This window comes from Camellia sinensis, chromosome 9 (assembly GCF_055761805.1).
Source record: "Camellia sinensis isolate YWXY chromosome 9, ASM5576180v1, whole genome shotgun sequence".
Classification (NCBI taxonomy): domain Eukaryota; kingdom Viridiplantae; phylum Streptophyta; class Magnoliopsida; order Ericales; family Theaceae; genus Camellia; species Camellia sinensis.
In genome coordinates, this window is record NC_138969.1 from 72,725,508 (window position 1) to 72,797,596 (window position 72,089).

At 34.1% G+C, this 72,089-nt stretch overlaps 3 protein-coding genes across 5 annotated transcripts in view; 1 reads left to right on the forward strand and 2 right to left on the reverse strand.

The window, feature by feature from the left end:
* Positions 1-8,697, forward strand: part of LOC114281269 (protein STRUBBELIG-RECEPTOR FAMILY 8) — an 11,034-nt gene extending 2,337 nt beyond the window's left edge. The window contains exons 7-16 of one of the 3 annotated variants that reach the window (XM_082887107.1): positions 155-226; positions 348-413; positions 495-560; positions 643-968; positions 1,717-1,964; positions 3,947-4,218; positions 4,310-4,445; positions 5,242-5,384; positions 5,511-5,667; positions 7,688-8,697. In XM_082887107.1, coding sequence (XP_082743233.1) covers positions 155-226; positions 348-413; positions 495-560; positions 643-968; positions 1,717-1,964; positions 3,947-4,218; positions 4,310-4,445; positions 5,242-5,384; positions 5,511-5,667; positions 7,688-7,840 — 1,639 coding nt within the window. In that variant the 3' untranslated portion in view covers positions 7,841-8,697. The remainder of the gene's footprint in view (positions 1-154; positions 227-347; positions 414-494; positions 561-642; positions 969-1,716; positions 1,965-3,946; positions 4,219-4,309; positions 4,446-5,241; positions 5,385-5,510; positions 5,668-7,687) is intronic. The other 2 variants (XR_014339960.1, XM_082887108.1) reach the window with 2 other exon arrangements.
* A 12,132-nt stretch (positions 8,698-20,829) lies between these two features.
* LOC114281272 (uncharacterized) lies at positions 20,830-21,459 on the reverse strand. The gene has a single exon (XM_028223719.2). The coding sequence runs from the start codon at positions 21,457-21,459 to the stop codon at positions 20,830-20,832; it is 630 nt and encodes a 209-aa protein (XP_028079520.2).
* A 27,348-nt stretch (positions 21,460-48,807) lies between these two features.
* On the reverse strand, positions 48,808-57,156 carry LOC114281268 (homeobox protein SBH1). The gene is made up of 4 exons (XM_082887109.1): positions 56,676-57,156; positions 55,884-56,121; positions 50,399-50,628; positions 48,808-49,186 (listed from the first exon to the last, which is right to left on the reverse strand). The coding sequence occupies exons 1-4, from the start codon at positions 57,009-57,011 to the stop codon at positions 48,983-48,985; spliced, it is 1,008 nt and encodes a 335-aa protein (XP_082743235.1). The 5' UTR covers positions 57,012-57,156; the 3' UTR covers positions 48,808-48,982.
* Between the last annotated feature and the right edge of the window lie 14,933 nt (positions 57,157-72,089).

The window sequence follows — 72,089 nt, forward strand, 5'->3', positions numbered from 1 at the left end:
ATATCATTGTGCAGCTATATCTTATGACTTTCTTCTCATTTGTGAGTTCCCTGTGAAGAACTGCTTCAGTTTCTGATATATTCTACCAATAAAAAATCTCCTTAGTATTTTCTTTTAATGTTCTACATAATGTATTGACATGTATGTGCTGTAGGGATCTCTCTTTCTGCAACTTAACTGGCAATCTTACCAGTTCCTTCAGCGCATTATCCAATCTCTCTACCCTGTGAGTGTAATAAAGAGCTACTTGTTGATTTTTTTTTTTTTTTTTTTTTTTTTTTTTTTTTTTTTTTTTCATTCCTCTTCAGTTTGTTTGAACTTTTTGAATGTTTTGGGATTTTTGACAGTCATGTGCAGAACAACCAATTAACTGGTCCTCTTGATGTTTTGGCTGGTTTGCCTTTGACAGATTTGTAAGCTTATATGCTAACTTTGGGGCTTGAGTATAATATTTTTAACCAATTTCTTATTCCTGCTTCTTCAATTTTCCACAGAAATGTTGCAAACAACCATTTCAGCGGGTGGATACCAAAAGTACTTATTTCTATCCCTCATTTTATGTAAGTGCCATGTTTACACTGTGCCTGTTTGTGTTATATAATAGAACTGCAATATCTCTAATCTAAAATTTTAAATAAACAGATATGACGGAAATTCATTTGATAATAGTCCTGCTCCTCTGCTGCCGCCATATACCTCACCCCCCCCTAGTAGACCACATAGTAATCACAGCCATTCTCCTCCAGGTGCACGTGCATCTTCAGGTTCTAATGGCCAACTATCCAATCCAGATGATGGAAATAAAAAGGGGTTGACCACTGGATCTATTTTAGGCATAACTCTAGGCTCTTTGTTTGTGGTTCTCTTTGTGATGCTTGTGCTTGTGTTTTGCCTCCAAAAGGGCAAAAGGAAGGAACCTGCTGCTGTTAGAACTTTTGCAGGAAGTCTCCCTGTTAGCACAGATAAAGGTATGTCCAAGAAGAAGAAGAAATTTTTGTTTTTCCACTTTTGTGATTAATTTAATTCCGTAGAAACTTCTCACTATTATATCTGATCTAATATTAGGTCGAAAACTGTGGTTAATTTTAATACGGCTTCAATTACCAATTAGGTTCCCATTTTATGTTTCCTTTTTCTCCTTTTCTTTGGTTGGGACTTTTTTATTAATTTGTTTATATCAAAAGTTATTGTTAATTTAATCCACGACACAGAGAAGCCAAGATCAAAAGTTTTCCTCACAATTAGATCTGATCTAATATTTAGGTGGAAAGCTGCCCTTAATTCTTAATATGATTTAAAATACTCATTATGTCTTTTCATTTTCTCCTTTTCTTTGGTTTGGACTTCTTATTAATTTGTTTATATCAAATGACCTGCTACACGGAGCACAAAGGACCCAAGATAAAAATGATCTCCATGATGTAGGTTTGTTGAGACTGGACAGCCTCAGCTTTGATGTGAAGTGAAACATGTGCGGCTATATGTCGAGTTGGCATTTTTGTCAATTTGATGTGAATTGCATGACTTTGTTTCTTTAAAGATGCAAAGTATTAGATCCCAAGTCAATTAAATTAATTTGTGCTATGTTGGTTTGCATATTCTCTTTTATGTTGTGCTATGAAATGTGTTATTTTAGTACGAAGGAGCTGAAAACTCTTATGGTAACATCCTGATCTTTTTTTGTCATGCATTCTGCTTCACTTCATACTGATACAGAGATGCAAGAGCAGAGGATGAAATCCACGGCTACTGTGGCAGAATTGAGGCCCCTGCCTGCAGAAAAATTAATGGCGGAACGGATACAAGGGAAAAATGGATCTGTAAAGAGAGTGAAGTCCCCTATAACTGCTGCTTCTTATACAGTTGCTTCTCTCCAAACAGCCACAAACAGCTTCAATCAAGAAAATCTTATTGGTGAAGGTTCCCTTGGTCGTGTTTATAGAGGAGAATTTCCTAATGGAAAGGTAATTTCGTTGTGCTTATGCATTCGATGTCATTACCATTCCTAATGCTTTTAACTCATAATAGGCTTAAAAAGAGGATTGTACCTACTGCATAAAGCTTGGCTTAAAGCAAGATCTGTGAGAAGTAGATTTTTTTTGTGCGTGCGTGTGTGTGTGTGTGTGTGTGTGGAGGCTGATTCCCACTGCTCAAACTGCAGCACAAGGCAAGTGGAGGATAGCACTTTCCACAGCACTAGGTCATAGTAGGCTTAGCATCCATTTATAAGAAGGTTAGCCTTTGTCAGATGACTCAGATCCTAGCTAGTGGAGATTGTATTTTTGCCATTATCCTAGCAAGCCAAGTGGGGGTTGTGTTATAGCAATGCTGTAGTAATATACTGAGATTTATTTATGACGTAAAAATTTATTAAAGTGGGCACTAGTATGGCAATAAAGAGGTGGCCATTAATTCCTGAGTTGTGGCTTTGAGCGATAGTGTGATAATGCAAAATTAAGGAGAGCATTGTAATTTCGAAGTGACAATTTAAGAACCAAATAATTCTGTGTGTGTATTCCTTTCTTCAAGGATTTGTTGGTTTTTTTTTTTTTTTTTTTTGATAACTGAAATATTCTATTAAAGACAAAGCTCCAAAGGGGCACAACCTTTGCACTGAAACTGTAAGAGATCAAAAATGCTCAACATTAACTGGAGCTCTCCTGTAAAATCTCCAAGAAGAAAAGAGGATTTACAAAAAAATTATTTACGTAAAAATGAAACCATGCAAAAGTTTAGTAGTTTTTCATCCAATCATAACCAATCAAGAGGGGTGCCTCCATACTTCCTTTCTTTTGACGTTTCCCCATCTGTTTATTCCCAGATTATCTTCCATTATAATAGACCATGTCAACCACCTTGTATCTTCTCAGATGCCAACATCCATCTGTCTTTGTAACATGTTAATTAGGTTGCTGTTAATCTCAGTTACCTTTCCTGCATAGGAAGGACTTGAATTTTGAATCAGCAATGCTGTACGGTATATATAATGAAACCAAATAAAAATTGTTTCTGTTTTGATTTATGAAGTGCAGACTCAATTCAAAATATCATTAGTTTTCCACTATTGTTGGTTCTCCAACCCTGTGTCACCAATCTACTTTATGCTAGACTGTACTTTGATTCACTTTGGATGATATGTCTTTCACCTCAGGCATTTTGATCTTCTTGTCCTTCAATCAGTGTCTTTCTATAAGCCATGTGAAGTTGTCTCAGAGGTGTACTTATTGTTGTCTTAGTTGAACTTGGCAATGGCATATGATCAACTTTTGATGAATGTATTAGCTAACCACAAATGTGGAGTCCATAGATGCTCAGCTGAGCCATTTGTTCAGTACTTAAGTTTGATACACAACTCAAGGAATTTACCTAATGCAACGTCAATTCTGAAGTTCTGAAATGTGCGCTCAAGTTATACCAGTCATGTACGGATTTTTTTTTTCCCCAATTGCAGTTTGTTTTGCTTGAAGTGACCATTGCACATTGATGCAGATTTTCTATGGATTGTGGTTGGAATGCCGGGATGTGTCATGGATTGTTTTGTAGACTTCCAATTCTGATGCAACGGATTCAGTTGCTTGTTTTCATGATGATTCAATCTACTTTTTCCCTCATCCACTCTTGGTTTTAGATATGCGGTGGTCAACATGTCACCTAGGCTGATAAAACCATCTTCTGAATTATTTTTAAGTGATGTCATGGATCACTTTGTTGTGCTTGCTACTTGTCTTCGTTGTGTTGTGGCTAGAAGTAAAATAAATACATAGACCTTTTCACTTTGATTAAGATGTCATCCTCTTCATGATACCATTATTCACCAGCTAAGCAAGTGTGGTCTGGCATGTGGCAATACCACATCAGCTGCGCATGATTAGAGTTCTTTTCTCTGCTTATACTTCATACATTTTGTAATGATGAAATAATTAATTTGGTGTATTGTTCATTGTAGATAGTGGCCATTAAGAAGATCGACAATGCAGCGCTCTCACTGCAGGAGGAAGATAATTTTCTCGAAGCTGTTTCAAATATGTCACGTCTGAGGCACCCGAACATTATTACGTTGGTGGGCTATTGTGCGGAGCATGGCCAACGTCTTCTGGCTTACGATTATATTGGAAATGGCAGCGTGCATGATATGCTACATTTTGTTGATGAAAGGAACAAGATGCTAACATGGAATGCACGTGTTAGAGTAGCACTTGGCACTGCTCGAGCTTTAGAGTATGTTATATGTCTACTTGTTTTGAAGTCTCTCTCTCTCTCCCTCTCTCTCTCTGTGTTTTCCTTTCTGAACAGTGGACTCTTTCTCTAGGTACTTGCATGAAGTGTGTCTGCCTTCTGTTGTACATAGAAACTTCAAGTCGGCAAACATTTTACTTGATGAAGAGCTCAATCCTCACTTGTCAGACTCTGGTTTAGCTGCTTTAAACCCAAATACAGAGCGACAGGTTGTTTGATGGGGGTTGCAATTGCTATACATATTACTTATGTGGCTCTGTGTTTTTGTCCAAGTGATCTTGAATGCATTTGCACAAATGAACACCTTAGAAGAATATATATTAGGGTGGGAGATATAAAAATCTTTTTCACTTGGATAATTCAGAATGCTTCAAAATCTAACAGCTTTACAGGGTTCAGTGAAAACATAAAAAAAACTAGTGCAAAAGCTATAGAATGATCCTATTGGCAAAAAGTGGTATATATACACCCATCTGAGAGAGGCAATCATGGGTTTATGAGTGGTGAGCAAGCTTGATTTAATTCTTGCAGAGTGGCTGTGTTAAGCTTCCTGATCTAAATGCTCTCTCTCTCTCTCTCTACATCTTTTTGAGGATAGGGAGCCTGATGTAGAATGCTGTAGAGAAGAGAGAAGAAGAGGGGGAGGAGAAGGCGAGGGTACAAATGGCCATAACTTTTACTCAATATCTCATTAATTTAAAATTGAACAATACAATGAAAACCCTAAAAAAAACGCTAATAAAAAGTAAGAAACCAAATCCTATTATTATTTGGAAACTAAATATTGATAATACCCAAATTATCTATAAATAAACATAAATATTAAAGCATAAATTACAAAATAAATAAAATCTCAGAGCCATCTTAGAGATGTACCACATCAGAGCTTACATGCCCATGCCTCAAACCCTGCACATTGCCCATTAGGGGATGCTCAAGCTAACAGCTTTTGGTCCCCCTCTGCGTTATATCTTCTTGATATTTCGTTCCTATAATGCTCGACAGGTTTCATCAACCCGAATGGTTGGTTCATTTGGTTACAGTGCTCCCGAATTTACTTTATCTGGAATATACACTGTAAAGAGTGATGTGTATAGCTTTGGGGTGGTGATGTTGGAGCTGTTGACAGGTCGTAAGCCGCTGGATAGGTAAAAACTATCCTAGACGCCTAAATAGGCCTGTTACATTCTCGAAATAATTTGATGTTTTCTGCTCACTGATGGTGGCTTGTTCTTGTCCTCTCCTTATTCCTTTCTGGTTGTTATGTTGTTTAGTTCAAGGGTGAGATCGGAACAGTCACTTGTAAGATGGGCTACTCCTCAGCTCCATGATATAGATGCCTTAGCAAAAATGGTGGATCCTGCACTAAATGGCATGTATCCTGCAAAGTCATTGTCACGTTTTGCCGACATCATTGCCCTCTGTGTTCAGGTAATGTTCTTTCTAGATAACAAGTTAGCTGCTTTAGTTAGATTTAGCTTTTGATACCTTTCAAGGAAAAAAAGTTGGCTTTTGATGAATCATAAGCTTGGGAATAAACAAACTTGTATCCTGTGACTTCTGCTATATTCTGAGGAGAAGGTTTTCTGAAATTATAATTTGAAGACAGCTTGAGAATATCCGTGGATTTCCTCTGCATCTCTGTGAACTTCCTAATTTCTGTTGATCTTGTGACATACCTAGAATGAGATTGTGATTGGTGCATAGCAATTGCTTCTACGTATGATCACATATGGGTAAATTACATTTTACCCACTTGTGATTAGGCTATAAAACAGGAAGCCTTCCTCAAATTTAAGTTGTGACATTAAACCCCCTTATAGTTATCTAGACTCAAACAACTAATTTTTCAATCCATAGCAAATGTCAGATAATAAAATGTCTAAAATATCCTCATTTTCCCCCTAATTTTTTGAGTATTCTCTTTTCTTATCATCTACTTTCTTATCTTTATAGTATTCTCTTTTCTTGTCACCTACTTCCTAGTTTTTATAGTGTTCTCTCTTCTTATCACCTATCGCAGCTACTTTTCTGTTCTTCCTTAGCTCCAGCAGGCTACATTCACTGCCGGCAACCACCCCTTCCATCACTAACCATCCCGTAGTTGGTCCTTCTATCTTCTTGGCCCTCTCACATACATTCTTTCTCTAGAAATCCTATTACACCTTCCATGGATATTATTTTTTATTTTATTTTATCAGCAATACTTGCCACCACATTCTTCATCTAAGGGGTGGAGTCCTCCATGTTCATCACCCACTAAGTGCGTATTCTGCTCTTGATTTTAATGCAGTATAGTTTCAGCTGCAACGACTTCATGTGCCACTGCCGACTCAAGAATATGTGTATAGAATGGGTTTCAGATTTGGTGTGTATATATATACATATAATATACTAGTAATGCACAAAATGTGAGAGGTCTGTGATTTCAGTGCACTTTTTTTGGTATGCGTATAATTTTCCAAAGCTTATTTCATGTAATCAAAACAAAGCTTAAATCTATTTGACATTATATATAGACATGTATATATATATATATATATATATGTATCCTTTGTTTATCAAATTTTTTGAAGTGGGTCTGTTATGTGTATCCATATATGCATGTACATCATGGCTTTTAGAGTGAGGAGGGTAACGGCTAGTGTACAATGGTGGTGGGCAATAAGATGTTGAGATGGTGATAGGTGTGTGTTGTTGTGGTATGTATATTGCTAACAAGTAATGGCAGATTGTGGTGTAACATGTACAGTGGTGGATTGAGAGAGATGGGTTAGTGTGAAACAGGGTTGAGAAGGTGATTGGTAACCATGACAGACCAGTATGTGGTGGAGATGGCTCATGGTTGGCAGTCGAAGGGTCTGATATTGTTTGCAGTGGGGAAAGGAGGAGGTGAGGAAGAAAAAAAGGGACTGATGAATGAAAATTTGAAGGCTATAAATGTCATTTTACTTCATTAAAAATTCAATTTGGAAATAAAAAAATTAATTTTACCTCATTTTAATTTTTTTTTGTATGTCTCATGCACCCGATTGACTTGAATAGAAAATGTAACGATTTCGCATTGTACTATACAATAGGGAGTAAAAAAAATTTATGGGGGTTCCATGTTTATTGACTAAACCAGAGGGGGTAAATTGTAATTTACCCTTTATTTCTTTGTACTAAATGATGTGATATTGACACTTCCAGTTTGGAAAGAATAGCACTTAAATCCAGAAACACAAAATCATATAAATTTATCCCTCACCGGTTGCCTTGTAAGCATGTCAGCTACCTATGAAGATCACAGGAAAATGTGTGTGTGTGTGTGGGGGGGGGGGGGTTGTTTGTTGTTAGGATTTCTGACAAATGTTCCTGTTCTGTAGTTCAAATAGTGTGTCACTTTCTTTTTGCTAAATTAACTAGTCAGTCAAAATGGATTTATTTATGATTTGTATATTCTATGCAGCCTGAACCAGAGTTTCGGCCTCCCATGTCTGAAGTTGTGCAAGCACTGGTCCGGTTAATGCAAAGGGCGAGTGTGGTGAAAAGGCGCTCCGGTGATGAATCTGGTTTCATGTACAAGACTCCAGAGCATGAGGCAACTGACATGTCATTTTAGATACCGAGACTCGAAACTGTTGGGGCCTATGCAATTTTGTAAACAATTGTGCAAAGGACAAGGAGTGATTGAAGCGCACAAGGATTAGAGGAAAAATTGTGAAAAGTGATCACTGATCAGATCAGAAGGATGTTGAGTTGTTTTAGCATGCTACTTCACAATGCGAGTGCAGGTGTATATTCGACTGAAGGTGATGCTTTGATATTATAACCGTCATTGAATATTTTGATCCATGTCCAAAGGAATTTTCGGTGTACTAAAACCTTTTGTTTGATCACAATGAAGTTCTGTGAATTACCAAGAAAAAAATCAATATTCGTTAGGGTGTCGGGGAAAACAGCTTCGAATGCGAACTATTTGTTGGCCCGTGCAATGATTACACTATTGGTCCCTTAAGTTTGAGTAAAGTTTCACTTTAGTCCTTATATTTTCAATTTGAACAATTTAAATCTTACATTTTAAATTTTGTTGCAATATAGTCTCTCTATCATTTGTCGTTAACATTTTGAATGGAAAAAAACCTAGTACAAAACTAGAGGGACCGAAATGGAATTCAAAAGGAATTGTAGTATCCAAAAGGAATCAATAAATTATACGAATGGTTTCGAAAGTTTGTTTTGATTTTAATTTTGATCCCTCTAGTTTTGGACGTGATCTTTTTCCGTTTAAAATTCTAACGGTAAATGATCACAAGGCAACAAAATTGAAAATGTAGTATCCAAATTGAAACTATAGGGTTTAGAATGTCATAGTTAATAGAGAGATGTTATGAAAGCTTCATGCAGGCCTCATCTTTAGCTGTGTTGGTAATTTGAGAATAATTTTCAGCATAACAAAACAGTGGAAGCTTTCTATCATACATTTCATGCAAGCCCTATCTTTCTTTGAGCGTTGTTGAACAGTCCTTCGATGGCTGTGCTCCTTTAGAGGTAGATAATCAAGGTTGTTAGATTGATATATATCGCTTAGATCTTGACAATTTATTTATGTTTTTGAAATAATTGGTGATTTAACATGAAACCTGAGCTCTAGTTTCGGAAAGTCCTGTGTTTTAGGTTTCATTTGGATAGATGTGGATATCAACAAAATCAAGGAAATTTGAGGTTGTGGGTAGTAGAGATTAGAGGCGATCGGTCGTTGACCTCTGGGAAAATGGTAGGCACTTCAATGGCTTGAGATTGCCAGAGGTAGAAGAGGAAAAGACTAAGGCAAGCTTAGAGAGGAAAGGGGTGGCAGTGAGAACATTTGGTGTATGTTATGTGAATTCTTGTTGCTCTTGTTATTGTTATTGTTGCTGCACTTATGATGCCGTTATATAGACTCCAGGAGTATTGGAGCCTAAGCAACCTCAAGACAGGTGTCGAGTTCTCCTCAACTTGACAGGGGGTGATATTAGCCCTACTAGCTGTGTCTTATGATTCAGGTCCTTAGAAACGTTGCACCATAGGAGCTGCAGTTGTAGGTATGATATCTTAAGAGGCGTATCATATATGCATCAGATGTAAGTGTAAGTCAACGTCCCTTTCTCTAAGCCAAGTCAAAGGGGGAGCTATCACTGCAAAGAGACAACTAAACGACCTTAATGATCCCGAGGTATTAGCCTCCAATCCACAATCCTCCAATGATCCCAAGAGAGAGTGCCTAGGCCCTGCTCCCAACCTAGGCAACCAAGATGGTGAGTGCATAGGTGAGCCAAGGGCTCGTCCTGAGCAATTAAGTAAACATACGTGAGCCAAGAGTACGACTATGTTGTTATGGAGTTGGGGTAAGTGGGTAGAGAATATATTTCTTGAGTTATGAAGGGCCATAGAGAGCTCTAGGTAAGCCAGCTCTATCAAAGTGAGCCATGGTCTTGTTTTCATACTTGGTGGTGTGCATGCCCCGCTTAGGCTAGGCATACAACCCCAACTCATCGTGGTGCCTCAGGGGTCTGCCACATGAATGTGTGACGGTGATGACATACTTATCGTGGTGCCTCAGGGATTTGCCATGTGGATGTGTAGTGGTGCTGATATGACACCCATAGGGCTCGCCACATGCCAAGCATAATATAGATATCCACATTAATGTCCCATGTACAGATATTCTCATGAAAGTCTATACACAGATGTCGAAAATATAACCCATGCAATTAATAAAGTTTGATTTCTTTTGAATTAAAGAGAGATACATTTTAATTTCATCTGGCATGAACCGGCCGGACAAAAATGTGGGCTTGCTAGGAGATGACCTCATTCCACAGGATCTTCATTATTTTACATGAGATTTCAGCTTCGTTCCATAGACCCCAAATCTCGCCCGTCACTTTTTCCATGCCGTTGGGCGGTGGGTTCATGGTCTTGGTGTTGGAGTAGTCCATGATTTCGTAATGATGACGAGATCGAACCATCCATAAGAGTGTAGGTGCATGTAATGCTGGAAGAAGTTAGGGCGAGCGACAGCCTCCGTGTTGAAGAAGAAGATGTTGAGCGGAGTGTTGTAGGGAATGCTTGGTTGAGCATTGTTGAAGTGCTCTCCTCTGCCATGTTAAGATCTATGAAGTTCTCTATGTCCTATCCAAGTCCCAAATCTTCATTTGGGTATTCCAACGGTGCTGACATGATGGAGATGTGGTGGTCTAGATCTCTCTCTCTCTCTCGGTCTTTGCAAAAGGATGTTGATTCGGATCTTCTCGAAATATGGGATCAATACCTAATTTTCCTGGCAGGTGGATCTTTGGAGAGTGAGGTTGCCTTCTTGGTTTAGCAAAAACCAAGTGTGCGACGGTGGTATTGTGTAGAGCTCTGTAAACGTTAATGCCTTGTACCATTTTACCTCGGAATTCTTCCGGCACCTCTACAACTGTATATGTGAATGTTGGGTGTTGGATCCAAGGGGATTCGAATAGTAGATCTTGGAATTGCCATGGAGACATAAGGAGCATCCTTCGAAAGAACTCACACATCGGATGGCGGTGGTGAGTAGGAGTGGAGCTCGAAGCTCTATATTTTGAACCTCTCTGGTTTGGAGCCTTGTTCACTGGCTACCAAACGGTGTTATCTCTGTGTCCCTCTCCTCCGGAAGTCATTTAGAGAGAATGAGTTGTTGAAGTTAAGACGAGTGTGTAAATAATTGAATATGAATTTGCTTGCGTTTTTTGTTTTGTTGTGTTTGCTCTCTTATAAAGGGATTGCATCAGAAAAGAAGGGGTGAATTTACTAACTTTTGTAGCTTTATGACAACGTTGGGAATGAGCAATTCTATGGAGAGGACAACTCACCAATTGAAGTTTTAGTTGTTGGTTTAGAACAGATCATTAATAGCTATGATAGCTTTTGTAGCTGATAGCAAAGTGACTTGGTGGAGAGTTTAAGATTTTTACGGTTTGTTTTTAATGTTTCTACCAAGCAAAGAGAATTTTTGATTGCTTTAAGAATTTTTCCTTGGGAAGGTACAACCTATATATATATATATTTTGGAGCTCCTGTTCCGCTTGAACTTTGCATTTTTGTAGCGAAGAACATGTACTTTGTATAAAAGTTTGTATCTAGTCCCAGTATAGTTTAAACCCACTTCAATAGAGAGTTTCCTTTTTTAGCAAAAAAAAAGGTATTTTATATATATATATATATATATATTATGAATTAGATCGAAGCTTCGTGTTTTCTAGTCGCTTCCTCCGTCTTCTCCCTTTATCCATTGTACAAAGGTTTTTTTTTTTTTTTTTTTTTTTTTGAACGACTTTTTTTGAAACTTGTTCAGATAGGTGCTTTGTATTTTTTGGTTGCTGCCTCCGTCTTCTCCTTTTACCCAAGGTGTAGAAAGGTACTTCATTGAGTTGGATACCCGTGGCTTGGTTTCTTGGATTAATGTACCATTAAGAAAGTTGTTTGGCAATTGTAGGTTTTTGCTATACTATTCTTTAGTTTGGGTCTAGGTTTTCCATACTCTCTCAACCCAAGCTGAGTTTTGGATTTCTTTATTCTCTCTCCAAGTTCGGTTTTGGGTTCTCCACACTCTCTCCCTTTATAAGTTTGGTGCTAGATTTTTAGAGAGAGAAAGAAAAGGAGAAGGGTGCCGACAACTGTGAGAAAGAAAAGGTAGTTGTCGACGAGGATTTGTTAGGGTAAAGGGTGTTGCGTGGTGAGGAGCTGTGATTTTTCTCAAATCTTAGGTTTAGTTTGGGACTATTTTGGGGTTTGGAATTGGCGCTGGGGTTTTGGTTAATTGATTGGGCTTTTGACTCAAAGGAAAAAAAAAAAAAGTGGGTCAAGTTCCAAAGTCACGAAGGGAGAGGAGAGGCAAGCTGTTAGAAGGAGAAAAAGGGGAAGAAAGGTGGCGGTGAATCACAAAGGTCACCGTCGGCGAACCGCAAGGGTGCTACGAAGTGCGATAGTCACTTGTGCTATTGAGTCAGGCGTGGGTTTTGGAATTTTGATTGAAGATTCGGTGTGTGAGCCGTCATCAAAGGAGGGCTGGGCTTTTGATCTCTTTTATTTAGTAAAATTAGGGTTTCTAAGGGTGGTTGTCGTGGCGAAGTTTGAAAAAGAGAAGCAACCACGAAGTTGAAGAGAGAGGAGCCAAGATTGGGACTTGCGTATACTCTCGGAGCTCTCTCGGCTAGGATTTGTGTAATTGGAGATCAATTCTTATATGTATATTTTCCATCTCAGTTTATTTGAATTTTGTTTTATTTTTATTTGTATACATATACATTTTGTTATTTTGATGAATAAAAAGAATAAAAGTAGATCGTTGTTGTAGGGCCTAAAAATTAGTTAGCCATTACATGGGCTGTAGACTTGCTAAAATTTGAGTGGGATTTGGGGTTGTTTGGAGAGAGCTTAGAAATTTAATAATAAAATATTGAAGAGTTATGAAATTAGAGAGTTATTGAAGAGCTTTAAATAATAATAAAATATAGGAGTTATGAAATTGAAGAGTTATTGGAGAGCTCTAGATAATAATAAAATATAGGAGAGTTCGTGAGCTCTAGCTTTGGGTATTAGGCAAATTTTGAGAACAGCAATGTTAGGTATCATGAAAAAATTTTCATGAAAATGATCATGAAAGATTTGTGACCTTTGGATTATACTTACAATAAAGCACCACACAGTAATCAAAGTAATCTAAGGGTCACAAATTTTTCATGATCCTTTTCATGACAAAATTTTCATGATCTCTAACATTTCTCTTTTGAGAATTATGAGCTAGCTCTAAGAGCTATGAGAGGAGAGTAGGGAGCTAGCTCTAAGAGCTATGAAATTGGAGAGCTTTGACTTGTGGGTTCTTGTTCCAAACACTTAGCAAATTTGAGAATTGGGATCTAGCTCTAAGAGTTGTGAGAGGAGAATTGGCAGCTAGCTCTAAGAGCTATGAGAGGAGAGCTCTAAAAATAATATTAAAATATTGAAGAGCTATGGGAGCTAGCTCTAAGAACCGTGAGAGAAGAATTGGCAGTTAACTCTAAGAACTATGAGAGGAGAGCTCTAAAAATAATATTAAAATATTAGAGAGTTATGAATTTGAAAAGCTCTAAAAATAATAAAAAAATATTATAGAGCTATGAAATTGAAGAGTTTTAAGAATAATAGCTATAAAATTGGAGAGCTATTAGAGAGTTCTAAGAATAATAATAAAATATTAGAGAGCTATGATATTGGAAAGCTCTAAAAATAATAATATATTATAGAGTTATGAAATTGGAGAGTTCTAAGAATAATAATAAGATATTAGAGAGTTATAAAATTAGAGAGCCATTGGACTTTAAGAATAATAATAAAATATTAAAGTTATAAAATTAGAGAGGTTTGACTCGTGGGTTCTTGTTCCAGACACTTAGGTGTCGTTTGGTAATACTTACGTTTTCAGTTTTCAGTTTATATTTACAAAAATTTTAAAAACTCAAATAAAAACTTGTTTGGTAAAATTTTTAATTTATAAATCAGTGGTCTCAGTTTATAAATTTGGCCAAAAAATAAAAACATAAAAAATGTGTTTCCGTTTTGAGTTTTGAGTTTTTTTTTTTTTTACCACCTAACACTAGCCACCACTCGCCACCATTTTCCACCACCGTCTTCCGCTACCACCACCCCCCATCACCACCACCTGCCACCACCACTCACCACCCATCTGCCACCACCAGCTACCACCCGCCACCACCACCCACCCACTCGCCGCCACCACCCACCCCTCGCCGCCGCCACCACCGCCACCACCACCCACCTGCCATCCACCCGCCACCTACTTGCCACCACCACTCACCACCCACCTACCACCACCATCCACCACCTGCCACTACCAGCCACCTGCCACCCACGCCACCACCACCCACCACCACCACCACCACCACCATCACCCACCACCCACCCGCCACCCACCTGCCACCATCACCCACCACCCACCACCATCACCCATTTACTACCACTTACCACCCGCCACCGTCACCCACCCACCCACCACCACCACCACCACCACCTGCCACCTACCCGCTATTCGCTACCTACCTGCCACCACCACCACCACCCACCATCCGCCACCGTCACCTACCCACCCACCACCCATCCACCACCACCCGCCATCCGCCACCCACCTGCCACCACCACCTACCACCTGCCACCACCACCACCACCACCCGCCACTGTCACCCATCCACCCACCCACCCACCACCACCACCACCACCCGCCATCCGTTACGCACTTGCCACCACCACCCACCACCTGCCACCACCACCACCACCACCCACTCGCTACCACCCACACCCGCCACCGTCACCCACCCACTCACCACCACCACCACCCACCACCTCCAGCTACCCACCATCCATCGTCACCACTTTCCACCACCGTCTTCCGCCGCCACTTGTCACCACTTGCCATTTCTTACTCTTTTTTATATTTTTAAAATTTTTTAAACATTTTGTCAATTACCAAACGCGTTTGCAGTTTATGTTTTTCTAAAAATAAATAAAAATCAGTTTATAAAATTTTTGTAAATATAAACTGAAAACGTAAACGTTACCAAACACACCCTTAGCGAATTTTTGAGAATTGGGAGCTAGCTTTAAGAGCTATGAGAGGAGAATTGGCAGCTAGGTCTAAGAGCTGTGATATGAGAGCTTTAAAAATAATATTAAAATAGTGGAAAGGTATAAAATTGGAGAGCTCTAAAAATAATAATAATAAAATATTAAAAAGTTATGAAATTGGAGAGCTTTAAGAATAATAATAAGATAGTAGAGAGCTATAAAATTGGTGAGCTATGAAAATACTAGGAGAGTTGTAACTTTAGAGAGCTCTAACAATAATAATAAAATTTGGGAGGGTTGTAAAATTAGAGAGCTTTAAAAATAATAATAAAATATTTGAGAGTTGTAAAATTGGAGAAGTCTAAAATAATGAAGATATATTTGGAGTCATTACATGAGAATAGTGTATTTAGAGCTACACATTGGTGAGCCAAGAATTAGGAGAAGAACCAGGTCCAAAACTTTGATCCGCCACATGTTGGGGAGCCAGAACCAAATTTTGGTCCGCCCCACGTTGGGAGCTAGGAACTTGGTGACTTCAGAAAGCCATAAAGAGAATTTAACTCTATTCATATTGGTGAGCCAATGAAACTAAGGAGCTGGTTTCATGGATTTGAGAGATCCTAGGAGTTAAAGTTGAGAAGAGCTAATTGTTGGAAGACTTATTTATTTATTTTAATTAATTCATTCATTCATTAATTAATAATAATAATAATAATAATAATAATAATATATATATATATTTTTTTTTGATGCAAGTATGATTCATGAATACGAAACTTACTTGTTGTGATTTGGTATGATACAAGTAGAAATTGATTATTCAAGATGAAGGGGAAAGTTGTTGTGTGTTTGTCGAAGAAAGCCATCAAAAAGTTACCAAGCAAGGCAAGAGGGAAAGAAGCTTCCGAAGTATCTTCTGTCGAGCACTGTTTCCGTGCTCCTTATTTTGAAGTTGGGGATAAGTTTTGGCAACTGTTGGAGGACAAAGGGACTATTAATTCATTTCAGATTTTGTTGGGAGTACCCGAGGCAGAAAAGGAGACAGAGGGGATGATAGCTCTTGAGTTTATTATGCGGATACACATAGAGCGTGGGCTCTACTCGTATGCATTTCCAGCTCATGATTGTTACGCTTTTACTAAGAATGGTGGGGGTTTTGATACTTGGGTTGAAGAGGTGCTAACCGATTCTTCTTTCAAGGAGATTTTAAAGAGCGCAAGCATGAATGGTGCCATAGTGGCAAGTACAGGGTTGAATGTGAGAAGGGAACCATCATGGTTGAGTGTGACATTTTCCCATTGGAATTCTAGTTCTCACAATTTTGTTGCTTGGTAGGGGGAATTGACACCTACGTTGGAGGATGTTTGTGCTTTGACTGGTTTGCCTCTACTTGGTATAGCGAATTCATTTGCTAATACGTCTATTCCAAGTCATTTAAAGATTATATTGATCCTGAAAGCCTCAATTTCGGAGATGTGATTCTTATGGAGCGGCTATGATAAGGAGGACAGTATCTTGGGCCGCAGCGTCGAGAGCATTATAAGAATACTTTTGGGAGGTGGCTACAATATTGGTATCGGGACTTGAATCCATCTCCGAAGGGAGGAACCAAGATAAGGAAAGAGGGGGTAAATGGGCCCGGATATGAGAAGTATAAGCATAGTTCTACTTACCTTGTTGCTTTCCTTTCATATTGGTTGAGTCGGTATATCTTGGAGGGGTTGCCCAAGGATAGAATAGACTTGTCCGTGTTTGATATTGTTGTTTATCTTGTAACTGGTCTTTCGGTTGCACTTGGGCCACTGTTTTTGGAGACTCTGTACAGGCAGCTTCATATGTATCAAGTTAGAACAAAGAAGTTGAAGGGTCGGTATGATGTTATTAGCTATACATCGACTTCCTTCCTTCAAGTGCTCTTATATGAGCGGTTTTCTAGGCTTAGACAGACGGATTTTGAGCCCAAAGAGAGGCAAGAGCGCCGAGCTACTAGGTGATACAAGACATGCATTCGAGGGCCGTTGATGGATGTCTTTGATGATGAGAGTGAGTTTGTAGCTCGTCCGTATATTCCACCTGTTGTCAAGGTAGTTCCTTTTTGAATGTATGACTCAGAAGATTCTGAGGTGTTTCTTGATGGTCGATTGAGTAATATCAAGACGATGACGGCTTGTAGCTTCTTTTCATGTTCCTTGCCCTACTTTGTGGGAGGTGTTTATAGCTCTATATCCTATAATCCCACGAGAGTGGCTCGTCAATTCGGATTTGATCAGAGGGTCCTTGGTCCTGGCGTAATCCTTTCTGTAGCCAATGCTTTTGAGCAGTTCTTCTATCAAACTCATCGTCCGAGGCTCCAGAAGTGTGGCAAGTTTATTCAAGCGAGAGCCGATCGTGTGAGTGGGGTGACAGCTGGTTGGCAACATTACTGGAGGGAGACTTTTGCCGCATTTCGAGAGTTTCTCGAAGGTGATATTGGGGACTTAGAGGTTGTATATATCTGGTCGGATAACGAACTATGACAACCGCGCTTAACAGACAGGACCAAGGTGGCTAGGGGTGAGTTATCTCGATTTGCGCACTTAGAGTTACTTTCTGATGTGTTGAGTCAGGCGAAGGTGGTTGCTGCAGACGGTTTTCAAGGGGAAGTGGGTACAGCTAAGTGGTGCTTGAGCCTGCTTAGAGATGAGCCTTCCTAGAGAATGAAGGTTAGCTTTACTCTATTTTTCATGATTTTCTTTCTGGTTATGTTTTCTTTATGTGCTTCTAAGTTGAACACTTTGTTTCTTCAGGTACAGAGGTCAGTCATCCTTCATGATATTTCTATTGCACCTAGGGCAACAGGTGTGCCTTCTGAAGAGGAGAACTATGCTGATGATTTGCTTCCATGTCGTCGGTTGTGGGGACAAAGTAAGGCTAATGGTTTTAGTGATTCCGAAAGTGATGGTGATGGTGATGATAAGGATAACTTAGAGGCTAATTTGAATGCGAGAGATGATGATGTTGCTAGGGTTGCATTCGAGTAGGCAGATGTTCTTATTGATAGGATGAGATCTTAGGTTGTTGCGCCATTTGTTGAGAATAAAGTGACTTTTGCACCTCTTTTGTTGCAGTTAGGTCACCTGGTGGCATATTTAGTTGGGCTTGGAAAGGTCGATGTTGATGACTCGACTAGTCGGTTGCCTTTGTTTGATGTTCAGTCCTACCTGTCTTTTAGTGGAGTCCCCACCATCTCTTTGTTTGGTGGGAGTAGTAGCTTGTTATCAGTTGATGATTGTCCTAGTTTACCTTCAGTTGGTGCTTAGGTTAGCCTACCTTTAGTGGATATTTAGCCTGGTACTTTACCTGCTTTGTCTGGAGTTGCTACCATTTTGCCACTTCATGAGAGTGACAGTTGTGTTCAAGATAAGACTATTATTCCTAGTATTGGCTGTGGCGGTCAAGTGAGCTTACCTTCCGTGGATGGTGAGTTTACTATGACCTGTCTTGATGATGGTTGCATATCCTTGGCAGGACTTAATAGCAGGGAGCGGGTTCTCGATCCCAAGGTACTATTTGTTGAAGGAGCAAGGTGAGTATTTGCCTAGGCTGAACTTTATTTTTGATCAAAGGCCAAGCACTTTCATACGTTTGGAAGCTGTGTTCTTACGACACTATTTGTTGGAGACATTCTGCGATATGCTCAGAGGTTTTCATGGCCTTACTCCGGAGACTTTTATTGACACGTTTCAGTCATTTCGAGTTGTTGTGGCTGAGTTTCAGCGGCATAAGTTTGAGGTGAGCTAGCTGAGAGAGAGTTTGTCTCGCATTGTAGCTCAAGCAAAGAATTGCCATCTCGAGGCTGAGCTAGCGGAAATGAATAGGGCTTTGATGGAGTCGGCGTCTTTTAGAGAGAAGACCATGGTGGAGTTAGAGCGGTTAACTAAGGTGTTAGGGGATGTGGACTTGGCGATTTGGAGTTTGAGGCAGAAGAGAGTCGTTGTAGAGGCTCAACTTGTCAGTGTGGATGGGGAGGTTTTTGACTTAGAGAGCCAAATAGGTCCAAGTTAGGTGAGCTGAAGAGTTTCTTGTGCTAGAGAGTTAAGGGTTCATGCGATGAAGAGTTGAGCTAACATGTTTGTGATGAAAAACCCTCAAGTACTATATATACATTATTATTATTATTATTATTATTATTATTATTATTATTATTATTATTATTATTATTCTTTTGATGATTGTTAGTAGTTATATAAAGTGTAAGAGAATGGAAATAACAAATCCTTTTTTATTTATTGTAAGTATGCCGATGCCTTACATCACCATTTTGATTACATCAGTAATAGGAAATTTCTCAGGGGTGATTCCTCACTTTCATCCTAAAGAAAATAAGCCTTTAGCCATTTGGCATTGATAGGGCTCAAGAGAGCTAGTGAGTTTGGTTCAGAAATTCTATAATAACCATTCTCGTTAACTGCTCTTACTATGTAAGGTCCTTGCTATTTGGGGGTGAACTTGTGGGCAGAGGTTCCCCTCATGACATGAGGTGCAATACGAAGTACCAAGTCACCTTCTTGGAATCATCTGGGGCGTACCAAAGTGTCATAGGCTTGAGCTATGCGACTCTGGTAAACTTTGAGGTTAGCCTGGGCCTTATCCCTTATTTCATCAAGGATCTCCAATTCTAAGGGTCTGGAGTCTAGAGTAGCTCCACTTTGGAAGGCCATGCAAGTTAAGGGTATGGCAATTTCCACCAGAAGAATTGCTTCTGTGTTGTATACCGACGAGAACGGGGTCATTTGAGTTGGCATTTTTTTGGATGTTCTGTAAGCCCAGAGCGTCATTGGGAGCATGTGTGCCCAATCTCTTTGATAATCCTTGAGAGTCCTTGAAAGGGTTCTAGGGAATGTTTTGTTGGTTGCTTCAGCTTGCCCATTCCCTTGGAGACAGTAAGGCATTGTGTGATGTCGTAGGAGACCAAGAGTTGTTCGACTTGGCGGTTGACAAAAGGGGTCCCATTATTTGAAAGGATTACCCTAGGTATACCAAAACGACATATGATGAATTCTCAGATGAAATTGGAGACAACGGCTCCTGTTGCCTTTTTTAGAGGATGGCTTCTACCTATTTAGTGTAGATCTCTGTAGCCGTCATAACCCATATGTGTCCCCTTGATGGCAGGGAGATGGGGCCAATAAGATCCATAGCCCACGTGTGGAAAGGCCATGCTGAGCTCGAACTATGCAGATCGATGGTGAGTGCATGAATGAGATTTTCATGGAGTTGGCAAGGTTTGCAACGTTTGGCATACATTTTGGCGTCTGCCTCCATGGTAGGCCAATAATAACCTATATGTAAAAGATGTTGGAATAGCTTGGCTCCACCTTGGTGCTCCTATCCTTAAGCAAGTTCCAAAAACTTATGGGTTTTTGCTCTTGTTAAGCAACGTAATGGCTTCCCATCGAAGCTATACCTAAAAAGTTGCCCTTCTTGCAAAAAGAATTTTGGAGCTCTCTTCCTGATTATTGCGGCTGCGGAGCGGTCCGATGGAAATGATTCTTCTTCAAGGTAATCTATATATACCTGACGCCAGTCGAAGGTGATTTTTGTGAATTCAGCCTTTGGAGGGAACTCTTGACATTTGGTGCACTTTCCTTGAAGGTCATTCAGTTCCTTGGCCATGTTAGGCCAATAATATCCTTATCATTGTGGCCTCCTGTACAAGCTTACATCTCCTGTTTTACAAGAGCAGTTGTGAACCTCTTCTAACTTGGACTTGGCTTTAATAAGGTCGATGCATCGTGCCAATAAACCACTAGGCCCTCTGTATTAAAGGACTCCTTAGTAAATTCTGAAGTGTTTGGTCTCGCTCAAAGGTAATTTACCTGAAAGGGCATGGAGCTTGTCGATGATCGGGGCTCTCCAGTCGATGGGTTCTTTTTTAGGGAAGATAGTAGTTACTGAGCATAGCACGGAGCATTTCAGGGCTTCTATCTTGGTTGATTCTTATGAGAATTCTACCTTAGAGGCCAAGGTAGCGAGGGCGTCCGGGTGTCGATTGTTGAAGCGAAGAGCGTGTTCTATCCTTACCATGTCGAATTTGTCTGTCAACCTTTGGACGATGGTTCTATATAAAGCTAGAGGAGGCTCTTTGATAGCATAGTCTCTATTGGTCTCCTTGACTACCAGACTAGAGTCGCCTTTGATACATAAGAAACTTACTCCTAGATGGAGTGCCGCCATAATCCCTAGTACCAAGGCTTCATACTCTATCTCATTGTTAGAGCATCTAAAATCCAGTTTATATGACAAATTGACTTCGGTTTGGTTTAGGGAAGTAAGGACTATTCCAATTACTCCCCCTTTGGAAGTGGATGATCCATCGAAGCTCAAACTCCATTCTCCTTCAGTGTTTACTTCAGCGGCTTGGAACTCATCTCCTAGCAATTTATCCGAGGATAGCTCATGTTCTCCGTTCGGGAAGTGAGCCAAGAGGTCGGCTAGCACTTGACTCTTAATGGCCTTGGGGGCTTTATAGGTGATATCATATTCTACTAACAAGAGAAGCTGGCGAGCTAGCCTGTCGAACAGAGCTAATCTAGTGAGGAGGAATCGGATGGGATCACTCCTAGTCATGAGATGGATGGGATAAGGAAGGAGATAATGTCGGAGCTTTTTGGAGGCGAAGACTAGGGCGTGGCAATGGCGCTCGATAGGGGAGTATCGGACTTCAGCCCCTTGGATAACTTTGCTTATGTAGTATATAGGTCGTTCGAGTCCGTCAATTTCCTGGGCGAGCAAAGCTTCGATTGACTTCGGCGTGGAAATGATGTAGAAGAGTAAAGGCCTCGCTGGTTAAGGAGGAGTCATAGAGAGAGGGAAGGTTAAAGTTAACTTCACCCCTTCGAACGTTTGTTGGTGCTCTTTATTGAACGTGAACCTGACATCCTTCTTTAACAATGAGTTGAAGGGTTGTGTTATTTCAGCCATAGCAAGGATAAACCATCTCAGATAAGATGCCCGACCAAGGAAGGTTCTAAGCTTGTCTAGATTTGTTGGTTGTGGCATATTTCGGATGACAGCAACCTTTGTTGGGTCGGGGTCTATCCTGTAGAGGTGAATAATGCAGCCAAGGAACTTAATGGCGGTGACTCCGAATGCGCACTTTAGTGGGTTCATTCGAAGTCTATATTTCTTGCAACGTTCAAAAACTCTTTACAGGTCTTTGAGGTGGCTGGTTTCTTATTTGGATTTTATCACCAAATTATCAATTTAACATTCTAAGGTTTTGTGCAACATATCGTGAAAGATGGCTGTCATAGCTCTTTGGTATGTTGCTCCTGCATTTTTTAATCCAAAAGACATTATGGTATAGAAAAAGTTACCTATGGGAGTGCGAAATGCCATCTTAGAGGCGTTGTTTGGAGCCATCTTGATCTGGTTGTAGCCACTAAAACCATCCATGAATGAGAACATATGGTGCCCAGCTGCTGAATCAATCAAGGTGTCTATGTTTAGGAGTGGGAACTCATCTTTGGGGCAAGATTTGTTTAGGTCTCTAAAGTCAACGCACACTCTAATTTGTCAATTCTTTTTTATCACTGGGATGATACTAGAGAGCCATGTGGGGTGCTGGATAGGTTTGATGAATCCTACTCCAAGAAGCTTCACCATTTCATCTTTGATGTTGAGCTCTACCTCAGGCTTATAAAATCTTACACCTTGCTTGATTGGGTGAGCCAAGGGGATGACGTTCAAACAGTGCATGGTAACGTCTTTGTCCAGGCCTGGCATTTCTTCTTATGTCCATGCGAAAACGTCTGAATATTTCTTGATTAACTTGACAAGGGGCCCTTTCTATTCTTCTGGCAAATCTTTGCAAATGAAGATAGGATGCCTGAGTTTTTCTTTGAGGGCTATGTCGATTTCTTCCAGTTCTTGCTTTTGGGGTTGAGGGCTGTCTTGTAAGCGCTCTGGAGTAGGCCTAACCTCTTGTAACCCATCTTTCTTTGGGATGGCAATCGAGTTGGCAGGGGCTTGGTCAGGGGATGAAGTGGCTGCCTTAGTAAGGGACTGAACATCTGAGCCTTCAACTCCATCCAAGTGACTTGTTGAAGGACCATTGGATTTGTCAAAATGTTTTTCTGTTTTTGAAATAACCATGGTTTTGTTTTCCTTTCTGTTTCTCTTGTTTTTGCTTTTTTTTATTCTTTGCCCTTGGAGGGCGCTAGGCCAATGCAAACAGAGTGTAGCAAAGGTGATCTTTTTCATTTGGTTCATGACAAGCAGTTGCCACTACATATGGCTGGGGGTTGGTATTGGTGGCGGTTGCCAACCCAGGGACCGTCATAAACGGTATACCACTCTGTCATCCTCTGTTTGAAGCCTAGTCATTTTGGGGAGTTTTTTTAAAGGCTCTGACTTGGCGAACGTCTCTCTGCGAGGTGGTGATGCATATTCTTCAGAGACGTCATCCTAGTTTGGTACAGGAGTTCCTCGAAGTGGCAATGGGGTTTCATCCTCGTCAATATGATTGTAAAACACTGCATCCGCCATGTGAGATTCATCTACCCGAAATTGTTTTTGAGAGCCAATTATCGCCACTACCTCATTGTTATAAATTGCTTAACACATTGATGGTAGGTGGAGGAGATCGCGGCATATCTGTGGAGCCAAGTTCTCCCTAAGAGGGCTTGATAAGTCATCTTTGCTTCTATGACATGGAACTTAGTGGTGGAGCGGATTGGTCCTACTACTAAGTCTAACTGGACATGCCCTATGGTTTTGATTTTTTGGTTTCCAAAATCAGTGATGGAAATGGGTTGTTTGACTAGGTGTTTTTGTGAGATCCCGGCTACCTGGAAAGTGGAATAGGGCATTACATTGAGCGAAGCCCCTCCATCCATGAATCTTCTTTGAAACTCCATCCCATTGATGAATATTGGGACGTAGAGGGAACAGTTATGTGGGAACGATACTTGTTTATCTATCTCGGTAAAGGTTATTGCCAAGAAGTTATCTTGGAACACTTTTCTAATCGATTTGCTTACACTCATACATGCCTCACCATTTTGCTTTGCTTTAGACAAGCAGAATTGGTCAAAGAACCACTTGAACTTTGTCGATTTCTTAAGTGTTATCGCACACCTGGTCTCAAAGTTTAAACAAGTGGGAGCTACGAGCTCATTAAGCTCACACACCATTGGTTCTTCCATCTTGTCATAATGGGAAAGCATCATGACCGTCTTGTCGTTGTCTTTGTGACGGGGGAGAGGATCTTTCAAGGTATCCTCTATATGGCAACGAGGAAGCTTCAAAGTGTCGTCAGCCATCATCTTTCGAACTAGGGATCTGAGTGCCCAACATTTAGTGGTAGGATGTTTGACAGAACAGTGGTATATGCAATAGTCTACCCGTGCTTGATCCTTTTTTGTGACAGGTCACCTTGGTTCAGGGAGATGAACTTTTTCATCTTCTACCCAGGCATTAAGGAGTGCTTGTGCCTCGTCCATCGAGACGAGCAATGATAGGGAAACTTGATCAAATTTTCTCTTTTTTGCTTGGAGACTTGTTCTCCCTCCAGAGGAACCTTCTGCTACATATACGGCGTGGTTGCGTCAGTTAGGCCTCCATGAGGAATGTGGAGGTGCTGTTGCCTTCCATGAATGAGGTTGTGGAGCTTCCCTTCGTATCCCTGATCTTACTGTTTCTTTGATGTTTCGTGCTGCAGCGTATAAGGCAGAAAAGTCGAGGAAGTGAAGGTTGACCAATTGGAGCTTGTAAGTCGTGAGCATCCTTTCGATGCATATTGACACTAGTTGATGTTCTTCTATCGGGTCTTGAATGTCTATTACTTTTTTCCTGAAGCGGCGAACATAAACAAGGATGTTCTTCCCATGTCGTTGTGTTTTCCTCATAAGATAAAGGGTTGTTAGCCTTTCTTCGACGTAAAAGAACTTGATATAGAATTTTTTCACCAAGTCCTCCCACGAAGAGATAGAGCCAGCAGCAAGGTTGGCATACCATGAGAATACCCAATCTGTGAGGGACTTGGAGAACTCTCTCATGCAGAGGTTTTGGTCTTCTCGATAGGCATGAAAGGCATTGAGAAAGCGCAAAACGTGTTCCCTAGCATTCCTTTTTTCGTCCGTCAAAACAATCAAACTTTGGTACAGTGTACTCTGCCGAATATGGGAGACTTGCAATATGAATAAGGTAAGGGGGACGGAGATTCAATTCTAGAGAGGTAGGGATGTGACCTTTGTTTATTTGAAGTAGGTTGTGTATGTGTTTTTTCACTACATCCAATGTTAGGGGTTGAACTGAAGGAACCTGGTCTGGTAGGGGAGTCGGAGAGCCAGTTGAAGCTACTGCGGTGGGAGTTCCGCCAACCAAATCGACTTATGGCGAGGGTGTTTGGTTTGAAGCCGATAGAAGGTGCGAAGCGGCTATCTGTCCTCCTGCTTGGTTTTGCAAGTTGTTTCGAGGAACGGGGTTAGCCTTTAAACCATTCTAAGCTGATGGCAGAATGCCGTTCTGTGATGATGAAAGGGGGTGAGACGATGATGGAAGAGTGGGTGCCCTTTGTAAGGCCAGTAAGGCATCCATCAAGAGTTGTTTGTTCTATTGGAGAGAGGTGACGCTCTCAGTCAATGCACGGAGTTGTTCTGCTATGGCCGGTTGAGAGGATTGTTCCTCCGAAAAGCCATTGGGGTTGTGTTTTGAGGTCTCCACCAGAGTCTCCCTACTGCTACCATGGAATGTCGTTGTACCGATTTTGGTGTTCTTTTTGGGTTCCATGTGAAATGGGCACCACTCTTCCCCAGTGGAGTAAAATGTGGATAGCAGAGATTAAAGGCGATCGGTCGTTGACCTCTGGGAAGATAGTAGGCACTTTAATGGCCTGAGATCACCGGAGGTGGAAGAGGAGAAGACCAAGGCAAGCTTAGAGAGGAAATGGTTGGTAGTGAGAGACCTTGAACACTTAATGTATGTTATGTGAATTCTTGTTGCTCTTGTTGTTGTTATTATTACTGTACTTATGATGTCGTTATATAGATTCTAAGAGTATCAGAGCCCAAGCAACCTCAAGACAAGTGGCGAGTTCTCCTCGACTCGACAAGAGGGTGATATCAGCCCTACTAGCTGTGTCTTATGATTCAGGTCCTTGGAAATGTTGCATCATAGGAGCTACAGTTGTAGGTATGATATCTTAAGAGGCGTATCATATGTGCATCAGATGTAAGTGTAAGGTCAACGTCTCTTTCTCTAAGCCAGGTCCAAGGGGAGCTGTCACTGCAGGAAGACAGCTACACGACCTTGACAATCCCGAGGTCTTAGCCTCTAATCCACAATCCTCCAATGATCCCAAGCGGGAGTGCCTAGGTCCTACTCCCAACCTAGGCAGCTAGGAGGGTGAGTGCATGGGTGAGCCAAAGGCTCATCCTGAGCAGCTAAGTAAACATAGGTGAGCCAAGAGTCTGACTATGTTACTATGTAGCTGGGGTGAGAATATATTTCTTGAGTTATAAGGGGCCATGGAGAGCTCTAGATGAGCTGACTCTATCAAAGTGAGCTGTGGCCTTACTTTCATACTTGGTAGTGTGTATGCACCTGCTTGGGCTATTCATACAACTTCAACTCATCGTGGTGCCTCAAGGGTCTGCCACGTGGATGTGTGATGGTGATGACATACTCATCATGGTGCCTTAGGGTTCTGCCACATGGATGTGTAGTGGTGTTGACGTGACGCCCGTAGAGCTCACCATGTGCCAAGCATAATATAGATACCCACAGAGGTTAAATAGATAGAAAAACAGTAGAAGAAAATAAGTTCTCAGTCCAGTGTTTTAGATTCCATTTGGATAGATGTGGATTTCAACAAAATCAAGGGAATTTGAGGTTAAATAGATAGAAAAGCAATGGAAGAAGATAAGTTGATATAGAAGATGTATACACTTTTGTAAGATTCTTTTATTTCTAGAAAGATAATTCTTAGTATGATTTTAAATAATTAGTTATAAACTAGTTGTTAACCCGTGCGATGCACCGGTTAAACATATTTGTTTTAAAATGTTTTTTTTATATATAAAATTTAGGTAAGTTATTTATATTTTTTAATACATAAAATATTTAAAATTTAAATAATTATTCTAATTACTTATTTTAATAATTTTAGTTGTATTGTTCCATAAAAATGTCATTTAAATCAACACATATACTATTTTTAGATAAATTATTTATGTGTATTTTAATAATTGTATCTCTATCTTGTTATAAAAATGTGACTTACATAAATATATATAATAAATTTCTTTAAAATAAATATTTTTAATATTTAATTAAAAAAACTGAAAAAAGTAGAATAAAACTAATTGGTAAAATATTTTTAGTATGTATAATTTTATTAAATTTTGTTTTTGGGTAATTAGATTAAGTAGAAGTGTTTTAAATATTAAATTTTAGTAAGAATTTTGGTAAGGTATTGATTTGGAATTTTAACAAACAAACAAAAAAGAAAAAAGAAAAAAAGGGAGATGTGCTACGCAGGGGACAGAAAAAAAGTTAAAGGTAAACAATATTTTTTTTTTATTTTAATAATTTTAATCTTATCATTTTATAAAAGTTTTTTTTAAATCAACACATATAATAGTTTTAAATAAATTATTTATGTATAGTTTAATAATTTTAGCTCTATTGTACTATAAAAGTATAGATTAAATAAATATATATAATAATTTTAAACTATAACACAAAAAAAGAAACACTCATTTGATAATTTTAACTACAAAAATATCACATAAATAAATAAAATTAATTGGTAAAGTGCTTTTAGTATGTATAATTCTACTAGGTTTTGTTTATAGGTAATTTAGATGAAGTATAGAAGTCTTTTAAATATTAAATTTTAGAAAGAATTTTGGTAAAATGATATATGAATGTGGCATTTTAATAAATAAATAAATAATAGAGATGTGGCATATAGGAGAGAGAAAAATTAAAAGCAAACACTATTTTTAATAATATATATATATATATATATATAATGTAGTTATTTCAAAGAAAAATGTTTGGGGGCCCTAATTCTGTGGCTCAAATGTGGCTCAAATGGCCAAAACGACGTCGTTTTGGCCATTTTGATGTTGTTTTGTACTCAAAACGACGTCGTTTTGGCTATTTGAGCCACATTTGAGCCACAGAATTTGGGCCCTCTACCATTGCTCTATTTCAAATCCATCATGATAAAGTTATTTATCTCAATCTCGAAATCTATCTATCTGTCTATATAAGCAAATGTAGTAGAATATGAAAATTCTTCAAATTCTTAATACTAAATTCTTATGGATTATCTCTCTTACATGTCACCTCTCAAGTCTCCCCTCCCACTTTTTTTCTAATTTTTAATTATTTAACAATTATCTTAATCTTAAAAGCGGAAAGGATTATATATATTTAAATAAAATTATGGATTCTCTCTCTGACGTGTCACCTCTCAAGTCTCCCCTCCCACTTTTTTTCTAATTTTTAATTATTTCTCAATTATCAAAATCTTAAAAGCCGAAAGGATTATATATATTTAAATAAAATGATAAATCTATACTTTTGTACTATCTATCTATCTATCTATCTATCTATACTATATCTATATAAGCAAATGTAGTAAAATATGAGAATTCTCCAAACTTTTAATACTAAATTTTTATAGATTCTCTTTCCTACGTGTCACCTCATAAGTCTCACCTCCCACTTTTTTCTAATTTTTAATTATTTATCAATTATCTAAATCTCAAAAGCCAAAAGGATTAAATATATTTAAATAAAATGATAAATATTTAGATATGAACAATAAAGAGGTAAAGATAAAAATATAAAAAAATAAAATAAAAAGATAACTATTCAAATTTCAACCACAAAATAATATAAAAAGTCAAATAAAAGATAAAAAAATAACTAAAAAAATATTACGAGTCAAATAATTTTAAAAATAAAAAGTTAACTATTTATATATGAACAATTAAAAAATATTTAAATAAAAAAATATTACGAGCCAAATAATTTTTAAAATAAAAAGATAATTATTTATATATGAATAACGAAAAAAATAGAGATGAAAACATATACAAAAATAAAATATAACTATTTAGATTTGAACTGCAAAATGAAAATTTAAATAAAAGATAAAAAAATATTTAAATAAAAAAATATTAAATTGGGATATAAATATCCCAAAAAGATAATAATTTTTTTAACGATCTATATTTATCTTTTGTTAAGTTGTTATAGCATATTCATATATTTCAGTTTAATCTTTTTAAAGTTTATCTTCAAGTTGAATTTAATATTTTATTATTAGAAAATATATATTTATCTTTTGTTAATTTGTTATAGAATTTTCATATATTTCAGTTTAATCTTTTTAAAGTTTATTTTCAAGTTGAATTTAATATTTTATTTTTTAAAATCATCTATTAATTATCCATACAAATTTTAAATATGATAGAATTTCATATTTATCTTTTGTTTAAGCATAATCTTTTCAATATAAAAATAAGTTCCTGCAAAAGAAACCATTAATAGAAGATTGGGGGAAAACAATCAGCATTGAGTCATTTTTTATCCCTTTTTAGTGTCTAAAAATCTTAAATATTTGCTTTACATTTAAAATGTGTATTTGCATGAGTTTTTGCATTTGTGAGAAAGCGAATTTATGTAAATGGATATTAATGGATATTATTTTTTTATTTTTAAATTTTTTTTGTTACAATCTATATTTTCCTTATTTCTTTCTTTTTGTTAATAATTTATCATTTAATTGAGATTTTTTTTTTTAATTGTTATAAGACCACTACTATTATCAATTGGTAACTCTCTAACTAATTGATTATTCGTCTTTAATTTTTTTTGGTGCAGATGTTAGATTGAAAATGAAGAACACATCAAAATTTATTAGATATAGGTTTATACTTTAAACTTTTTTTGTAATTTTTTTTTATTTATTTAGATTCAGAGTTTGAGCAAATGGAAGATATCTCATATTAAAAATGTTTTTTTTTTGAATAATTTAGATATTTATATTTTTTACGTTTGTCAATTCAATTTAATGTATTTCCAAACTTTTTTTATTTTTAATCATTCCAAACCTATTTGTGTTTAATGAATCAATATAACCAAAAAAACAAATAAATGTAAAAAAAAAAATTAACCATATAATGGGAATTAAAATTAATTTTATTTTATTTTTATTTTAATTTATTATATTATATGGGATGATTAATGTAATATTTATTATTGATTAAACAAAATCAATGTTACTTTTATTTAATATACTAGTCTTTTTGATTAATTATAATATGCCTTTATTACTCTATTTTTGGTTGTCTGAAGTAATTCTTAGATAAATTAGCTATTATATATGTGATGATTTACTTAATGTATGATAGTTTTTAAAAAAAATTCAATAATGTGAAATATTAAATATTTTTAATGATGTAAAGTAAGATTTATATACACAAACTAAATAAAAATATTAAGAAATATAGTCAAATAGCAAAAAAAATTTAGTGATTATTGACTTTTTAAAATCTTGTGCATCGCACGGGTGACCACTAATTCATAAGTAAACTATTGTATCTAAATTTGAGTTATTGTGTTTGAATAAGGTTAAATCCTTTAGTTTGAAATTCATATCTATCCAAACGTATCCTTTCGTGCTAGTTTGATATATATTTTTGGACTAGCTCGTTATAAACTCTTGGATCTATTTCTTAACAGGTAAACTTTTGGGACAATTTGCATTATAACAATTTAATGAAGACTGTCTATCCTTGCGCTATATATATGGTAGGGTAAATGATAAGAGATTGAACGATAATACGGATGACGTGGTAATGACGTGGTATGACCTTAAGCTTTATAAACAACAATTCTGTTGTAAGAAAAGATCAGGAGATTTAAAAACAAAATTCCTTCAACTATCATATAATGGCACTTTGTAATTATGATATGATCTAAGAAAAATGTTTTGTGGCCACAAATTCTGTGGCTCAAATGGTCCGAAAATATCAAAACAACGTGGTTTTGGGTGTTTCGAGCCATTCGAGCCATGTATTTTCGGGCCACCAACCATTGCTGTATGACCTAGACCCTTAGGTTTAATGCTTTACCCGAGAAGTTATTTTAGTTTCAAAAATGTTAGGAATTTCAAAAGTTCTATTAAGATTTTTACTAAATGTCTCACATGAGTACGAGACTCGCATAGGACTCACTGTGGGTCTCACATCTATATGAGACATTCAGTAGAAATTTTGGAATTTTTAGGATTACTTTTTTAGTTTTGGAGCGACTTTAATGCATTATTTGACATTTCCTATATTAGCACACTTATTTATTTATTTTTATCATATCACTTCTATATATATATATATATATATGTATTTTGTATATCTTTTCATAAGAAACTAAAGGTATACTTATTTAGATTATCCTAAAAATACTCTAAATGGCATTCTAAATTGATATTTACTGATTTAAATAATACGGTCATCACTATGTAGTATTATTTTGAGAGAATATAAATTGTGTTAATTTAAATAAGTGAAGTGAAACATTACACATAATTTTTTGGTTCGCCCATCCTCATATTTTATTTTATTTTTGAACTCAAGAAAAAAAAAAAAATGATGCTCTGAGATGTCATCATGGCATAGTCACATTAGGGCCAAGAGGGCATGTATTCCTTCTCAATTTTTTAATTTAATTATGATTCATTTCATTTTGTCTTTTTACCTTAAACATAACAATTAACTATCTCGAATTATTATCTTATTATATTTAATATTGTTTGTTGAGATTCTGTCTTAGGATTTAAACAAAATTAGGTCATATGTGAAGCACGTGACACATTGATTGATTTTCTAAAACAATAATAACCGTTATTAATTTTTTTAAGACAATCATACTCTTATCTAGTGATTTTATTTGCACTTTGTTTTCCTTATTTTAGTGACAAAGTGCAAACGGGATCACCAGATAAAGACGTTATTATCCTAAAATTTAATAAATGTGTCATGTGTTTTATATATAATTTGATTGTGTAAATTCTTAATAAAATCTTAACATAAAGGGTTAACTGTAATAAAATAATATTTTGAGATAGTTAACTATTGAGTTTTAAAGGTTAGAGGGGCAAAATACAAATGGATCATAGTTTAGGAGAGTTATTGTAATTTACCCTTTTTAGAAAGATATTGTTTTACATTCATTTTTTAATTTATTCTTTTAAAGTTTTATGTATGCCTCTAAAATATTTTTTTTTATATAAATTTTATGTTAATTTTCCATCTTCTCTCTCATTTCTTCCTTCACCCTCTCCATTTATTTATTTATTTTCATATCTTAGTATAATGTCATTATTTTTATGAAGGCATAGTGATTGTATTCTAATTAGGAAAAATTAGTGAAACATCCCTCTCCAACTTTATGTAATAGGACAAGTCCAAGACATTTTTTGTTTTTTGCTAAGGTTTCTGAACATTTTCACCGAGAAAATTCGACTTAGATAAATTTTGTCCGACTCAGAGAAATTTCGACCTTGACTCAGAGAAATTTTGAAATTTTCCTGGTATGATCATGCAGAAATCAGAGAAATTTGAAATTTCTCTGAGTCGGACAAAATTTCTCCGAGTCGAATTTTCTCTGTAGAAATGTTGCAGGACCTTAACTATTATAAAAATATTATATGCCGTTTATTTATAAAATCTTAAAAACAATTCCCCCTTTAAATTATGATGATCACAATATTCATAAACGAAAATAGAAAATTGAATTAATTATAAAAAACAACCCGGGGGGGATTGGGGAATTAAAAATTGTTCAGTCAACTTGAGCTTATAACTTTAATACATAATTTTGGTACTGATCTTTGGTTGTACTACTACCCAATGAAAATTAAATTCAATTGGATTTGGAATGGATTAGTAGATCTCAATAAGTATATTCGTCTTCCTGAACCAAAATTGGCGCCATCCCATTGGCTAGTATAATGAAACTATAGTAGATGTCAATAAGTATTATAAAACTATTTTGAAGGATTTTTGACATATACTTACCTAAGTTTAAATTAAAAATAAATCAAAAGATTATGATTTAAATTGACAAAAATAAAAATTCAAGGTTTATTTTTTTTTAATTTTTCCTAAAATTTATTCCTCTTATGCCACTTGTGATATGTAAGAGAGTCAACATTTGGGAAAATATTTCTCTTATTGATTTTATTAGTTTTGTTAGTGTTTTTTTTTTTCGTTGCTAAAGCCAAATATTATTATGGTTTGTATGAACATTGTTCAGTTGAATTCTAATTTCAAGTCACTATTAATTTTTTGATGTATTACTATTCCGTATATACCTAAAAGTTCACATGTTAATCATTCTATTTGGTTTTAAGCCTTCAAAAATAATTGAGTTTTTAACCCTTCTTTATTTTTGGCTTTTGTGAACTTTTCTTTTAATAAATATTTTTGTCACTTTTTAAAACTTTTTAGCTCTCCTTAATTTAAATCCACTTATAAAGTACAAATGTAGGCTTACTTTCGCTCCTCTACCCGGCAATGAGAATGAAAAATTTGGATTCCATTCATTTTGAATTCTTTAACCTGCTAACTCGCTTCCTCTCCAATGGAAAGTACGTCCGAGGCCTGATAACCTCCTAGTTCTAGAGGTAGAAGGGAAGATTAGAGAGGACACCGATGGGATAGCCAAAGTGCTTTTTCTTTAGCCATGGGCAGTGGGGGAGTAAGCAGACTGGAATTCTCCGTAGAGTCATAAGCCAAATCAAATGAAGAATTATCCACCGAATCATTCGCAGAAGCTAGGGTAGGCCCCTATTGGTCTCTTCGTTTGGAAGAACGATCAAATTTGTAAAATAAGAATAATGCTTGGGACCCCCTTTTGGGGGCCACCCCCTCACCCCTTTGTCACGTGGCGGGTGGTGATTGGAGAAGTAGGAAAAAAAAGAAAAAGAAAAAGAAAATGTAACCAATGAGAGAGAGGGGGGGTCAAAGGGGGTGGGGGGAAAATGGGGAATGAATCATTGTTGGTAAAATAATACTTAAAAAAATTCACTACATACTAAAAATATGAAAGAATAAAAAATTCAGTATATTTATGTATGTTTTCGTATTTATTAAGTTTTTAAAAAAATTGTTCACAAATATTTTACTTTTTAAATACATTTAAATTAAGTGCATGTAATAAATAAATAAATAAAATTGAATAAAACATTAAAAAAAGGAAGCTGCTATTCTCACTCCACTTGTTCTAAATATATTCCATTCTTTGTTCTTATTATACATAGAGGGGAGTGTATTTAAGGTAAAGTGAAGTGAGAATAGTAATTGTATAGAAAAAACAAAAAACAATAATAATACAAAGGAATTACACACATTAGCTCAAGGACTGAAGCAATCACAGCTCAAATGCTCACAAGAAGCAGAGGAGTTGACAACCAATGTGTCACAGCTCAGTAAGGTTAACAAGTTTAAGCATCACAGTTGTGCAAGTTATGTGGCAGGTAAATAGTTGAGTGTTTGTTAGAGTGTATGCGTGTGAGTGAATTAGTTAGATTGAGAGAGTGTTATGTGTAAAGTGTATATATACATCTGTAATAACTACTTTTGAAGGTATGGAATAAGAGTTTCATGATGGTATCGGAGCTTCAAGCTCAAATGAGCAAGATCCTCTAATGGCTACGAGTTCATCTCTTTCAAATTCAATTTCTACAAATTTAAGTCTGCTAATCTCAAATTTCAATTCCTTAGTCACTGTGAAGCTCGATTCAAGTAATTTTCTTATATAGAAGAGTCAATTGCAAAATGTTTTGCAAGCCACCAATCTTCTTGGCATTGCAACCAGATCAATTGCTTGTCCTGATGAACAAATCACATATTAGAAAGGAAAATCTATACCAAATCCATAATTTACTCAATGGAAGGTAATTGATGCACATCTCTTGAACTGTCTAATAGCAACACTATCTCCTTCAATTTATTCATCTGTTTTTCATCGCACACTGTTTTCAAGTATGGCAAGCCCTGGAAAAACGATTTACTTCATTATGAAGGTCTCATGTTTATCAATTAAAGAACAAGTTACAGACTCTCACCAAGAATTCTCTCTCAATTGAAGAGTATCTGGCATAGTTTAAAGCAATCTCTGATCAATTGTCTCTTGCATCTTCAGGTGTTCTTGATGAAGATAAGGTATTACTCATTCTCAATGGCCTACCAGATAAATACGATGCTTTCAAAACAATGATTAGAGGAAGATCTAAATTGATTTCTGTGGATGTGTTGTGTTCTTTATTGTGTTCTGAATCTATTTATATTGAAAACAAGATCAAGCATACAGATGATCATTCTCTTATGGTTGTTTACTCAGTTTCAAAAGGATCAAACCCTAACTTTTCATCTGGTTATGGTGCTTCATCTACAAACTTTTATTGAGGCAATTCTTCAGGATATCAAGGCAGAGGACAATTCTATAACAACACTGGTAATCGTGATGGTAGTCGATTCCACAATCAAACCAGTAGTTACAATAGAGGAGGAAGGTCAAATCACAATAGTTATAGTTCTTCTAGCTGTTAGATTTGTGGAAAATTGAGCCACACAACCATTGATTGTTGGCATCGAATGGATCTTTCTTTTCAAACTATTACTTCACATACTCCATTTCCTCAATCAAACTCTAGAGCCTATGCAGCTACTGTTCCTCAAAATATGTAGTCCTCATCATCTTAGAATCTGTCTTAGTACATTGATTGATTCAGCAGCTACAAATCATATCACAAATGACCTGTCTAATCTCTATGTTTCACAATCATATAGGGGACAGGATCAGGTTACTGTTGGAAATGGCTCCTCTTTGCCTATTCATCATATTGGTACAGGCACCTTGCCTACTCCTACATATTCTCTCTTAATCATCTGTTACATGTGCTCTCTATCTCTTTTAATTTCTTGCCTGCTCAACAATTAACTAGGGATCATAATTGTGTGATTTCTTTTGATGCTCACTCTTTTGTCACCCAGGGCAAGCTTTGTAACGCCCCAACTTCCGGGCCGTTAAATACGCACAATAATACAACACAAGTAGAATAGATGACCAGAATATCTTAATATACATATATAACCAGAGTTAATATCACAGATAATTCGTTTATGTTCCATTACAGGATTACCAAAACATTGCCAAACCAAAAGTCAAAAGAAAAAAAAAACTAGTCTAAGTCTTCAAATGAACCACAACTCCAACACTTCATCTCGTTTGCCTTCGAAATAACCTTCACCATTGTAAACTGCTTCATCACCTGGCATGACACGCCATGAGCTTGGAATGCCCAGTAAAAACACACACACCCCCATATCTTCTATCAACCAATCAACCATACACAGAACAAATCGGAATACATAACATACTTACAATAAGGTTTTACGAATTAGTAGTTAGACTAGGCATCTAGAATCTCCCAAAGAGATCCTTCTACCCAACCACACGGATTGAACACCGGACTATTCAGAACTCCCCCTTTTGCTGCTTTGCAGACCTTACCACCTATGCCCACCTCCTGGTTATTTACCAGTCAGTGACATTGATAGACCTCAAAAGAGACGGCCAAACAAGTGGGCTTGCTTACACCCAAATCATGCCTAGGGCTCGCTTACACCCTGCACATACCATATCAAATCATGCCTAGGGCTCGCTTACACCCTGCACATAACATACCATACCAAAGGACTCGCTTACACCCCGAAACCACCGCATAGAGTCTGAATACATCCATGTCAACCTAGGAGCTCGCTTAGACCGCTTGCGCAAGACTTAACTCATTTGGTTTTAATCTCATCATAATTCATGCCATTCATATGTATAAATTATTCCAACACTAATGTGAACGTCACCCATTGTCAACCCCTTATCATTTCCCGTTTATTGGATCTTTTGCCGAACAAGTTAGTCACATTCGGTAATTCGGTAATATAAAAGAGCATGAGACAAACATAAGAGAAGAAATATAGCCCATGATACGCATACATAAGGATGGTAAGGCAAGCAAATAACATTAGGCTTGCTTTGAAATACTTAGAGACAAATAACACAATAAAACACCATTTCCATCACAGTTCGGTTCTGCAGGGCTAAAAAGAATGCTTTGGTAAAAATACTTATAGGTCAAATTAGGGGCTGAATTGCACAGAAACAATATTCAATCTGTCTAGTTTCAGTTCCAATTTTCAGAAGTTGCACAGCACCTCCAAAAATTCATCTACAAACTATATTTGAAAACCTGTCCAGATTTGTCACCCTTTGGGAAAACTAGCTTTTCTCTCAATCTACCCGACGGTTTTTACTCAAATAAAATCTGTTGGAAACAGGACTCAGAGTTCTAAATTTTGACAGTAGAACCAACATGAGATGATTTTTCTAGAATTTTATAAAATTTCTAAAAGTGGACTGTTTTTCAGAGACTCTGGACCAGATTTTTCAACAAATTACCCAAGCCCTAAAAACACACAATTAGAAGCTAATAAAATTGCCACAAGCTCTAAACACATAAAATATCCTACAATAAATTCAGATTTGAGAATTAGATAGATTTGATATTTCTTTTAAATTAGAGAAGTTGCAGCAGTGCCTAATTTCACAAATTTGCAAGACAATGACACTATATCATACCCATACTTTCACACACACCAAAAACCCTATTGACCATTAATTTGTAACACAAGAGACATACTAGACAATAGAATGAGATGATGAAAGGATTGGAGAAATTAAGGGAGAGGCATGTTCTTACCTTCAAGAATTCCTTCTTTTTCTCTTCTTTTTTTCTTCTTACTTCTCTACTTCCCTTGAGCCAACTCTCCCTCTCTTACCCTCTCCTTGGGCTTTTTAAAAACGTGGGAGTGGATTTGGACAAGCCCTCAATTTATAGAGTATAAGGTAGCTTAATTGCTAAGGGAACTAAATAAATATCTAGATATTTGTTTTTTGTTTTTTTTATTATTTATTTTTTTGTTGTTATCCAACCAACTCTTCCACCAACATATTTTATATATATATATATATATATATATATATATGTATATATTTAAACTATGTATATATTCAAATACACAATAGTTTTCTATTCAAATAAATAATAAATAAAAGAACAACAAAGACAAAAATAAAAATAAAAATAAAATGTATGAATTAATTTATAAACTAAGAGGTAAATAAATAAAAACCAAGTTTTAGGGTATTTCCAATTGTAAGGTGGTGTTCTCAGTTTAATTTTGATAATATACAGGAAAATTATTCTTTATTGGGCCATTTTGCAGATTTTTACGAAACTAGGTGCTGAAATGTTATTAAACTAAGACTCAGGGTTTCATGTGTAATTACCAAAAATTACGATCTCGACAAGCTTACGATCGAGGTTCTTCATAGAGGCTCTAATGTGAATGGCCTATATCAATTTGCTCAATCTTCTACTGCTTTTTTTTCCCTGAGGCATTTCACACTGTTAGGTTTTATTCTTGGCAATCCCGTTTGAAAAAACTTCTTTGTGTTGTAATTTTATTCGCATTTTTATTGCAGTGAGGCTATGAGTTTTTGGGTGCGAATCCAACCCGAATTGTGCCTTGCAGAGAAATTTTGTGATGTTAATTCTTTCAAAATTGCCACTTCGCTAATTATTACGGGGATCGAGCTGCCCGGTCAACTCGCAGGGGTCCAGGGGGCAACGCCTCTTGGCGGGTCCGGGGCAGCTCCACGACAGGGTCGAGGGGCAGCGCCCCCGAAGCAAAATGCAAAAATGCATTCCAAGTTGCCTGTCCGCTCGAGCAGACATTCCACCGCTCAAGCAGAGAATGCTGAGTTCCAGTAATTTATTCGCCTGCAAAAATACTGGATGTTGTTTTTTCCCGCTCGAGCAGAACTTTCCGCTACTCAAGCGTAGGTCCGCTCGAGCAGCCAATCTGACGCTCGAGCGGAGATCGCGGGACAGATTCTATAAATTCGCGTGTTGAGTCAGATTTTAGAATTACTACTCCAGATCTTCTTTTTGGGTTCTAGGATTTATATCTGGGGATATTTTGTGAGTTTTCTTTGATGTTTTGTTTGAGTATTCAACTCATAGTTTAAAGATTATACAACAAAGGTTTGTTTGTTTATTCTATACAAAAGAGAGAGTTCTTCTTTAGTAGATTCTGAAGAATTCGAGCCTGAAGCTTTGGTAGATTCCGGAGTGGCTCATTGTCAAGATAATTCTGAGGTGAAGACGGGGTTGGAAGAGACACATAGAGGTTAGTTCAATTCTGGCGTGGATTCGCTAGGTAATTGAGAGTATACCTGTGTAATTCCTTTATATCTTCTTAGTGGATTGTTTTGTGGCTGTTGCCCGTGATTTTTTTATCACAATTGGAGGTGTCCAATTGTGGTTTTTCCACGTAAAATCGTTATGTCGATTTGTCTTGATTATTTTATTGGGATTGTTGTTTACTGCTTAAAATTGATACATAATCACAAATCAACATCTAGGGAATTTCTAGATTTTTCACACACCACTTCATCTTCATTTGTTAATACCTACACCTGGCATCAGAGATTGGGGCATCCATCTCCTTTGAAGTTTCAGCATATCTCTAAACATCTTCCTCAAATAAAGCATGCACTATTTAATTGTTCTACCGCTTCTTATAATAAGAATTCACATTGTACACATTGTGTTGTTGCTAAAATTCATAGGTTGCCATCAAATTGTCCACTACTTCTGTGAATGCACCTTTAGCATTAATTCATAGTGATGTATGGGGCCTTTCGATTCCTCCTCAAATGCTTTTAAATACAATGTTTTATTTGTCGATGATTTTGGGTTTATCCCTTCCATTGCAAGAGTGAGGTTTACTCTAAATTTCTAGAATTTAAAGCTTTTGTTGAGACTCAATATCATACTTGTCTTCAAATTTTTAGAACTGATGGTGGTTCTGAATTTGTTAATAAGAAATTGGATTCTTTTCTTTCTTCGCTTGGCATTATTCATCAACTTAGTTGTCCCTATACTCAAGCACAAAATGGTGTAGCTGAGAGAAAACATAGACACATCTCTGAAATTGTCATTACTCTCGTTCATCAATCTAATCTCCCTATTGCCTTTTGGCTTGATGCCATTGCCGCCTCAATCTTTTTTATCAATGGACTCCCTAGTTCCACTCTCCATCACAAATCTCCTAATGAAATTCTATTTCATCATGTTCCTGATTATGCTTCTTTTAGAGTTTTTGAGTGCCAATGTTTTCCTTGGCTCAAGCTTTATACTCATCATAAACTTCAACCCAAATCCACCTCTTGTGTCTTTTTAGGTTATCATCCTTCTATGAAGGGTTACAGGTGCTTGGATCTTGTTACTGGTAAAGTTCACATTTCAAGACATGTGGTTTTTAATGAATCCTGTTTTCCTTTCTTTACTCTTCCTCATACCTCTCCTATTTCTTCTCTTACTCTCACACAATTTTTCTGGGGCTATTGTCCCTCTCCTATCTGCTCTTATACTCCTTCATTCCAGTTGTCTTCATCTTAATTTCCTAACCTACTTTAGTCTCATAATTTTTCTCAGTCTCAGCCTAAGTCTTCTTCTCAATCTCCATCTAAGTCTTCCTCTTTTTCTCCTCCTCTTATTAGTCCTACTTCTAGTCCTTCTATTCCCATTCAATCTCTTCACATTGCTCTTTCCTTGGCTCCTCCTCCTCCTGTTTCTAATACACATCCTATGCTGACAAGGTCCAAAACACATAAGCCTATTTGTCTTGTTGCTTCTTCTTATTCCTTTCTTACTGTTGAGCCTACTACTATCAAAGAAGGTCTCTCTTCCCCTGTTTGGGTGGCTACTACGCAAGACGAATTTAATGCTCTTTAGAAGCAAGGTACTTGGGATATTGTCCATCTTCCTGCGCACAAGGTTGCAATTTGTTGCAAGTGGGTTTGTAGAATCAAGAACTCAGTTGGAAATATTTCCAAGTGTAAGGCTCGACTAGTAGCCAAAGGATATTTACAACAGGAGGCCATAGACTATCAAGAGACTTTTAGTCCTGTAGCTAAACAACCCACAATCAGAATTTTGCTCTCCATGGGTCTCAATTTTCAACGGCCCTTAAAGGAACTAGACATCTCCAATGCCTTGCTTCATGGAAAGCTTGAGGAAGAGGTCTTTATGGTTTAACCACTGGGATTTGTTTAGTCTCCTTATTCTTCTTACGTCTACAAGATGAAGAAGGCCCTCTATGGCCTTAAGTAGGCTCCTAGGGCCTAGTATGCCACATTCTCCAATTTTCTCATCTCTCAAGAGTGTGTTTGTTTTGAAGGATTAGGGGGTGGGATTTGACTATTAGTCCCACCGGACTAATAGTCCATTTTTTGTTTCTTTCTTTTTGCTCCGGACTAATAGTCTCCCCGAACTATTAGTCCTACAAATATGAGACTATCCTATCCCATGAAGGGAGGTGGGATAGAAACCATGGGATTAGTATCCCATGAGATTATTTTGTAAAATGTCCATTTTACTCTTCGTGCTATTACTTAGCAAACAATTAGAAAAGGATAAAATAGTCTTTTGAACATTTATAAATTATTTTTTTAGCGTTGTTAATTGAAAATTATATATTAAATAAAAAATTTAAATTATAAATTAAATTTAATTAAAAATAATAAATTATAAATTATGGCCTTATAAATTAAATTTTTTTAGTGTTGTTAAAAAATCAAATTTACATATTAAATTAAATTATTTTTTTAGTGTTGTTAATTTAAAATTATATATTAAATAAAAAATATAAATTATAAATTATAAATTATGGCCTTATAAATTAAATTTTTTTGTGTTGTTGAAAATTTAATTTATATATTAAATAAAATTATTTTTTATTGTCGTTAATTTAAAATTATATATTAAATAAAAAATATAAATTATAAATTTAATTTAATTGAAAATAATAAATTAAAATAATTAAAATATTGTGCAAAAAATAAAATAAAATAAATTTTTATTTAATCTAGCTAAAAATAATTAAAATATTAAAGCTATGTTTAATATTGCTATTACTTAGGAAATAATTGAAAATGATAAAATAGTCATTTGAACATTTATCCTTCTCCATAATATCCCAAACAAATAATGGATAACTAAAAATAGTCCAATCCAGACATCTAATCCCATGACTAAACAAACATAGGATACAAATTTAGTCCAATCAAATAGTCCCGGAACAATGTATCCCAGAACTAATAGTCCGATGGATTACAATCTCCTTTATTCAGTCCGTCCAAACAAACGCACCCTAATAGTCTTTCAGACGCATCTCTCTTTGTTAGGAAGACTCCCACTTGTCTTACTGTCCTCCTCATCTATGTAGGTGACATTTTGCTTATTGGGAGTGCCTACTATTATTGATCAGTTTCTGCTTCAAATGCATCAGGCTTTTTCCATAAAGGAACTAGGGGACATTTCTTATTTCCTTGGTATTTCTGTGCAACCTCTGGCTCGTGGCCATTTTTTTATCCGGACACAAGTATGCATCAGAGTTGCTATCTAAAGCAAGGATGATAGGGTGTAAACTTCATGCTACCCCTCTTTCCCTCAAACCTTCTGTGTTTGAGAATGACGTTTTGCCATTTCATAATCCTTCTTTGTACAGAAGTCTAGTTGGAGGTCTTCAATATCTTACTATCACAAGGCATGACTTTGACTATTAACCAAGCTTGTCAGCATGCATTCTCCCACTAATGGCCATTTTCAAGCAGTCATGAGGTTATTGAGGCCTATGTTTTTCCTCCGATCCTTTGGTTTTTTTTTTTTTGATCAGCAAAGAAAATTTTATTGATAAAAAGATAGAAAAGAGGGACCTGACTGAATTGCATCATAGCTCAAAAATACATCCCAACTAGGTTGGCACCTATAATTGAGCCCAAACATATGCAAGCCAAGGCCGATACAAAGGTTGATGAGACCTCAACCAAAACTGGGAATGAAAAATAAAGGAACAGAGGGCTATATCCTGCAGGAGACTACAATTTGTGGCCCTTCAATCCAGCCAAACAGAACATGAAATCATGGATTGTGTAATTAGGCAAATGACTAGAAAACTTCACCCAAGTGGCCACTTTGATCTTGATACTATCCACAATATTCCCCCAAACAGGAACTATAGAGTTAAAAACCATGTTGTTTCTTGCAATCCATAAACTCCAAACCACAGCCAATGGAATTACTTCCCAGATGAGTTTACCCAGGTTTTTGAATTTTTGACCATACCACCATAAAAGCAAATCTTGTAAGGAACTAGGAGAGACCCATTGGGAGCCCCACCAACAAATAATTTCAGCCCAGACCTTCCAAGCGAAATTACAATGCAGAAGCAGATGCATAGCAGATTCGTTATCAGTACCGCAGAATGCGCAGTGATTGATAGCGGGGATAATGAGCCTGCGAGCAAGGAGATCCGAAGAGGCGATTCGATTCCACCAAACGAGCCAACCAAAAGCTTTAATTTTGGGAGGGGCTGCTGATTTCCACATCTTCATAATCGGGAAAGGGGTTAAACGAAGAGAATTTTCGAAAATTCCATAAAGAGATTTAACTGTAAAGGCGCCTGATGGGAAAGGAGTCCATAACAGATGGTCCACACAATTGTTATTGATGCTGAGGGGTTGTGGCAATTTACTAATCAGCTCAAGATGCAACTCAACTTCCCAGGCTCTCAGTGATCTCCTATATGAGATATTCCAATGAGTTTGATTACCCGCAGCCTGATACAAATACTGGTGGACGAAAGAATCTTTGTTTGTAGCTAGAGAGAAAAGTCTAGGATAAAGGTTGGACAAAGGAGTACACGAGACCCATGCATCCAACCAAAATTTAATTCTTTTACCATCCCCTAGCTTGAACTGTATATTTTCCAAAAATAATGCAATAGCTCTAGATCCATACCTTTCCAAAGATGAGATACTTTTCCACACTGCCGATGAAAGTCTGAAGCTTGAGCCATTTGGTAACCAACAATCTTCATTCACATTGTTTTTGGCACAGAGAACTTTCCTCCACAAGGAACTTTTTTCGGTGGCGAATCTCCACCACCATTTGCATAGGAGAGAATCATTGCCTTCCTTGGTCTTTCTGAAGCCCAAACCTCCAAAGTGTTTGCTAACGGAGCATGCCTCCCAGTTGAGAAGATGTAATTTCCTTTTGACATCACTATCCCCCCATAAAAAGGATCTTTGATATTTATCAATTAAGTTTGCCACTTGGGTAGGGATTCTGAAAAGGGACATATAATAGATTGGAAGTGAAGAAAGAACAGATTTAATCAAAGTGATACGCCCTCCAAGAGAAAGATACCCCTTCTTCCATGAGGCTAGTCTTTTCTTCACTTTGTTTATGATAGGCTCCCAAGTAGACAGTCTTTTTGGGTTGGCCCCTAGAGGCATTCCAAGATAATTGATTGGTAACAAGCTCACCCTGCAATTGAAGAATTCGGCTACTTGAGAGGTGAAGTCCCTGTTAACCCCAACTCCACAAATTACAGACTTTTGGTAATTGATCTTCAGTCCGGAGATTAATTCGAAGCAATTGAGAATTCTTTTCAGATTTATAATCTCATCCCAATCTGGATTGCAGAACATAAGGGTGTCATCTGCAAATTGCAGATGTGAAAGATTCAATCCCGAGCTACCGATATCCACTCCCTTGATAAGATTGAGATTTTTGGCTCTTTGGATGAGAATATTTAGCCCTTCAACCACAAGATTAAAGAGAAAGGGGGAGAGAGGGTCACCTTGCCTTAAGCCTCTCTGAGGGGGAAATTCTTGAGAGGGGGATCCATTCACCAAAATAGAAATATGAGGGGAAGAAACACATTCCTTAATCCAAGAGATCCACTTTGCACCAAAACCGAAATTTTGAAGAATATGAAAAAGAAAGTTCCAATTGACACTATCAAAAGCCTTCTGAAAATCCAATTTGAGAAGAAGCCCACCTGAAGAGTTGCGCTTCCACAGATCAACAACTTCATTGGCAATGAGAATACCGTCCAAGATTTGCCTCCCTTTTACAAAAGCTGATTGGGTTTCATCGATCAGATTTGGCAAAACAGATTTCAATCTACTTGATAAGACCTTGGCTAGAACCTTATAGATACAGCCTAGCAAGCTGATGGGTCTGTAGTCAGATAAAGAAGATGGGTTTGGAATTTTTGGAATCAAGGTTAAGAAGGTGGAATTCAGGCCTTTCTTAATCCTGCTATTAAGATGGAATTCATTGAAGAAGAGACAAAGATCTGCTTTTATGAAGGCCCAGCATTTTTTGATGAATTTCATATTGAAGCCATTTGGACCAGGAGCCTTATTACCTTCGCAATGATTTATAGCATCCAGGATCTCAGTCTCAGAAAAAGGTTGATCTAACATGGATGCATCCAAATCAGAAAGGGAGCGCTGAAAAGGTTCTGAAAATGTGGGTCTTAAGGGCCACTTTTCGGAGAAGAAATTCTGAAAATGAGAACTAACTGGATTTTCAGATTCAAATTGGGCAAGGGATGTCTCTAATAGACAATCTACTTCTGGGTTTTGCATCTTTCTTCGCTCTAATTTGGTTTCTTGGTCGGCTAAGAAACAAAATACTGTTTCTTGTTCCTCCACTGAGGCAAAATATAGAAGCTTGGCCCATACTGCTGTAGAGCTTTGTTGGCTTCAACAATTTCTCACAGATCTGTTTGTGCCTTCCTCTGTCCCAGTTCTATGGTGTCACAACCAATCAACTATTGCTCTTGCTTCTAACCCAGTGCTTCACTCTAGGTCTAAGCATATCGAAATCGATTGTAATTTTGTGCGTGAAAAGGTTATTTCCAAAATGCTTACTCTCAAATTTGTTCATAGTGAGCATCAGCTTGCAGATGTGTTTACAAAACCATTGGCTTCTCCTTGATTTAATTTTCTCAAGTCCAAGCTTCTGATGCAGCCTTGCCCCATTCGCTTGACTGAGGATGATAAGAATACAAAGGAATCACACACATTAGCTCAAGGACTGAAGCAATCACATCTCAAATGCTCACAACAAGCAAAGGAGTTGACAGTCAATGTGTCACAGCTCAGTAAGGTCAACAAGTTTAAGCATCAGTCATGCAAGTTGTATGGCAGTTAGATAGTTGAGAGTATTTGTTAGTGTATGCTTGTGGGTGAATTAGTTAGATTGAGAGTGTTATGTGTAAAGTGTATATATACATCTGTAATAACTACTTTTGAAGGTACGAAATAAGAGTTTCATCCGAAGAAGGGAGTGTATTTGAAAGAAAGTAGAGTGGAAATAGCGGCTCTCCAAAAAAAATAAACTTAAAAAAAAATTAATTGAAAAATTTCTTTTGAAAATTTAAAACCAAACAAATTGAATGATCTTGTTTATAATTTTTTGAAATTCTATTTATGATTTTTACCAATCATTAAATTGTGAGTAAAGTGTAACTAATATCCATGTAAAAGGGTAAAAGTGAAAAAAAAAGTATAGTATTAATGTGGGAAATTCTATTTCCACACACCTACTTACTTCTGTGCACACACTTAATGATTTATTTTTTTATTACAGTTTTGTCCTAAAATAAAATTATTAAAGTGTTCTTATCTTCTCTACCAAAACCCTAATTACTTAACCCTAACCCTAGCTATCGCCGCTATTACAGTTTTGGAAATCTGAGTTCATTACAATCTCTTGATCTAAACATTAACCAATTGAGTGGGAATTTTCCTAATACACGGTCTAGCCTTATTAATCTACAAACACTCTCTCTCTACACCAATAATTTCTCCAATAGCATCGCCGAAGACTTTGGGAAGAACAGTCTATTGTTGAATGCCAGCTTTTCTAACAACGGCTTCTCCGGAGAACTACCACCAGGATTGTGCAATGGTCTTGCTCTCGAGGAATTGACAGTGAATGGCAACAATTTCACCGGGCCATTGCCGAAATGCTTGAAGAACTGCTCTTCACTTACTAGAGAATGGGTGTTAATTTAGGATTTCAATGTTAAACAGAGGGATATTTTTGGCAAAAAAAGTTGTGCATTAAATAAAATTACAAAATTCAAAATTAGTTGGTGTGTATATTGAGAGATGATGTTGAGTGAGATATTTTCATGTGTGGAAATAAAATTATCCTATTAATGTAGCTTTGAACTATTTTAAAGCAATTTATTTAAGATAAAAGACTCAATTGTCCTAACAGAAAATTAATGGAATTTAATAATTTTTCTTTAAGAAAATTAACTTTAATGGTTGTTTTCCTAAATTTATTTTGGCAATGAAGCTTATATATAATATATATGCACAAAAAATAGGAGTTAATCCAATCAAAGAACTGGACCAATTCTGAAATTTTCAAATATATATTGTAAAACCAAATTTGTGCTATGTAAAATAAATTTCCAGCTGAAACCACATGGAAAACACCGTTTTGGCACATATACAAAAGAAAAACAAAAAAATCTGTTCAAATCAAATAGGGATTATTTTCATGCCCATAACAAATTTCTAGCTAAATGAATAAAGAAGAAAGTGCATTTCCAAGTCTTTTTAGAGTCAGACTTCACAAAATGAAAAGGTAATTGGTTTTTGAAATTGAAGCTACATCTGACTTATTCCTCTGGCGAGGGTGTGCACAATTAAGGGATAAAAAAAAAATTAAACAGCGGATGACAGATTGATAAAATTATCATTAAAAATTGTCATTTTTCTTATCAAAAATCGGCATTTCAATTGCTAAATAATGGCGATTATGATTTAACGGTTTGAGTGGATTGGTGATTTATAAAAAACAAAATTCAAATTACAAAACTAGAATCAAAGATTGAAAAAAATCTAATTTATATTACAAGAAATTTCACCATCAAAGCAATCATCACTTGCATTTCCCTCATCCATTATCTATTACAAAATACAAATTAACAATGATAAAGTAAAAATGTTTCAAATATTTCCAACTGAGAAAGCATATAACAGTTGTTGAATGATATAGTCTGATACAAGAAAATGGTGGGAAAAAAAAATTCCAGAAATTCATACAAGTGAAAATTTTAATATATTATTCAAAAACAGTTCTGAGATAATTGTAGTTCATGCATGCTTCCTGCCATTCCGAAACCATGTGTGAAACAAATTCCTTGCCGAACTATTTTATTTTTCTCAAAAAATTGAGCCTCTTTGTTACACTGATCTGACACAAATATACACAACATGGATTTTAAGTATGTAGTATATATATATCATATGCATAAGGTTATCACTGTAGACCCAATCGACAAAAAAGGGTGGGACGGTATTATTGATTACTCAAATCAGATTCTAACCCTCCTTTTTCTGATATTTTTTTTGTGAAAATTTTTGATGAAGGGGCAGATTTTTTAGATGGAAGAGAGTAGAGAAAGCAAAGCGAGAGCCAGTATCAAATCGGGAAGAAGATATGGCAGTGAGCCAAGAAGCAGTTCCGGAAAGGCTAATGGTGGTTACCAATCGGCAAGGTTAGAAGAAGAGGATGATGAATGGGATGAGATGTTTGGGGTTGTGAATTAGGTTTAATTGAGAATTGATTTGTGTGTGCAGTGTATGCATATTTGGTTTGGAACCTGGATACATATACATACATTACATAAATAAATAGGTCAGGTTGGTTGAAAGGCTGGTTGGCTTTCTCAAACCCCCACCCGCACCAACCCGCAAGGTCTGGACACCCAACCACCAGCCAGAACCCAAAAAATGTGCAATACAGCACAGTTTGGAATGATTGACGGTTTTAACAGTATTGTGCACAACCCTACCTCTGGCTACTAGAAAATGCAGCATTGGAAATTCAAAACCACAGGTATCTCAAAGACAACTCACTCAGGTGAACTCAAAGAAACAAGAGAAACATAGTAATTCATGGTCTCGGGTTAAATATTAAATATAGCATCTCCATATAGAGTCTACGAGTACACATAATATAACACAATCAGTCACCATTGCAATATATTATATATAGAATGACATAAATTCAGGAATTCATAATTCGAATTCAACTAAATTACTAATTATAAAGGCACAATCTTCAAAGGAGCGTAGGTGAGATATCCATCGCAAAGGGATTACCCATAACATTATCCATGTAATAGTGGGGATGAGTAGCATCCATCACAACAAACTGCATATCTTCCGAAGGCTTCCAGTGCCGTTTCCTTTGATTGATGAACCAGTTGTTAATTTGCTTTTGATCCAGACCCGTAGATTCAGCAAGCGCCAGCTTCTGCGACTCCTGTTGTGCACCATTAGTTTCAAGTGATTTTAAGGCCATCGATTGTATTTGAAAGTAGAGAAGAGATGAAGAGATGATCACAAAATGGTTACTTCAAGCAAAACTTCCAAGAATAAGAGAAGGCCTTTTGAAGAAACTACTTTTTGATTACTTAGGCATATAAATAAATAACCATGTCACTCTTTCAAACAACATATACTTTTAAATGAGTTTTTGGTCAACAATTTAATACGGTTTCATAGTTGCCAATAGAGCTTGCGTTTGAATGCCACCACCTACACGAAAATTAAAAAAAGCCTAGCCCCGTGTGAGGAGGCATATTGAGCATGTAAATAGCGTTTGATAACGTTTACGGTTTGGTTTATATTTTTGTTTATTTTTAGAAAAACATAGACTACAAACGCTTTAGTTTAAACAAAATGTTTGAAAAATTTTAAAAACATAAACTAAAAAATATGTTTGTTCAAACTTAAAATATTTATATTTATTTTTTATTATTTATTATTTATGACAATGGGAGCATACATATTATAATTGGAAAAAAAATTAATTAAAAAATTAATTGAAAAAAAATAATTGAATAAAAAATTATTTGAAAAAAAAAATTTGTTGGTCAAATTTTTAAATTTCTATTTAGAAGTCCAACGTAAACTCATTTTTTAAGTATCCATTTTTTTCTCAAATTTACGAACTTGGACAACCATTTATAAACCAAAAAAAAATTATCAAACAAGTTTTTATAACAATTTTTTAAATTTTTGTAAATACAAACTAAAAACCAAAAACAAAATAGTTACCAAACAAGCCAAAGTTTTATTCTCCAGCAGAGCTGACAACTTAAGCTTTCAATTCAAAGTTGATGGTCAACAATTCAAAATAAACGAAGCTCAAAGATCAACAGTCCTAATTAAGGTATTGGTCCACATTGGAACAACCAGGAGTGAGGGAGAAATGGTTGATGGAACTGGCAGGAATGGAACTGAGAGACTCAAACAAAGAGCTAGTTGATGGAAGTGGGATCAAAATGAGAGTGATGACTATCAAATAAGCACCAATGTGATCAGAGTACCAAACCAGGGATGAAATTTAGAGAGGCAATTATCAACAAGCATTAACATGTATCAAAGTCTAGGAAGTAAATCATAAACAAATTAAACTAGTAACTATATATGATTAGGGGCATAACAAGGTTGAAGGCTATAGGGATGATACCGATGGGTACGGCCATTTGTAATGTCTACTCCACCATTCTAGCAACTGTTGCCTGGCTTCTTTAGGCAACTTTCCTTTCTTTCTTTTCTTCATGAACTCCTGCTTCAGACTCCCTAAATATCCACTGTACTTGCGCAAAAGCTGACCTTTCAGTTCCTTGTCTTCTGCATGAGGATCTATGAAATTGTTCACATCAGCCTCTTCTTCAGACGATCCATTTCTGTCACAAGCTACACACAGCAGAGTTGGTTAATTAACAGCTTTAACATGTAAAAGAGTTTAGTTTATATTATGAGAAAGTCATAATGAGCAATACCATTACCCCTGCACATCAGATCGTGAAATATTATTAATTTTATTTTTATCAGCATCAAATTGTGATCTTATTCTATCAGTCTCACAAAGAAAACATACATTTCTATAGTAATAGCAAAGAAAGATCTGCAAAATGCTCAAACCAAGATATCCTGCCATTTAAGTAATAAAAAAAGGACTCAGATATACACATCTCATTTTACTTCAAAAAGCACAATCCTAATCTATTCTTGTCATATTTCTATGGATCCTCTAAACAAGATTTAGCCATTCTGCTCTCTTTCCGATTGTGATATATTATTAATTTTATTTTTATCAACATCAAATTGTGATTGTAATTTTTTTTTTTTTTTTTTTTTTTTTTTTTGTTGGATCAGCAACAAACAAAAATTTTATTAAGGCACAAAACCAAAGATTGAAGGATGAGGCATCCTCAGAAACAAGGAACAAGTGAAAAAAGAAGCAATGAAAAAACAAAACGAAAAAAGCCAAAACCAAAACAAAGCTAACACTACATATCGCAAACTGCAATAAAAAAAAGAGGAACTCCTTGAAACAAAGGGCTCCCCAACACCCAAAACGAAACCAAGACTTTTTTTTTCATAAAAAGTCAATATCCTGAAATACATCTTCAAATACATGCCCATTTCTTTCCAACCAAATGACCCAAAAAATTGCTAAGATAGCACAAAGCCAAAGCACCTTCGCCCTCTTCGACTTGCCCAACACTTGAAAATCAATTAAGATCATTTGACCACTATCTTTTGGAGCCACCCACATAACATTCCCCAAACAAAACAACTTTTGCCACAAATTTTCTGCCATTGAACAATGCAAAAATAAATGATCCGAAGATTCTCCATTCCTCCTACACATGATGCACCATTGAGGTTTAAGAGAAAGTGAAAGCCTCCTTTTTTGCAATGTATCATTGGTTAAAGTGCCTCCATGAACCCATATCCACATGAACATCCCTTTACCTTAAGAAGAACACAAGCCTTCCAAATCTTTTTGTGAAAAGGAAACAAAGGTATGTGAGACTTATCAATGAATTTGTCAAGAAAAGATTTACAAGAAAAGGAACCCGAAAAATGAATAGCTCAAACCCACTTGTTCTCCAAAGATGGAGCCAGAGAAACATGCCCAAGCCTTGATAATAGACCCATCACTTTCCCGACTTCCCTATCACTAAGATTTCTAAGAAAATTAAAGCTCCAAGAAATTGGAACCAAAGACGAACATGCCATGAAAGCAATAAAGCAATTATGAGACTGATATATTCTATACAGGTACGGAAAAAACACAACAAAGGAAGAAGTACCCACTCAAACATCCTCCCAAAATTGGACAAGTTCCCCATTACCCACCCTCACAGAAATGAAAATGAGCCAAACGATAAATACGAAAGATTACCAAGGAGCTCGACCATCACCCCCAGTGACCACCAGTGAGTCTCGACCGTTAACATGAACCCCAACTTGCTTTTAATAACCTTATGCCATAATAAATCACACTCATTTGGGAATTTCCATAACCACCTGCCAAGTAGAACTGTGTTCCTAGCCACAATATTACCCATGACCAAACCCCTTTTCTCCTTAGGAAAGAAATCTGTCTCCCAACTCACCAACTGATTCTTTTTGCCCTCGTCCTTCCCTTTCCAAAGAAAATCTCGCATCAATTTTTCTAAAGATCTTGCCTTAACCAAACAGAGACAGAAAGTATGTCAAAATACCGCTTAGAACTGTCTTAACCAAAGTGTACCTACCTCCTCGAGAAAGTAAAACCCCACTCCATTCTTCCAACCTTTTTCCAATCTTTCTCCACAACTGGGGTCCAGAATGACTCATTTCTAAGGTTGCCTCCCAATGGAAGTCCCAAGTATCTAATAGAAAATGCCTCAACCCTCCACCCTAGAAGCTCAGCCACTCGTTGGAGATCATCACCCTTTACATTAATACCAACCACACTACTTTTTTCCAGATTAACCTTGAGGCCCAAAATCACCCCAAACAATTTTTAACACCAAAAAAAGATTTCCTATTTGCCTTTCATCCCCCAAAGAAACAAAAATAGTATCATCTGTGAACTATAAATGTATTACACTAACCCTATCTCTACCCACAATAAAGCCTTCGAGCAAACCTACCTCTCTAGCCCTGTCCACCATCGTACCTAGCACATCTGCCACCAAAATAAAAAAAAAAAATGAGATAAAGAATCCCCCTGCCTAAGTCCTCGCAAAGCCTTAAAGCTCTTCCCTGGCTTGCAATTTACTATTAGTAACATATTACAAGTCTCCAAACACCCCCTAATCCATAATCTCCATCTGTCACCATAACCTTTCTTTTCCATTACAAAATTCATAAACTGCCAATCCACATGACCACAAGTTTTCCCAAAATCAACCTTAAAGACAAGCCATTCTTTCCCTAAACTCCTATAATCCTCTACCACCTCATTTGCCACCAAAACCACATCTAAAATCTTTCTACCTTTCACAAAAGCCCCTTGTGATGGTGAAACCGTAGCCTCTAGTGAAGACCTCAACCTTTTTTACATAACCTTCTCCAAAATCTTATAAAGTGATGTAACTAGACTGATGGGCCTGAAGTCCCCAATTACAATAGCTCCCTCTTTCTTAGAAATTAAACAAATGAAAGTGGCATTTGTACACAAGTTAACCAACCCCATCTCATGAAATTCAAAAAAAAAACTCTAACTAGATCCTCTTTCATCACCTCCCAGCAATCTTCAACGACAGCCATGGAGAAGCCATCCGGACATGAGACTTCGTCCCTTTCACAATCAAATACCGCCTCCCTAATCTCCAACTCCTCAAAAAGTCTTTCTAACCACAGCTCGTACAATAAGTCCCCACTTAAGACCTTCTAATCTATTGTCCAATCCCAATGTGAACAAGAACCTGTCCAATCTATAACATACCAAATTTTCCTACAGATTTGACCAAGTGAACCTGGCATTAGAGAGAGGTAATGAATATTTTGATTGATGGGGTTTAAGGACCATATTTCTAATCTCTATGTTTAATTTGTGAATTGAAATTTCAAATTGAAAAATGATGGTTTGGGTAGGCGGGTTGGGGATTCATAGGGGTGAGGGGTTGACATGGTGAGGCTTAATAGGAGTGGCGATTGTGGGGTGGAAAGTTAGCAAATGTGGGGTTGTGGGTGGCGGAGGTGGGTAAGCAACCATTTAGGTTTTTGATCGAGTTTGACCTATTTTGAGTTTTTGATCCTTCTAACTCATGTTAAAAGTATGAATAAAAACTAACATATTTAAATACAAAATTCTTTACTTGCTTGGTGTTGCTTTCAAACCACCACCGTTCTTGGTGATTTTCTTTATCACATATTTCATTTTCTATCCCTTTATATAGCCATCAACTCCCCAACAAACAGTTAGGATCAACTTGATCCAAAGGTTGTCATTAGGCTTTTAGAATAGTGTAAAATATCTTCCTTCTTCCATTTTAAAATTGTCTACAGCACATAGTGGAGTTTTCCATACTTGTCTAGGATACTCGAAGGCCATGTTTGTTTCGCGGCTTGAGTGGTCGAATTGGACTATCATGGCTATGGGTCCCACCTATAACATGTTTGATAGTAAGATGCGAGGGCGGATTGATAGTCCAAGAGGCTTAGTAATCCCCTAAGTAGGGATTACCTTGGCTAGATTTTGAATGAGATTAGAAAAATAATGAGAAGATTGAATTTATTTTATATAAAAATTTTATTTTTTTGATTTTATTTTTTTACCAAGTGCTTATTTGTTTTAATATTTTTTTTTGTTTTTTTAATATAAAAATAATTTATTTATTTATTTTACATAAAAATAATTTAACAATCCAATCACTAATCATATCCCATACTATCATCAAAACACACTTTTATTTAATCCATTCACTAACAATCCCTACATTAACAATCATTTAACTAACTATCCTATCTCTAACAATCTCATCCAACCTAATTTACCAAACAAACGTGACCTAAAACCTTCCAGAATCATTTGAATTTCTCTAGACTTCTTTAAAGGTTCTCTAATGTTACGAATTCTTCCAAGACATTCTAGAACCTTCTGAATTTCTTTGTAACTTTTTGAAATCTTCTAGATGCTCCCAACATTGTAGAATGTTATGGAAGACTATAGTGAGTTTGTATTGAATCTCAATAAATTCAAAAAGAAAGGGTAGAGTCTGGTTGCATGGATATGCTGCTGTTAACTTTTGACTCAACAAATTTATAAACTAACTTTTGACTTAACACACCTATTATTATAGTGGAAAATTGAAAAGAAAAAATCATTAACTTACTTACGGACGGACACTAACGGGTATTTAACCCACCATTTAGGTGTACCTAAATACCAAGATGACTTCAATTTTGTGTAACTATTCTCATGTACATAGATGCCTGTACACTTAACAAACATAATTTCACAATACAAATATCAAAATTAACTTACCAACATGTATGCAAATATATTTATATACTTATCCTATGCATTTCAATTTTGCCAAAAAAATTAGTTTTAATGTGCCTTAAATTTCTTCATTGAAAAACAGTAGAAAAAGTGTCACTGCCGTGGTTCAAATCTTCCTGCCTGCATTCAAAGAAACAGTACAATCTAGCTTCATTAGTAAATTCAACATCAAACTACTGAGGATGAACAAATGAGAACCCATTTTTTTCTAATACAAAAATCTGTAGAAATTTATTAAGAAGAAAAAGAAGAACGTCTAGGAGACAAATAAAGCTCAGCTCAAGAGCCAAACATTGAGTAGCGAAAGCAAATAACATACTCTACAAACCCTAGTCCTTCAAAAATGAAGAAAATTGGCACGATGCATGCTCTAGTCCTTCAAAACAGTTTCATATATAACCCTACAATACTAGAGAACCACAAAAAAAAAAAAAAGCAGCCTACCCAAAATAAATAAATAAATAAATAAATAACAAAGAAAGGAGAGCACAAAAACAAGATCCAAAGAAAAAACAAAAATAAAAAAATAAAATAAAAGAGAGAGAGAGAGAGAGAGAGAGAGAGAGAGAGAGAGAATAAAAATTAAGAAAGCACTTTGGGAACAAGCTTTAGTAAAGAAAGATGTAAGGGAAGGAGAGGGAGGGAGGGATGGAGGTGTGACAACCATAGTCTGAGGAAGCCAGTGTGAGGGCTTTGAACTGGCACTCAATTCTTGAAAGGAAAAGCATGGCTTCATTGAAGGGCTTTGAAAGTTCTTGTTCATACTTTGTCAGCATCTCACAATATGCCTCCATGAATTGATCCAGTGCCGGATCTTCGCCGATACACCCGGTCCCCGTCCCGGCACGGCCAACTGCGGCCGCGGACTCCAGTCTCGCCACCACTTCCGGCGGTGCTCCTATCTGCTTCATTACACATGCATACATATAAATATATAAATAAATAATACGTATTCTTGCTTTTCTTTCATTAGTATGTGTATGGAGAGAGATTATTTACTCGAGGAAGCATAAACTATCTGTTTCTGTCCCTATCATTCTGGTTAAAAAAGGTTTCAGGCTATAGACTCATTTCCTTGAAGAGTGTCCTTTAAATTAGGGAACTAACAGATAAAGAACCTTTGTCTCTGTCTCACACACACACACACACAGATTTCCATTATAGTACCCAAATTTTTCAGTGGAGAGAAAGTAAGCATAATTTCTCTCTTCTTCAGGCTCTTGGTGTCTGAATCTATGAATTTGGAAGAGGAAGAGATGTGGGTCTTTGACAGCCTCCAAGAATTATTAGGCACACACATGGTTTAGAGCATCCGGGTCTTTGTTTTTTTTAGTGAATTTGGAACAAGAAGGATGAGAGAGAGAGAGAGAGAGAGAGAGAGAGACGTGGTTTAGGGCATCTGGGTTTTTTTTTTTTTTTTTTTTTTTGGGGGGGGGGGGGGGGGTTGGTTTATTACCTTTTGACAATTGACATAGGCAGCCAAGAGGCGGTGGTAGTGAGGATGAGCCATGATCTTAGCCCTGACAGAAGAAAAGCCACCATCATTGTTGTTGTTATGGTTCTCCGTGAAGTAACGGCCTGAGTTTGTGTTGTTATCGTTGTTGTTGTTGCAGCTGTTTTGGCCATGAATGTGATTGTTGTTGTTGAGAGGTATTGGAAGAAATAAGGTATTATTGTTGTCAACATTCGGGTGAGGAGGAGGCATCATCATCATCATTGGACATAGTCCATTACAGTTCTCTCCAAACCCCATCAAACATGAAGTCCCACTAGAACCCCCACCTCCCTCCATTAACCCTTCTCTCTCTCAGTATCTTATCGTTCTCCTTTGATCTTCTTCTCAGCTTTCCTATATAACCCTAAACCATAACCATCTCTTTCTCTCTCACACACAAACACACATGAACCCTCCTTTTCTCTTTTTGAATTGTGTTCTCCCGAGATTTATGCTACTCTTTTCGGACTTTTTACAGAAAATCCTAAATAGCAGTCAGTTTTGTGTAGTAGTTTTGTTAAGTGAATGGGTCTAGAAAAAAAACGCCTCTATTTAGATTTCCCTCTAAAATGGGTGTTTATCCTTCTACTAGTCATTAACAGCATTAAGGGCATCCTCCATCTCAATTTTTTCAAATTTAAGGGCACCTTCCCCGGTATATTAATTTTTTTATTAAATTTATATAAAAAATTTATTTGATATTAAATATTCTATCAAAAAATTTTATAACTTCATTAAACTACTCATTTGACTAGATAGACCATCCGACAGACGACCGGTTAATATAATTTTTATGACAAATTTTTATTTTGAAATGGTTATTTCGGGATATTTGATAGTAAAAATCTAATAATAATGAATAATGATTTAATGAAAGACACATTAATTCTTAGCCTCCGTTTGGGAAGTGGGTTGGCTTTTTGGCTTTTTGGCTTTTTTGGCTATTTTAGCCTGGGCTAAAAAGCTTGGTTTGGGAAGGACTTTTTGGCTTTTTGGCTTTTTTGACTTTTTTTGTGAGAGAAGAGTGTAATGATTATGGGTTGGATGTGATGTTTTGTTTTTTGTGGCTAAAATAGCCTATTTTGTCTTTTGTGGCTAAAATAGCCAAAAAAGCCCCCAACCCAACTTGCCAAACGGAGGCTTAGTTTGATAACAGAAAATAAAATTTAAATTTGATGATGAATTTGATGTATGATTAGAAGAAAAAGAAACTTTTTTTTAGCAAATTTGCTTGTTTGGAGTCAACAATGGTAAGTGACGTTAAAAATCATAGCTCGAATGGCTCGAAACACTCAAAATAATGTCGTTTTGAGTATAAAACGATGTCGTTTCAATACATTCGAGCTATTCAAACCACAAAAATTCAGGCCACCAAACATGTAAATTTTTTTATTTTTTTATCTTTTTTAAGTTACATCACCTTACTATTTTTCTATGTAATTTTTTATAAAAAATTAAAAAGTATACTAAAAAAATTAATTTTTAACTTTTAACTATTTTTAAGTTTATATTTTTTATACATCAAAAAATCAAAAAAAAAAAAGTAAAAAAAAGTAAAAAAATCAATTTTTAACTAATTTTTCAAAACAGCCCATAGAGATTGAAAGATTTGCAAGTACAGGGGTGATTTGCAGAGAGGAGTCCCCCTAAGTTATCCTTGGGGCCTTGTAGGTTTGTGCAAAGCTTTACCTTCCCAATGAAAACACTCCCCCTTTTTTCTTGCACTGCCACTGATGCACTGCCATTACTGGCAACTAGAGAGAGAGTTAGAGAGGGGAACGATCAAATCGAGGTATAGTGATGTATGGTAGAGGGAAAGGTTGGGTTTTTGGGGCACGGAATCACAACTCAACTGTGGTGTGTTGTTCGAGTCCAGATCCCCTCCTTGAGCTCCCTCCTTAATTCCCTCCTTGCAGGGGCCTTCGGGTCTACTTTGAGGCCCAGTTTTGATAATCCGAACCGTTCATATTTTTAGATTTATTCAGTATATTATACCTGTAAAAAATCAAGTTGATCGGATATCAGAAAGTATGCGTTCAGAAAATTGGGACTACAAACTATTTTTTAATAAACAATTTTCCGAACACATACTTTATGATATTCGATCAATTTAATTTTTTACAGGTATAATATACTGAATAAATCTAAAAATATTAACGGTTCAGATTATCAAAACTGGGCCTCAAAGTGGACCCGAAGGCCCCTGCAAGGAGGGAATTAAGGAGGGGACTCAAGGGGAGGATCCCAATTCGTGTTGTTCAACACTGGTTAGAGCTATTTGTCGACTCATTTCCCACGCCGCTTATTATTATCATTTCTTATTAAAATTTGAAAATAATAAATAAACTAATAATTAACTTGTGCAACAATTATTTTTTAATAATATTTTATAAAATTAAATTAAATTATTTATATATATCTATATATAAATTATTTTTAAAAATATATTGTAATATATATACATTACAAAATAATAATATATATCTATATATATTCATAACTATTTAAAAAATATATTATAAAATATATAGTATAATTTTCGTTCTATTAAACTATGAAAATATATATATGATATTTTTGTACTTAATTTTCATATATATATATGATATTTTTGTACTTAATTTTAATATAATAAAATAAATATTTATTTTAGTATCAAAAATAATGATTAAATTGGAGAAAAAAAATGTCATTTAAAATCAAAGAATGATTCTAATTATTTATTTTGATAATTAACCTTATCATTCTGTAAAAATATTATTTAAACAAATATATATATATATATATGTATGTATGTATGTAACAATTTTATCTCAATTATTTATGTGTATTTTAATAATCTTAGTCCTGTCATGCTATAAATGTGTAAATATATGATAATTTTATATGACATTAAATTATAAAGGGTGAATTAGACTGACACCCCCTTGAGTTTATTACAATTCCCTCCTCGCCTTTTTGAAATTATATCTCTCTCCCGAGGTTTAAAGTTTTATTACATATTTCCTTTCTCACCAATTTAATTTTTTAAAATACCAATTTTTTCCTCACTGGGTAAATTATATTAACACCCCTCACATTTTGAAAGTTACAATCCCCTCCTTGAGGTTTAAAGTAGAATTACCAATTGCCCTCTCAATTAGTATTAGTTGGAAAAAAATTCATTGAAAAAAAAAATTAATTGAAAAAAAAATTATTTGAAAAAAAAAATTTAATTGAAAAAAAACTTTGTTTTTAAAATTTTAAAATTTTTGTTTAAAAACCAACGTAAACTCATTTTTTGAATTTATGTTTTTTCCTCAAATTTACAAACTGAGACAATCATTTATAAACCAATAAAATTATCAAACAAGTTTTTATGACAATTTTTAAAATTTTTGTAAATATAAATTGAAAACTAAAAACGAAATGGTTACCAAACAAGTCTCAAATAGTAAAAATGTCGTAAAATAACAAATAATTAAATAAGTTACCAACGTAAGAAATGACTTATCAAAAGATTCTTAGGTTATGTATGGTTTGATTTTTAGAAATTTTTTTTAAAAATTAAAAATTAATTTGGTTAAGAAATAAGAAATAAAAAATAAAAAATAATTATCATTTTAACTTTTAGGCAGGTTATACACATACGTATGGTTGTTTCAATTTAATTTGTAAAAAATTATTTATAACCACTCAAAAGATAAAAATCATATAAAAATAATTATTATTTTTTATTTCTTAACCAAATTAATTTTTAATTTTAATTTTTAAAAAAAATTCTAAAAATCAAACTATACATAGCTTAAGAATCTTTTGATAAGTCATTTCTTACATTGGTAACTTATTTAATTATTTGTTAATTTTACGGCATTTTTATCATCTGAATTCGTTTTCAATTTTCAATTTATATTTTCAAAAATTTTAAAAACTGTCATAAAAACTTGTTTGCTAATTTTTTTGGTTTATAAATGGCTGTCTCAATTTGTAAATTTGAGAAAAAAACGTAAATTCAAAAAATGTGCTTACGTTAGTTTTTAAACAGAAATTTAAAAATTTTACTAACAAAATTTTTTGTCAATTAAATTTTTTTTCAAATACTCTTTTTCCAAATAATTTTCTTTTCAAATACTTTTTTCCCCAATTAAATTTTTTTTCAATTAATTTTTTTTCCAACTAATACTAACCGATTGAGCAATTGGTAATGCTACTTTAAACCTTAGGGAGGGGATTGTAATTTCTAAAATATAAAGGGTATCAATGTAATTTACCCAGTGAGAGTAAAATTAGTATTTAAAAAAATTAAATTGCTGAGGGGGAATCTGTAATGAAACTTTAAACCTCAAGGAGGTAGATGTAATTTTCAAAAGGTGAGAGGGGAACTGTAATAAACCTAAACCTGAGGGGGTGTCAGTGTAATTTACCCACTTATAAAATAGTAAAATAAACAATCAATTTGATATTAATAATAATAGGTAAATTGAAAAAAAAATAGTAACACATAATTAAAAGTGATTCTAATTATTTATTTATTTTATTCAGTGGGAAATATAAAAAAATATAAATGGAAGTTATAAAAAAATTAGGATAAATTACAAATACACTTCTTGAGGTTTGATTAAAATTACGAATCGCTTCCTGTAGTTTTGGAAATTTTATTTCACCCCTTGAGGTTTCTAATTTCATAACAAATCTCTCATTTTATTAATAAATCATCAAGTCAATTAACACTTTTTAATGATATTAGAAATATATTTCAATTAATAATTTAGGTAATTTTATTATTATATATGAGAGCAATTATGAATTTCATTTTTTTAGTTAATTCTGTTAAATAAAAAATACTAACAAGGAGGTATTTGTAATTTTCCAAACCACATGGGGCAATCTATACTTTAAGCAAATCTCAGTAATGTATTTGTAATTTAACCAAAAAATTATTTAAAAAAATTAAATATAAGTATATTGCGGTTAGATTAAGAAAAAAATAAATAGATTAATTATGTTGAGTATTAATTTTTTTTAATATCTATTTTAAAACTATTTATTAGCAAAGTGTAGTTTAAATTATATATAATAAGTATATTTCAAATAGAATCTATACAATATTAATTATTATAATTAAAATTAAGTTTGTGTAGAACTTTATATGTAAATAGAAAATACATTGATGATGTAACTTTTTAAGGGAAAAAAAATAGACTTTATAATGTGTATTTATATGAAAAATAAGTATTTCTCTACTAGACTTCATGTAAAATTGGTTATTATAATTGAAATTGAGTTTGCATAATGCATGGTAGAGTCCACATAAAATTTGTTATTATAATTTAAATTAAATTTTTGTAGAACTTTATATATAAATAGAAGAATAATGTTTAGGACCACTAAAGTAACAGCTCTAAAGCTACACTAATGAGGTGGCATTGTTGTGGGTCCCACCTTGATGTGATAGTTTGGCCTTTTTTGTTTCTTTTTTTTTTTCCTTGCATTGAGCTGGCATTAGTGTTCCTAAATTAATGGCCTATATCATCACTGATAAATAGAAAATGTATGATGATGTGACTTTTTTAGAAGGAAAAAAAAAGACTTTAGCATGTGTATATATATGAAATATAAGCATTTTTCAAATACAGTCCATGTAAAATTGGTTATTATAATTGAAATTTAATTTGCATAAAAATTTATATGTAAATGAAAAAGGCATGATGATGTGGCTATCTTAGAAACAAGTAAGACCTTATAATATACTATTTAAATATGATAAAAACACTACTTAAATATGATAAAAACGCTACTTTTAATTATATATATATATATATATATGATTGCAAAAACCTATTACCAATGCGCCCTAATTTTTTAGATTGAGAGAATATTTAGGATAATTTAAATAAATATATTTTTTAAATTCTTATGAAAAGATGTGTAAAAAAATAGGAAAATAATGTAACCTAAAAAAGATAAAAAGATAAAAAAAAAATTAAAAAGGTGTTTTTTTGTAGGGAATGTCAAATAATGCCTTATTATCCATCAAGAGGGTGTTTAGCTTGATCTAAATAAGTATACTTTTTAATTTTTTATAAAAAGATATACAGAAAAATAAAGAGATGATGTGACTTAAAAATGATAAAAATTAAGTTTTTTTTGAGATCATGCCAAATAGTCCCTAAGAAGTCTTATAGATAAATTTCTAAGGCTATGCAAAATACTGTTTAATTCACTAAAACCACACTGATCAACATCATTCCGCACCACGAATTAAACATATGGGGGCATAATTTTAATTGTCCACGTAGCCTACGTGATTAGCCAAGGTGCCACGTGGGCGATTCTAATTGGCCAAGGTGTGGTCAAGCCTTATTTAAATCTGAGATTTCAAATGAGGAACTAGAGTCCTAGATGATGATAGACTCTCTATTTGGGTAAGGTTGAACTCTTGAGAAGGCTAATCTTAATCCAAATTGGAAGAGTCTTGGATAATTGATATCCTTATAAAGGATAAAGTCACATAAAGTAAGACTTTTAGGGGAAGTGGACACTGATCCTTATAAAAGTAAGACACTCTGTGGGTCTAAGGTATGTGATTTATTTTTTGAGCTCTTGATTTAAGTTGATATCTTGTGAAATAAGTTACTGATTTGATCATCGAAGTGCCCTCAGATGGACAAGCCTCCATGGTTTTTCTTGTCTTCTTATGTGTAAATGCTAGCTTAATCTATTCTGTTGCGTGTTCTCTAACTAAATTCCCTAGATCTCTGCACCAGATCGTGTGTGTTGGTTTTTGACCTCCCAACCAAACAGATCTGTCTAACGAGATTTAGGGAACTTAGATGGAGAGTACGTAGCAGAATGGAACCAACACCTACGTACAAACAAGAAAACAATAAAAGCCACGGTAGTTCGTCCACCCGAGAGCACTCCGATGATCAAATTAGTCAATTTATCTCTCAAAGATATCAACACAAAATAACACTAATTCATAACATACCTTAAACCTACAAGGGTGCCCTCTTTCTATAATAATTAGTGTCCAACTTCCTCTAAAAGTCTTACTTCATGGGCTCTATCATTTATAAGGATAGCACTTATTCAAGGTTCCTCCTATTTGTATTAAGATCAACTCTCTCAAGAGTTCAACCTTACCCAACACAAAAGAGTCTATCATCATCAAAGACTCTAGTCCCTCATTTGGACATCTCGAATTCAGATGTGGTTTGACCATACCTTGGCCAATCAGGACCACCCACGTGGCACCTCAGCAAACCACCTATTTAAAATTAAACTACTGTTTGTAACGTATTTAATATATTAACATTTAATTTTGATTTATACCTTTACTTTTGAAATTAAATGTTAATTGTAGATTGGATCTTAACAAATTAAACAATTCAATTAACTTTTACATTATTCTAAATTAAAAATGAATATTTTTTCACAAGCGTATCAAGTCGTACCGGTACTTCTTTTTTTTTTTTAATTTTACTGTATCGACGTACTCGTATAGTACTAGTACCAGTACTCGTATCCGTACCCATGTTTCGTAGGTTAATACATATAAATTTTTTAACCTATAATAAAATATCAAAATAAAAATGAATGTGAGAGATATTTAAGATGTGAAATTTGTTACAAATTAATAGTTTTATGTATGAAAAATATTATTTAAAATTAGTTTATGTTATATATATGGAAAATATTATGCAAATTAGTGTTATATATCATGCAAATACTTGATAATTAGTTAAAATATTATTCAATCCGCCAATCCATTCAAAACCGCCCAAATCGCGATTTGTCAATCCGCCAATCTACCATTCAATTTGTAATTTTATTCTCAAACCGTCTGAATCGCACCGTACACACCCTTAAATTTATTAGTATCTTATTTTTATAAATAAATTTACAGTAATAAATTTATCAATCAAGACCTGTAGGTAAATAAGTATAATTAATAAGACTGATTGGTAGGTGCCCCAAACCTATGTCTAAACAAATGAAAAATAATAATCGCTATGTTTGGTTTTAAGTTCTCAAAAATAATTTTCTGAGTTTTCAATTCATATTTTTATATTTATCAATTTTTTTATTTTTCTATTTCCTCAATCTTAATATACCTAAAAAGTAAAAAAAAAAAAAGGTTAATTACACTAATAGGCCCTATAGTTTGGGGCTTGTGTCACTTTGGTTCCCGACTTTTCAATTGTGAATCTTTGACCTTGAATTTTGAATCTTGTTTCAAATAAGGACAATTAAAAATATCATTAGATTTTTTAAGGGTAAAATCGTCAATTTGATAAAATATAAACTAATTTAACAAAAATAAATGTCAAAAAATATTTTTAATTTTTTAAAAATTATTTTTATCCACCAACGATAAAATTATGTAAAATTAATAAAAATTACATGATTAATTTTTTAAAATTAATTTTACATGATCATCATTCAATCACATAATAAAAATTAATTTGGTAAAAAAATAAATAAATGTCTAAAAGATTTATCAATTTTACATAATTTTATTTTTAGTGGGTAGAAATAGTTTTTAAAAATTCAAAAATATTTGTTTGACATTTATTTTTGTCAAATTAGTTTATATTTTATCAAATTGACAATTTTACCCTTGAAAAATCTAATGATATCTCTAATTGTCCTTATTTGGAACAAGATTCAAAATTCATGGTCAAATGTGTCACAATTGAAAAGTCAGGGATCAAAGTGACACAAGTCCCAAACTATAGGGACTATTTGTATAATTTGCCCTTAAAAAAATTCTAAAAAATCTTTACAAAAAATTATTAAATACAACAAAATACAAAAATGTATTAAATTTTCATTTTTTTTTTTTGTATTTTGTGAATATTTTACAAATATTATACTTTTTAAGCGTATTTTGATTAAGTTTATCTAAAAAATAAAAATTTTGTGTAAAATATTAAAAAAAATTCACTAAAACAAATAAACACATAAAACAGGGGGGTGTTTGTAATTTGCCCTATAGAAATATAAATCTCAGGGGGCGGGATGTAATTTTTCAAACCTCAGGAAAAAATTTATATTTTCACCAAACCTCGAGGGGGTGTTTGTAATTTGCCCTATTTAGTAATAGTAGCTATACTGGTGGTGTTATGATAGGCCAAGTTTGACATCCATACAACTCAGCAATCATTGACCGGTTCAGCGTTGTGCAACGTTTATGAAGAAAAATTGTACAGTTTGGGTGTAATTTTCACACAATGTTCTTCGGCCCGTGGGGGCCATCACGGGTCCCGTTTTGATAATCAAAACCATTCAATGTGTAAAACTTGTCGAGTACTATATGTCTGTAAAAAATCACATTGATCGGATATCGATAACTACATGATCAAATCGGTTTTGTATAAAAAAAATGGATGGTATTATAATTAACGATTGAAAAAAAAAAAAACAAATCTGATCAGATAGCTATCGATATTCGATCAATGTGATTTTTTAGAAGCATATAGTACTCGACGAGTTCTACACATTGAACGGTTCATATTATCAAAATGAGACCCCTGATGACCCCCATGGGCCGAACAAAACCGTCAAGTGCAATGCCCGAAAAGTAGCCAATAATTTTTTACCATCAATCTGGCTGTGCAGATTGTACGGCTGTACAACACACATCTCCCATCTTCTTTTACACATTTTTTTATATAATTTTTTAATACATATTCTTCCATAAAAAGTCAAATAGCTAATTCAAACATTTATATTTTTTTCCTCAACTTTTTAGTCTAAAAAGACAAAAAATACACTTATTTAAGACACCCCAAACAACCCCTAATAAAGTTATAACGGCTTATGTCAACACTTGTACACAAATATGTATAAATTCAATCAATATTAAAGAAATTTCTTATCACGTAAAATTGTTTTAACTTTTTATTTTTTAAAAGTTATTTAAAATTTTAAGTAATACAAATTGTAATTATGAAACAAGTTTAATTAATTACTTTAATACTTCTAATTTTAAGGGTTAAATACTAGCTAATTTTGACAAATATCTCCTTTCTCTCTCATAATAGGACTCATAAATGACCTTTGATTTAACTTTTTACTAGGGGCAACTTGTGCTATGCACGACATGTAAAAAAATTAATAATATATTTTTATATAAAATAATATAAATAGTTAAATTTTTGTATGCAAATTATGAAACAAAGAAAATTAAAATTTACAATTTAAGTCCCACAATTGTATCACAATTTATTTATTATTTTTTAATTTATCACAATTTTAATCATGTAACTTTCAAACCCCCTTGCTATAATTGCAAATTTAGGTGAGCTGAACCCAAACAGCTTGAGTTGAGCTTTAAATTTTTTAAAGATTAAAAAATATAGATTTCAATTAAGTAAGGGCCCATGCAGAAATATAAAAAATCAAATTAAATTTTAGTGGACTTGGGCAAAAATACCAAACAACCTGAGCAACCAAAACAAAATTATATATAAATATATAAATTATTTTTTAAATAATAAATAAAATTAATTAAAATTTTAATATTAGTGAACAAAAGAAAAAGCAGTATACTTAAGATTTTCAATAGAATTTTTCCTGAAAATATTTAAAAAATACACCTTTTAAAAATGGATTATCGAGTAAAGGATTGTTTGGAAAGTGCCATATTAGCTCATTTTTTTTTTTTTGAGTCACATCACATATCTACTTTTGTATAAATCTTTTCATAAAAAGTAAAAAATTATACTTATTTTGCACTTTCCACACGACTACTAAGTCGATATTAAAAAAAAATTACTTTTGCAATGGCATAAATAATTTAAATATGATTTTTTAAAAATTATTTTTAATTTAAAAATTACAATAAAATATTAAATAGAATAAAAAAAATTCTTACAAAATAAAAGTATTTGAATAAAAAAAGGTAAGAAGAAAATTTAATATAGTATTTTCATTTAATCTGAAAATAATTTTAGATAAACAATAAATTATCACCTATAACCATTTTTTTAAAAATAAAAAAAAACTTAATGAACTACCACTTTTAATAATAAAAAAAAACTAACGTTTCTTTCTAATTTATTTTAGCAAAAACAACTTTTTAAAAATTTGAACCAAAAACATCTTTATTCTTTATTTTAGTTTCTTTAATTGACATTTGCAATAAAAAAAAATAAAAACTAACCATATCCACTGTGTTTGGTAAATACTAAAAAAGTTATGTTTGGCTCTTTTGTCAAAAAAAAAAATTATATTAAAAAATATTATTTTTCCAGCCCTTATAATTTAAAAGGATATGATTTGTTTTTATAAAATTTAAAACAAAAAAAAACACATGTATTTAAAACAAATTATATTTAAACCAATAATATTATGACATATGTGAATATTGATCTCATTCTAATTGTAGTAATATAATTTGAAGAAGAATTTAAATTTAAAATTTTACTTTATAATTTAATAAAAGATGCAAAATTTAAAGAATGAATTTTGATCTCATTCAAATTATAGTAACATAATTTAAGTAAGAATTCAAATTTGAAATTTATTTTAAGAATATAAAATTAATTTATACATCAATCATATTATAATACGTATTAACAAAAAATTAGACAAAATAAAAAAATAAGAAAAAAGAATTACAACTTTCAACCTCAATGAACTGACAATATTTTGTAATTATAATAGTTATATAGATATATAGATAAATCATGGAATAGATTATTATTTAAAACTTATATATTATGGGATAAATAATTATAATTTTAAATTTAAATTAATGGAATGCTTTCCATATTTAATGCCCCTCAAATTTGAATTTTGAAATAGATTAGTATACTTTTTATTTTTTACTTTATATATTTGATATACTTTCCATTTGAAAGTCATAAAATCAAGAGATATTATTATTATTGTTATTATTATTATTATTATTATTTTGCTTGAATGAGAGCTATAGAGGATTTTTTTTGATTATTTAAAATCAAAGAATTAGAAATTTTAGTTTGAGATATTGAAACTCTCACAAGATTTGTAGTTAGAAACCGCTTTTTACTTATATAATATACTAGCATATCACCCGTGCTATGCACGGGATTAAATTTTTTTAAAAAAAAAAAACTATTTATATTATGTCAAACATATTTATAAATTGTTAGCATAAAATATATGTAATTTTAAAAGAAAATGTTGACATTGCATAATTAAAGTAATAAAAATAAGAATTTATTACATTTGTTCGAAATTCACTAAATAAGTAAAACAAAAAAATAACTAAAATCTAAATTGTTGTGAGCATTCCATCAGCATCCCTGCATTGTCAACATGATAGTTAGGTAGTGTTTGGTTATCATATTTGGCTAAATAATCACAAAAAGACAAAAAAAAATTCAAAAAATCACAAAAAGTCAAAAATCACAAAAAGACAAAAAAAAAATCCACTATTCCAAAGCTAAAAAGCCAAAAATCCAATCAAGAATACCAAACGAACAAAAAAATCTTAGACCAAAAAAGTCAAAAAGGCCAAAAAGCCAACTAAAAAAGTCATTGCTAAACAAAGGCTTAGTATTATAATTAATGAACAATACACATATTATGTATTTATAAAATGTTATAAAGTAAAAATGTTATACTTACATTTTTTTTTTAACCTTATGAAATGTATAGACATTCTTCTGACCAATTTACATTTAAAAAAAATAACCGTTGAACTAACTACAATTACATTTTTCTCTTTGTGAGTGTTTATATTTATCTAACTTCAATCATATTAAAAAATCAAATTATAATTTTTTTTGGCTAGACCAAATACAAATAAAAAAAATGAGATAACTTCAATCATACTAATCACAAAATTTTTATGCTATCTAACTACAATCATATTTTTTTCATAATAAAAAAATAATTATAAAGAAGAACCATTAAAGCAGTAAATAAAACGATTAAAACATGTTAAAAAAAAATCATTGAACAAACTACAATCAAATTTTTTTTTAATAATTATAGATATTTATATTTGTTTTAGATTTTTTTAAAAACAAATATAAAAAGAACTATTAAACTAATACACGGGTTAAATTATTTATATATGTATTTGTTAAATTATTAAAAAGATATTTATATTTGTTAAAAAGAACTATTAAATTATTATGATATGCAGAGCACGGGTGATATTTATAATATGCATAGCACGGGTGATATTTATATTTGTTTAAATTTTTTTTAATATATAAATTATGTTTTTTAAGATTTTTTATAAAAATAATTTAACAATCTTATCACTAATCATAATGTATGAGAGAAGTTGAAAAAGGTACTGCAGTAACTATACACAGATTATATCTATAATTATTTGTATGAGGGGATTTTGAATACTAATCAAGGGATTTTGACCAAATCAATAAATGCAAACATGTGAAAAGACATGTGGATTGAAAAAAGTTAATAAATGTTGATCAGGAGATTTTGACCAAATCAATAAATGCTGTGTTTTATTTTAATAAAAAATTAAGAAAATTCAAATTGGGATTATTTAGAGCCATTAAACAAACTACAATCACATTTTTCTTTTTCTGAGTTAACTTCAATCATATTGAAAAATCAAATTATAAACAAAAGGAGATAATTTCAATCATACAAATCACAATTTTTTTAATTCTATCTAACTACAATGACATTTTTCTCATAATAAAAAAAATAATTAAAAAAAATAACCATTAAAATAGTAAATAAAAAAGATTATTTAAAACTATTGAACAAACTACAATCACATTTTTCTTTTTGTGAGTGTTTATGTTTATCTAGCTTTAATCATATTATAAAATAAAATTATAAACAAAAAGAAATAATTTCAATCATACAAATCACAATTTTTTTAATGCTATCTAATCATCATCAATAATTAAAACAACACAATAGTTTATTTTTCAAAAAACATAGTGAGTTAAAAAGATCAATTACAATTTTTTTTGGGGTCAAAATACTATCTAATTATCATCAATAATTGGTACATGATGTGACCCTAATGAATATAATCCTTTTTTTTTTTTCAAAAAACACAATGTGTTAAAAATCAAATCACAAATTAAGTGAATTGATAGTTAAAAAAAACAATAATTTTTTTTTTCAAAAAACACAATGAGTTAAAAAAATCAATTACAATTTTTTTTAAAAATAAAATCTAATCATTATCAATAATTGGTACTTTAAAAATCAAATTAGAAAAAAAATTAAATCAAATCACAAATATATTTATTCTATCTAACTACAATCATATTTTTTTCATAAATAATTGTAAAGAAAAACCGTTAAAATAGTAAATAAAATATTAAATCACATTAAAAAAAAGAACGATTGAACAAACTACAATCACATTACATTTTTTCCATAATAAAAAAAATAAATAAATGATAAAAAGAACCATTGACTAACTAAAATCACATTAAAAAAAAATCATTGAACTAACTACAATCACATTTTTTTCTTTGTGAGTGTTTATGTTTATCTAACTTCAATCATATTAAAAATAAAAATAAAATAGTAAATAAAAAGATTAAATAACATTAAAAAAAAACCATTGAACTAACTATAATAATCATATTAAAAAAAAGAGCCATTAAACAAACTACAATCACATCACATTACAATCATATTTTTTTCTTTGTGAGTGTTTATGTTTATTTCACTTCAATCATATTAAAAATAAAATTAAAATATTAAATAAAAAGATTAAATAACATTTTAAAAAAAACTATTGAACTAACTACAACAATCATATTAAAAAAAAGAGTCATTGAACAAATTACAATCACATCGCATTTTTTCCATAATAAAATAAATAAATGAAAAAAAAAACTATTAAACTAACTACAATCACATTAAAAAAAAAAAAATCATTCAACTAATTATAATCACATTTTTCTCTTTGTGAGGGTTTATATTTATCTAATTTCAATCATATTAAAAAATCAAATTATAATTTTTTATTCGCTAGGCAAATCACAAATATTTTTATGCGCTATCTAACTACAATATTAAAACAGTAAACAAAAGGAAAAGTCAAGAAGGAGAAAACAAAAAAAGACTTACTGTTTACATACGTGGTCACTGAAGTTGAAAGTGTAGAAGTGAGAAATCAAGCAGAAGAAAACAAAAAGGAGACTCACTGTTTGCAATAGGTATGTGAAAAGTTAAAAAGAGTATGTAAATTGGAGAAGTTAAAAAGACTTGGAAAAATTTAATAAGTGCTAAGTTTCTTTTTCAAAAAAATCAAAAATATTAAGAAATTAAGATTCAGATATTGAAACTCCTACAAAACTTATGGGTTAGAGATAGATATAAATAAATAGATAGATATAGATATAGATATTTATATTTGTTTCAATTTTTTTTAATATACAAATTATTTGTTTT

Coding starts and splice junctions, on each gene's coding strand:
- LOC114281272 (XM_028223719.2), bottom strand. CDS start 21,459: ATGACTAGGAGTGATCCCATCCGATTCCTCCTCACTAGATTAGCTCTG.
- LOC114281268 (XM_082887109.1), bottom strand. CDS start 57,011: ATGGAGGGAGGTGGGGGTTCTAGTGGGACTTCATGTTTGATGGGGTTT. Junction 50,629..55,883: donor ACTGGCTTCCTCAGACTATG/GTTGTCACACCT, acceptor TGCTGTGTGTAG/CTTGTGACAGAAATGGATCG. Junction 49,187..50,398: donor ACAAATGGCCGTACCCATCG/GTATCATCCCTA, acceptor GGTGCACAACAG/GAGTCGCAGAAGCTGGCGCT.